At 38.6% G+C, this 72,089-nt stretch overlaps 4 protein-coding genes and 1 long non-coding RNA gene across 6 annotated transcripts in view; 4 read left to right on the top strand and 1 right to left on the bottom strand.

Annotated features, from left to right (window-relative positions):
• Positions 1 to 4,177, top strand: part of LOC134846875 (uncharacterized) — a 5,097-nt gene extending 920 nt beyond the window's left edge. Inside the window, exons 2-4 of the mRNA XM_063864286.1 lie at positions 714 to 862; positions 1,492 to 1,596; positions 3,947 to 4,177. Coding sequence (XP_063720356.1) covers positions 737 to 862; positions 1,492 to 1,596; positions 3,947 to 4,177 — 462 coding nt within the window. The 5' untranslated portion in view covers positions 714 to 736. The remainder of the gene's footprint in view (positions 1 to 713; positions 863 to 1,491; positions 1,597 to 3,946) is intronic.
• Positions 4,178 to 13,649: 9,472 nt separating this feature from the next.
• On the top strand, positions 13,650 to 14,471 carry LOC134846520 (uncharacterized). Its single transcript, XR_010162810.1, has 2 exons — positions 13,650 to 14,129; positions 14,362 to 14,471. It is a non-coding gene; the product is annotated as an uncharacterized LOC134846520 (long non-coding RNA).
• A 17,652-nt stretch (positions 14,472 to 32,123) lies between these two features.
• Positions 32,124 to 33,542, top strand: LOC134846785 (uncharacterized). The gene has a single exon (XM_063864176.1). The coding sequence runs from the start codon at positions 32,124 to 32,126 to the stop codon at positions 33,540 to 33,542; it is 1,419 nt and encodes a 472-aa protein (XP_063720246.1).
• Positions 33,543 to 36,593: 3,051 nt separating this feature from the next.
• On the bottom strand, positions 36,594 to 43,716 carry LOC134845860 (rab5 GDP/GTP exchange factor-like). Its single transcript, XM_063862961.1, has 4 exons — positions 43,349 to 43,716; positions 42,993 to 43,254; positions 37,966 to 38,380; positions 36,594 to 37,742 (listed from the first exon to the last, which is right to left on the bottom strand). Exons 1-4 carry the CDS (start codon positions 43,680 to 43,682, stop codon positions 37,209 to 37,211), a joined length of 1,545 nt encoding a protein of 514 aa, XP_063719031.1. The 5' UTR covers positions 43,683 to 43,716; the 3' UTR covers positions 36,594 to 37,208.
• Positions 43,717 to 62,488: 18,772 nt separating this feature from the next.
• The window catches only part of LOC134846552 (centrosomal protein of 41 kDa-like), a 604,453-nt gene continuing 594,852 nt past the window's right edge, over positions 62,489 to 72,089 (top strand). The window contains exon 1 of one of the 2 annotated variants that reach the window (XM_063863934.1): positions 62,489 to 62,534. The gene's annotated coding sequence lies outside the window, so the exon portion shown is untranslated. The remainder of the gene's footprint in view (positions 62,535 to 72,089) is intronic. The other variant, XM_063863937.1, reaches the window with a different exon arrangement.

The following is a 72,089-nucleotide window of genomic DNA, read 5'->3' on the forward strand; positions in this document are numbered from 1 at the left end:
AAGACTGCTCGTATCAATTATTAATCAAATTATTATATTGGAGCGACTTCAAGCCTAATTCCGCGTGCAATAAGAAACCGTAAACGTTTTTAGACGACGAAAGAGAACAAGACTGCTCGTATCAGGGCAAAGCCCTGAAAATTCCGACTACCTTTTAAGATCTATGGAGCAGTAATAACATAAAAAATTTAAATGTAATAAAACAAAACTAAATTTAAAAAAAAATGAGATTTTTTGTGAAAACATCACCCACACGCCATATTCAGTACAAAGTGATAAATTTTTCTCCTATTAACAAATCAATTATGGCATATGAGCTTCTTTGACCAATTTGGAACGATTTCTAAGACGGATTAAATCTCCGCTTGCTGAATAATAGCGCGGATATCGATGAATATATCGAGCGTTAATTGTCTCAAATTGGCAGTCTTTAAACCCTCATACATTGTTAAAAATAATCACAAGTAAAGTATTTTTAAATATTTTTGCTCAGGACAACAAGACTTTTCAGCTGTTATATAAAAAATATCCGTCAAAAATTCTTAGTTAAAAACTCGTCGAAATTTGTCTGAAGAAAAAAACCACCCCGAGCACAAATATTCCGTTACTTTCCTTATGAAAGTCGGAACAAAAAATGTTCAGGACAAAATGAACAATGTTCTGCTAATTTTCTCCTGATATTTTATACTTGTTTTTAAAATGAGATTTTTCAGGACGACGGGATTTGGGCCAAGTGATGAAGCTGAGCTGTCATCATGAAAATCTTGAGGTGAGGCCCGTCTTCATGGCTACAATCGCATTCATGTCATGGAACGACACTATGGACCTGCTCAAAAGTATGGATCAGCAGCAAATTCTTGCGGTTAGTGATCTTTTGCTTTTTCGACAAATTTCTACAAGAGCTTCAATAATGGTACAAAATGATAAAAAGTATCGCTTTACGTTTCATATAGTTTCACCAGAAAGTCATATTGGCTGAATTAGGTGCATGTTTACGGGAGATGCAAGGAGATCCCCCTCGAGGATTTGACCCTCGTGCCACCCAAAGGTTCCCCTTTACGACTTTTTGTGGTGGATCTTTGCCGCCAAAACACAATAAAATTAAGAGGGAAGGGTGCGCCGAAATTCATGGTCAAAATTCTCCAAAATGTGCCTTTAAGCTTCTTTTTTAATCGTTTTTTTTCTAAATTTCTCCGCGGCACAGATTTTTGACAAAATAGTGTTTTGGGAGAGCTCGGAAAGTCAATTTGGCCGATTTAAAAAATCTACAAATATTTCTTTTTTGAGAGATTAAATTTGATTTAATTTTGACAAATTAAATTTATTGAGAATCCAAACCTGAAGAATGACTGGATTCCCCTTGGGTTGGATTACTTTCCCTAAACGTGTGTTCACTAATTTGTCTTTGTTTAAAATGGATCACGTAACTTGCTGTTAAAATTGTCCGAATAAAGCGAAACACAAAAAATTACAAATGTCTTGTTTTTCAAGTTCTTTGTGGATTTCATGGCCAACTTTCCATTCTACATCTTGGAGTCCGGAAGTCACAACTTGCTGTTGCTCAACCGACAAAGCGTGAAAAAGCTGGACGATGAGGTCAGGTCAGCTTTGATAATTCTATCATCCGCGTCATGCCTCTCATTACGTTTTACCAACTACTTATAATTTAATTGTTTCTTGTATACTTTCTTGTACATTGGCCCTGCTACTTTATTTTAAAAATTGTTTACATTTTTTGACGGTATAGCAAAACGCCCGATTACAAAATCAACTTCAAGTAAAAAATACACACGTGAAGCTCCGCAGGTAAAACCTGATGAAAATGCGGTTTTAATGTGGTCTTAAATGCTGTCTAAATATCCAACATTTTCCAGCAACAAACTTACTAAAACATTAAAATAAAATATCAAAACTAATTCCAAAAACATTATTACTATAGTTAGCTTAATCGATAATTTAAGATCTTCTTTTATGACTAGTACCCGGGTTGACCTCCATAGACCGAAAATGCTAATCTTACAATTTCATACACTTAGTCTATGGAAAATTTCATATTTTTTTGCAAAATGAGTTTAATCGAATTTCAAAGGTATTTTATAGTTGTTTTGGTATCGAAATTGGTATCTCTTCATAAAAAAAGGGAAAAAAATAGTATGAAAAAAAATGCTAACCATACAATTTCCATATATGGAAACTGTATGATTAGAAGTTTTAAAAAAAAAATTTTGTGAAAAAAAAGCTTTGATCAATCAATTCAACTGCTGGCAAAACATTTAAGCGCTTTTTCGGCTGCTACGACTAATAACTTTGACTTTTTTTATTTTTGTTTTCTGAAAAAAAAACACTAGTCATAAAATTTCCATATATGGAAATTGTATGACTAGCATTTTTTTTGATGGCGACGACAAAATTTTCTGAAATTGCCCCCAAACATTTTTGTGTTTTTTTTTCAACCGCAAATTGATTTTCGTATTCAAACAAACATATATTTTGGTTTTTGGAAAATATTTTTGGTTTATGGAAAAATGCTAGTCATACAATTTCCATATATGAAAAAAAACTAACCATAGACCTTTCATGCAATTTTCTGTACGTATGGAATTGTATGGAAAGTGTATGACTAGCATTTTTCCATATATGGAAATTGTATGACTAGTATTTTTGGTCATCCCGGGTATCGAGAATAAACAAAGATAAATCAGGGTATCGCCGTATGTTCTTGAGGAGAACAAATCATTGAGCGCGCGACTGACTGCTCAAATGCAAATTACTCCCAGCAAAACTACAGTTACGGCGTAACATAGAAGTTGCAACTTTTTGAATTCAACGAACAAATGAACACACTTGTTCTTCGCGGTTTTTGTCGTTTTCTCTATAACTATTTAACGTAGAGGATTGAAGTTCTGGCAAAAGCTAAATGAAACTATTTGAAAGGACTTAACCCGGCCAATGCTTGGGAAAAATTGTTCCGAAGTCGTAAGTTAGCCAGTATATCAGAACTAATTTTATAAGTGGTTTTGCTGTGCAACCATCATCGCAAACAATAAAAGAATTTGAATGTATGTGCTCAGATAAAATTTTTGGGAAATTGATGAGCTTAACTGAGCTTAATTTACTCTTCATAACGCCATAAAACGACAGACAAAACAATTGGAAGAGTTACTTGGTCCAACTTTGAAAAATGGTCATATTTGAGTTGACGACACAAATATGAAAAAATTTTGGGAGTATATTTGAGGACAAAATAACTGCTAATGAGAATCTTGTGCCTGAGTCGGATTAGTAATTTTTCCGAAAATTTTTTGGGAACAGTTTTGTTGGCTTATTTCGAACATCAGCGCAAAGTTATTGATAAACATTTGGCTATTGTACCGGACGCCAGAACAAGTAACTCTATCAATTCTTTGTTCTATCATTTTTCGGCGGCATAAAAATTTAGTTAAGCTGATCAGCTTCCCAAAAAAAATCTTTTTGAGCGTATGCATTCAATTTCGTTATTTTGTTTGTGAGGATTCCACTGCTAGAAGACTTCTAAAACTGGTTATGATATACTGGCTAATTAACGCCTTCAAAACACTTCTCAACTTTGGATCCGGCTCGTTGCTTTCAGATTTTGTTATCTAGCATGAGTCAAATTTCAACTTACTTAGTTGCAGAGAAAATGACAAAAAGTGGAGAAAAATATATTCATTTGCTCGTTGACATCAAACTGTTTCACCTTCTATGTCTCGTGATTGTACTTAATTCAAAAATAAGCCTTTTAAAAATGTTTGATTTAATGCATACATAAAAATCAAAAATTGACTATTTTTTCAAAGAGATTTCTATGAACTTTCGAAGCAAACAAATAAAAATAGAAAAAAAAATTACTGATTTTTATTAAATGTTTTGCTTTTTGTCGAGTTAAGGACTATAATGAAACCGATAAGGGCATTTTATTTTCAAGGTCAACTTCTTGAACCAGTATGTCGTTCCCCAAATCAGTCGAACAGCCTCGCACTCGGCGAACTACACAGAGATAGTGTTCGCGTGGGATACAGATGTGGTGTCTCAGTACAAACTAGTCACAATTGGGAACTACTTCGGAGTTGTGAGACTAGTCGCTACTGTGTTCCTCGCAGCCGAAAGACTCTACGCATTCAGTTGCAATTTCAAAGCGATCATGTCAAATAATTGAAGTGCAATATTGAAATTTATTGAGTTGAAATAGTCTGTATTCCAGAACCTTCACCACAAATTAGCGCGGGGGGGGGGGGGTGTGTGTTGTTCGGCGGGATTTTTACAGTTATCCAACAATTTTTATTCAAAAATGAATACTTTGTTTATTGTTGAAACAAACTTCATTGATTATATAGTTTATACAAAATATATTGTTTAAAAAATATATTGACTGGGCCGTTAAAACATAAGTCGAAATCAGTTAGGCTGAAAAAATTTCCAGGCGAAAAAAAAACATACACTGTATATAAAGTCAGGGATAGTAAGTTTACAATCTGCAGGAGTAATCAACAACACTAGCAACTACAAAACAAAGTGCCTGCAAAAAATTCGGAATGTACACACAAAGCAAACAAAACAAACAGACAAGCGATAGGCCGAATACTACATTTTTGCCGGAAAAGAACTTCAATTTCGTACATGGTAAAAGAAGCGCGAACTCGAGCCCCAGGCTTTAAAGTGCAAAAGCAACCTCAGTACTTTGCATGGTTTGAAAGAATAAAGAAGAAGAAGAAGAAGAAGAATTAATTTCACTTAACAATCAGATACACTATTACATTAAACAAAGAATATTTTTTATCACATAATAAATGAATCAACAGTTTACCCAGGATTGTTAAGTGAGGATACGCAAAGGGTTTTCTTCAAACCCACTAGGAGAGTACCCCACAGATTACACAAAAGAAAAGCACATCAATGAGTTATGAATAAGTGATAAATATAATATTTAAGAAACCAAATAGCAAAAAGAAAAAACTATAAGTTTTTTTAGAAATTAATTAACGCCTCATCCACCTCGCGAAAAAAAGCCCTTATATTCTCTAGAAATTTGGGCAGAGAAACGCCCTCTTTTTGACCATTTTTCAAAATTTCTTGAAATATGACTATGTCCTTTAGGTGCAAAGCAAAACAACCCAAAACTGTATACCCATACTCAGACTTGAATAGTATTAAACTATGATGCCCTGAGACAACGTCTGGTCTTCTGAAAGAATACAGTTCGAGCCGCCTCACCCCGCACCTGAACACAGTCATATTTATAATCATAAAGCAAAAATATACCTAACAAGTTCGTAATTTTCATGTATAAACGTATCTCTTAGCATATGTGCCAATTTATTTAGTTCCCCTTTTTTTAAATTTAAAACATTTTCCGGGAGCAAGTTATTATCTCTAAATATCTTCAACAGTTTGCATCCTCTTAACCATATCGATTGTCTTTTCGTTTTTGTCTTACAGCAAGGAGCCTCAAATTGAATACCTATCGAATTTCTGGTAAAATAAGCCGATTTTGTTTTTAGAGTGAAAAAATCGTTAAGAAATGCGGTTGAATTCAACTTGTTTATTGATCTTAAGCAAAATTTGAGAAGATCGTACACATACAGCTCATGAACTGTTAAAATTGTGTGTTCTCTAAACCTTTCCCTAATACTATCAAATTTCCTTACCTTGTAAATCATTCGAATTATTTCTTTCTGCAAAATGAAAATTGGATTGAGATTCGAGGAGCTCGTTCCCTCATATACAAGTAATCCATATTGTATAATGGGTTTGATGTTGTAACAATAGTATTTTATTAGCACATTTATCGGTACAAATTTTCTCATTTGAGCAATAACTCCACAATGCCTTCCTAGTTTCGCTTTTATTTTTTCAACGTGCGTACAAAATGACAGTTTTGAATCCACAAAAACACCTAGATATTTGCAATACGCCTTAGAAGTAACCATATAATTGTTAATGCACAAATGAAGACTGGAAGCACTTGTTTTATTTTGGAAACTTAGTAATATTGATTTGTCTCCATTAAGTGTTAGCTTATTTCTATTTAGCCAGTAACATATATTTTGTATGTCCCTGGCGAAGACCTCGAAAGATTCGTTTTCACAAGTGACATTGGTATCATCTGCAAATAGGTAAACGGTTGTGTCTTTTGCGCAATTGGGCATATCATTAATATATATTAAGAACAATAACGGACCGATCACGGAACCTTGCGGAACTCCATGCGAAACATTCGTCCAATCAGAGTAAACGGAGTTTGTGAACACACATTGCCTACGATTGCAGAGATAATTTCGAAACCAATCATTACACAATCCTCTGATTCCGTAGTTTTCTAATTTGTGTAAAAGTAGTTCATGATCTAATGTATCAAAGGCTTTCTTAAGATCTAGGAACATACTGAAATTCATTGACTTATACCGTACCTAAGTTTTTCTGTTAACTCAACTAATGCATCAATAGTATTGTATTTTTGTCTAAATCCAAATTGTTTTTCATATAAAAGGTTGAACTTGTTCAAATAGTTGTATAGGCGAATATGCAATAATTTTTCAAAGATTTTACTGCAACAATTTAGTAAAGAAATGGGCCTGTAGTTATTTTCATCTGTTTTACTACCTTTTTTATAGAAGGGCTGGATTTTGGCGCTCTTGAGTTGTTCGGGATATTGGCCGGATTCGAATGAGAGGTTTATCAAATAAGTTAAATATGGCGCAATTTCATGGAAACTTTCTTAATGATAATATTGCTTATTTCATCTACTTCCGTAGACTGTTTCGCTTTTAGATTCTCTATTATTTCCAGGACTTCGAACATTGTTTCTTTGTGTAAGAACATTGATTGTGGTGCATTATATTTTGAATAAGACTCATGAGACTCTCTGCTATCACTTGGTAATGATGCCAGAAGTTTTGAAGCAATGTTAGCGAAGTGATCATTCAAGTGGCTGGCGATCTCCTGATTATTATCTATTTCTAAATCTCCATTTTTAAGAAGAGGAACGTTTCCAATCCTTGGACATTTTCCTATTATTTCATTTAATATTTTAAAAATCTGGCTCGAGCAATTATTGAACCTATTGTAATAGTAATTTATTTTGCTTAGCTTAACTAATTTTTCTACTTTACTCCTCTCGTCGAGGAATTTTTCGCGCTTGGTCTTATTTGTTTTGTTACATTTCCATTCCTTATACATTCTGTTCCTGGAACTAATTGCCTTTTTTATTTCTTTGCTGACCCACCCTGCCGAAGAGCAATCTTTTGCAGTGCATATTCGTACAGGTGCATATTCATCATTCGTTTTGTTAAAGCAATTTTGGAAAGATTCGTACGAGGAATTGTTATTTTCATCAACTAAAAGTTGTGCTCCTTCTAATTTTACTTTAAGGGAATTTTGGAAACCAAGGATTTTAACTTCATCGTTAAGGAATTTTAAAACCCGAAATATTTTCGTTGTATCCTGTTTACGAGATATTCTGAATTTTAGCGAAATTGGGCAATGATCAGTAAACGTATGCTCTTCCAAAATTTTTACTTTCTATTCCGGAATATTTTTTACAAAGAAATGGTCGATAAACGTGTTTGATTCAGCTGTTATTCGAGTTGGGGTATCACTTGTGAGAATGAAGCCATTTGCTGCTATAGTATTTAGATAGTTATTCACAAGGTTACTTTGTTGTAAGATATCAATATTAAAATCACCGCCAGAAGTTATAGGGCCATTGTGGTTTGACATTTCTTCAAGAAACTCATCTAATTTTTAGATGAACAATCCTTTATCGGAACGTGCCTTTAAATAGGTAACAACCAAAATGATTCTAACATTCGCATATTTCACTAATATTGCCTTAGTTTCTGGTAAGCTACATTTTATCTCTTGGATGTAACTAATATTATCTCTAATTTCGATCATCGAACCACCACCTCTATTCATTTGTCTATTACAAGCAAAGGACGTGTAATTTTTCATTGAAAAAAAGCTCTTTATTATCTTCCTCACTTAGCCATGTTTCTGTAGTAAAAATGACTTTTGGAGACTCGAGACATTTAAATAGTGCTTCCAGTTCTTCACTATTTTTTTAATCGATCTAGTATTACAAAACAAGACAGTAAAATTAGTAATTACATCGCACTTGGAGTTTTCAGGTTCCAATGGAGCCAGACTCTCCCTTAAAAATATCACTTTTATTTACAAAGCAATTCATTACATCTTTTACAGTATATCCCAACTGCGCCACTCCTTCGTAAAGGCTAGTTATTTTTTCATTTCTTTCGCTGTTCTTCCACTGATAGAGCAGATTCCCGTCCCTGGTCCAAACTCCATTAAAACGGTTATCCTGTTTCATGAATTTCATAAAATTAACCCTTGTACTAGTCAGATCTTCAAACACTTGAATTTGGGCACTCTGTTCATTGTCTTTGATTGCCTTCTTTTTCTTTTTTCGCAGAATTTTTATTTTCGCCACCCTTCTCGAGAAACGTACAACAATTGGTCGGTTTGCGTTGTTTGTCCGAGTTGGCAACCGATGCGCTATTGAAATATCAGCAGGAGTAACATTTACCCCAATGTTTGTTGCCAATTGGATAACATTGTTGATGGTCTTGTCATAATTTTCAAAAATGCTGTTACCATTCGAATCCCTTTGTACTTGCTCTGGAAATCCCAATATCTTCAAATTATCTCGCCCATTGTAATTCTCTAGCTGTTCGTCTTCGCACATGGCTTTCACGAGAGTAACCGTTTCACTATTTTTAGTTCTTTTCGTACTTCCCCAAGAATTTCGTTTTTTGCTGCAGTCAAAAGCTCATTGATCACTTGTCGAACTGTCCCTTTTAGATCCTCAGTCAACATTTTCACAATATCTGGAATTTTGTTTTCAATTGCCTTTTCAATGGTTGCTTCTAGTTTTTCTAATACGGGTTCTTCGTCTGGTGGGCTGAGAGCAGCACTTGTCTTTTTGTTGTCGGGTTTAGCAATTGGCGTCTGGTCTTGGAATCTAAGAGTGGGTGGATCAGTCGCGGTTTCATCATGTGATTCCATTTTCACTTCTCTGAAACTATTTTATAAGTTTATCACTACAATTAGGAGAATCAATTTTCAAGCAAGTTCAATCAACGATACAGGAAAAGCATTGCAGTGAAAGATAGTGAACAGATAAAGAGACATATTTATCATGGAAAAAAATGTTGAAAAAATCATTAAAAAAACTTCATATGATTACCATGAATCAAATTTTTTTAGACCGCCTGAGAAAATATTGGGACTCCTTTAACGAGCGGCAACTAAGCCAACAAAACTCGACTCCCATGATCGCTAACTTGCCAGAAGTACAGACAGTCTAGATTTTTTTCCAGGTAGATTTTTTTGCAGGTCTAGATTTTTTTGCAGGTAGTGTAGATTTTTTTTGCAGGTAGTCATCTTTTCAGAAACCCGAATCCATCAAATGGTTCCACTATATATGTATTTTTCTAAATGAATGCTAGAGCACCAATTTTCTCTGTATGCTAGAGCACCAATAGCCCAGCTTAGTTCTTAACTTTTCGTTCATTTCTGACTTTTGGCGCGTTGCGGTTTCCCCGACATTAGAACTGTGCCAAAAAACTTACAATACAAGCAATTGTTTGAAGACTCCGCAATAATTTAACGAAAGGCTTCTACCAACAAGCTTTGTTATCTTGTCGAACATCTTGTTTCAAATCTGAGCTCCGTACTGTGCACCTAAAAATCACAATTTGGCCTTGTACTCACACTTAAAGCCAGCTGCCAACAAAACACCAGCTTTTGTCCATCGCATGAAAAAAATGTAAAAATGGAGGTAAAACGGAACTTCCCATTCCAAATTGTTTAGAACTTCGGAAACCAACAACTTACAATAAGAACTTAATTTCTCTCTTGATCTTCTAAATAGCGGAGAAATATTTCGAAAGCAGTGCGATAATACCGAAAAAAAAATGAAACCTATTGAGTCAGAAGAACCAATTGGTTTTATTGGAGAATCTACAGAAATTGTTACAAAGTTTTGCTTATGAAAAAATAAAAAACGCTAGCAGACAAACGCTTGTTTAAATCCTAGCTCGCACAGTATGTGCTCGACAAATTAGTGCTCAATTTTTGCATGAGTGTACTGTTTGAAATATTTTTAGAGGCTAAATAGCATCTGCTTTATTGATGACCGATGTTTGGATGACAGAAAACTGCCATAGCGCAGTTGTGAAGAAAGAAGATTCGGCCTCTCGCAATCAGATGTTTCAGTTTGAGAAGCAGTGATTTCTTTTTCCACGCCGATTTAATTTTTTTTCATGCCTTTTAAAACCTTGCTGCGCCTCAGGATAACAAATTAATTGTAGCCCTTGACGATTTTGAAAACAAAACGACAAAACAAAATGAGTGTTTTTTGTTTCTTCAAAAACAATGAACTATAACAAAACTTGACAATATCTAAACTGGAAACACTTTTGAATTAAATTTGAATAAAAAACTATGAAAAAGCCAAAGTACCAAAACCTAAATTGCAATTTCAAAATTATTTGAGAAGCTTTGGAAACTATTGGAAACGAATTTCGGTTGCATGAACTAGAGGGAGATAATTGTGTTATAAAATGCTACGCAAATTTTTTCGGGGAAACTATAATTAGAAAAAATGATCATTAAAGCCGACAATGTTAGTCATTCGAACAGATATTTAACATTCGAATACATATTCAACAAAGCGATGTAGTTGGCTTGCAAAAAAAAAGTTGAAAGTAAGGCAGCAAAAAAGCAGCGAATACAAATAATCATAAAACAACAAGGAAATTTTATGAGAAGAAAAATACCGCAAAACTACTGGAAAAAACTATTAAAGGATGCAGAGTATTTTTTATGGACTATTAAGCTAAAATTAAAAACACTGCATGCATATGACTGCATGCATATGGCTTGTACTGCATGTATATGACTTCGTGCAGAAATCTGTGAACAAAGTTCCCATCTGGAGAAAAGGACTGGCACCCGGTTGCAACCTACTTGCTGTCGCAAAAGTATTTACCAGGTTTGACCAAAACTTATTATTATACAATTTTTATATATGAGAAACTTCTTGTCATACAATTTTATACAATTCCATACGTTCAGAAAATTGTATGAAATCTCTATGATAAGCATTTTTCCATTTATGAAAATTGTATGATAGCTGTTTTTCCATAAATCAAAATTGATTTTTTGTTTCTAAATTTAATTTCTGAAAAATTTTGGGTTGTGTTTGTAACCGAACACAATTGACAAAGATCTTAGTTTACTCAAACACCAAAATTTTTGGCAACATTTTTCAACGGTAATCGTTTTGCAAATTTCATTTTTCATATTATCAGACATTGATCAAGGCTTACATAAACACGCCATACAAAAGAAATTGAAAAAAGTTATAAAGCGAAAAGGAAAAAAACAACATAAGTTTATCCAGGATGACTACGTTATGCAAAAAAAAAATTTAACTTTTCAAACGAAAAAAAAATTCGGAATATGTTTTTTTCTTACAAAAATCGATTTGCGGTTGAAAAAAAAAACAAAAACACTTTTGGGGCAATTTCAAAATTACTTTCAAAAAAATTTTTGTGTCGTCATCAAAAAAATGGTAGTCATACAATTTCCATATATGGGAATCGCATGATAAGCATTTTTTTCAAATAAAAACAAAAACCTCGGTTTTTTATCAGCAGATTGTTTTATTAGAATCAAACAGCCGCAGAAATTACTTTATATTTTTTTCAACCGTTTTTCAAAAGTGTATGGAAATTGTATGACAAGCATATTTTTCCACACACCTAATACATGGAACAACTGTATGATAAGCATTTTTGGTGTATGGAGGTCAACCCGGTTAGAGAAAAAGATATGGAGAATTTTCATTAGAAATTTGTTCTTTTTCCGTTTCCTCACCATCATTAAAAAAAAAACATAATGTTCACGTTGTCCGATTGTTATAAAAATTGACGCGCGGATTAACTATGCCATTTATGTGAGGTGAGCTGGTGAATAAGACAACAAGCCGAATATTTTTTTGCTTATACTTAGAAAAACAATGAACCGGTGTTTCACACAAATCAACTAAACTTTTTTCCGTTATACAGAAACGCTCTAGTATTCAGAAAACATCATAAAATTGACGGCTATTGTGTATGAGAGTGAATGAGTGTATATAAATATTTCAAAAATTTTCTAAGAGAAAGAAAACAAACACTTTTTAGCTCTCTTATTAATCAGTAATATCGACAGATTTGTTGTTTTAAATTGCATTATTAGTTTGCTTTACATCGCCAAAATCTTAACTATTGAGACAATCCACTACATTCAGAAGGTTTTTGAGGAAAGGAGTCCGGCGTATTGGGATTTGTGTGAAGTAACTTGCCCACTTGAAAGACTCAAGGTGAGTTGTTCGTTTTTTAAGAATGTGTTTTTTTAATAAGGCAAACGGCACTTTTCGTTTTTTTTAAAATCGCGTATTTTTATAGATCATCAAAATTTTAAGCTTTTTGTGTTTCGCCTTACTTACCGGCTGTTTGCGCAATTACCATTAATATGCTCACAAACTTGTCATTTGAAACAGCACCAACAAAACTTCGGCGAAGACTTAATGAAAAAATCCTAATGAACTACTAATTTGAACTACCGATATCAATTGGTTGATGGTAAATTTTGAGTCAGGTAGTAAAAGAATTTCCAATTCGTTTGTTTCATTCACTTTGAAACCATTTGAGTGCAGGATAAATGATCTCATAAAAATCACTCGCTTTCCGCTTTTAGCATCAAACATGAAACCTTCAAACTGCGCAAAATTAATCCAAAAATTTTCCAAATAAGCAAATTAAAACCCCATATTTTTAAGAAAAATGGTTTCAGAAAAAATATCCGTTTGCATTTAAACTCAGTATCTTTATTGGAGTATAAAAAATTTTTGTTAAAAAAGAATGTCGATAGCCAAATTTAATCTGAACAAAAAAAAATATCACAGGCATAAAAACTCCGTTACTTTTTTTGAAAACAATAAACATAAATTTTGCTTTCTTCTCTTTTTGCTAATTCAGTTGCAAATTTAACTTTTTTAACTTGAATTGTCAACATTTAGTTTACTGTGATTCTAAAACAAGCTTGACTAATTCGTGAAATATATAATTTAATAATAATAATTTATAAGAATTTATTAGAATACATATTACCGCGCGTAAAGTGTCCCAAAAATTGTAAATTTTAAACCTCCATAATTTTCAAAATTTGATTAAGGTGAAAAATCTTTTCAAAGCTAAGCTCTACCAACAATGTCTTTCGGATGCTAGATTTTTTTCTAACATCTAAAAAGTATTGTTGGTGGAACTCAGCTTTGAAAATATTTTCAACTTGTTAAAAGAAACGCTGAATCAAACAACGGATTCTGCCTGAATACAAAAACCACGCCAAGCTTATTGATTCCATTTTCTTCTGCGAAAGTTGGAAAATTTCCAATGATAAAACTTTTCAACTAAAAAAGAAATATGAAAACATCTGTTGCTTCGGGCTCAATGAACCAATTAAAATTATACGTTCTAAATCGGTAAGTTTATTTGAAGTTGATAGAAAAAATGGTAGTTTTTACGGCATATGACTTGCAGTATCAATGAAGCAGATCCGTTGCCTCGGAAATTCCCTTAATTGATACTACTTTTGAACACTTGTATAGAATAGTTTAAACGAGTCTTCATGCTTTTATTATTATAAGTTATTACTTGTCTTGAGTATTCAATTTGAGTGATCATTTTTTATAACTTAGACGATTTTTTAACAAAAGCTTGGATTTGAACAGCATTCCTAAAAAACTTTATTAGAATTCGACAGCAAGAAAAATGTCGACAAAAAATCCTCTTTCAAACCAAAAAAGGATGAATAGTCCAGACCCAGCAAGGTCCAGTAAAACAAAAACTAAAGAAAAAGAGACAGAAAAATTAAAGACGGAATCCAAAACGAGCCCGAAGAAAGGAAAGACAGCAGATGAAAAACGGAAAAAGCAGATGCATCGACTGATTTCTATCGCCACCAAAAGTTTGGAGGATTTGAGCATGGACCGGGTATCAATCCAAAAACAGCAAAAATGCCCACTAAACTACTGTGATCAGCCGGTAAGTCACTTTGGTGCGGCATACAGCTCTGAATAAAAAAATTAGGCCCTTATATCATTTCCTTCGAATACATCTGATTGCAACCTGAAATTTGCAAACCCAAGCAAGACAATGTAACAAAAATGATATGTATTATTTTTTTGCAAGACGAAAGAAAAAGTAGTGTTCTAAAGGAGTATTCCAGACAGCATTTCTCAATCGGAGGGTAACTTGCCCTTCTGATCTGTTTCAGGGCAAAAGTTGGCTGAATGAGTCTCAATGTCTGCTCGAGCAAATCCACGGCTCAAACTCCAAGCTGCACAAGAAGTGATGAAATTATGCAATTTAATAATGATACTGATATTTAGTAATTAAGATAATGAAATTAAGCAAGAAAGAAAATAGGCAGCTCGAAAACTGCCATTCAAACCATGGGCGGATCTAGGATTTTTTCGAGGGGGGGAGGGGGGCGGATTTTCAAAAAACTTTCAACAATTTTGACGACTCCTTTTTAGTTCAACCAAATTGATTTTCGGAGTTCTCCTTAAGCACTAAAAGACGATGTTTTGACCAAATTTTCTCACATGTCAAAAAAGCAGTTTTTGGGCTTTTTTTGGAAAATTTTTACAAAAAAAATTGTGTTTTTTGGCGCGCGCTCCCCCTCAAAATTAGTATATATTGGCGCCAGAGGCGCCTTTGAGAAAAATTTTAGTGTCGGTCGGCTAGAAATGGATTTCTTAAAAAGTACCAAAGGGGGTAAAGTACCAAAAAGTATCTATCAAAATGTAATACTTCATACTTAAGAGCAGGGGAAGATTTAGGGGGACACCCTTGGGGGTTTTGAACCCCTCACTAATCAAAGGACCCAAGCCTTTGGTTCTATTTTATGACATCAATTTTCGGCGACCAACCCTAAAAATTTTCTAGAGGCGCTTTCAATGCCACTTTATAAAAATTTTGTAGAGGAGCGCGCGGTCAAAAAATTACCAAAAAAATGCCCAAAACAACATTTTTACCTGTTTTTTTCAAATATGGTCTTCAAATTGTCATCGTTTTTGTGTCCAGCCTGCAATGAAGATACTCGGACGGTAGAGAAATGGATTGAATTTCAATCCAAATTAGCAGATGATCGGGATCTTTTTCAAAACACGACTCAAAAACGCGCCAAAAAATTTTTTGATGAGGAAACCGCCCTGTCGATTGCGTCAGCCAGGATAACATTCCTGGCTGCAAAATAGTCTTTAAACACATGCATAAACACACAGAAGCAGTCTGAATGAATATCTACAATTTACATTCATTTTAGGCTAGAGAAAACCAATAAAAATCTGAAAGTATTGAGCCAATAAACCTACCCAAAAAAGTTTAATAAAGAAAAAATAAGTGTATAACGAAATAGATAAGTAGAACTAAAAAAAATCTTTGTTATGAACCGGAATGCGGCATCATTGGACCCTCATCTTGCTGTTTGCGGGCTAGCTTATTGCCTTATAGACTTTTCATGTAGGAAACCAGTCTCAATAACAAATCAGTACACATTTTCCGACCAAAACAGTAAGAGGCGAAACAGTAAAAATTAGCTCTTGCAGTGTAAAAAAAAATTAAATGTAAAAGAGAATTCAAAAAAAGCCTAAGTAAAGTTTTTGTTATCAGCCGGAATCGAATCAAGGACCTGTAAATTTGGAGTCTCATACCCTCGCATCAGATTCACAGTCGCTTTGCACTGTACAAACATTTGCCACCAATAAAACTGATAACAGATGTAATTGAATTCTTAACAATCAAACATTTGTTGCGAGGTTGGTTGAAACAATTTTGATTCATGAAAAACCTTTATGCTCGCTTGTGTAAAGACCAAAAACAAACGTCGTTATTTCGATACCACACTAGAATTTTTTCACGACAACTCAGTTTTATATTCTAGGCAACTTGGTTATTCCTTAAAATACCTTTGCAAAAACTTTTGGTACTTTGTGTACGACCATTAAAAAATGGGAAGGAATGTTTAATCGGGTCCGTAATTTTTTTTTGTTTTCCACTAAAAATCAGGTACCAAAAATAATCATCGGAATGGGTCGAGTGATATATCATATTAAAGCTCTTCCAGTCTTGATTCGAACGACATCAAAAAAATTTCCCAGTATTGTGAAACACAGCTGGAAAAAGGTTGATTTATATTCTGAATTTGAGCGAGCAGGCTTACAATAACTTTTTTCAATAGACTACAATTACTTGATTTAAGCCGTGAAAATTAAGTTTTTTGAGTTTTTAGCGCCTTTTTTGAATCTTCAAAAACCATGTGATCGGGTGATTTAGTTATTTTTGTCTTCACGCAAAATCAGATAATAAAAAACCATTGGACTGGGTTGAGTGATATATCATACTAAAGTCCTTTCAGTCGTGATTTGAAGACTAAAAAATTTGCAAAAACTTTCCCATTGCCCAGAAAAAATGGTTTGAAATTTTTAAATTTTCGTGTAATTTCGACCAAAATAACTGTAGATAACTTGTCATGTTGGTCATTTAGGCTCTAAAACTTGATTTTCTAAATGGAAACTAGTTTTGAAAATTATATTTGGCACTTCCCCGGCAAGAGCAAATCAAATTTGTTCGTTATTCTTTTTTGTTCGTTATTCTTTTTTGGAAGACAACTGTTGTCGAGTGTGCCTAATTTACTAACTTTTTACGCCTTTGTTTAGTTTTACACAGAGGCGAAGGTGTGCTTTGCAATTACAAGTGAGGAAACTGCAAAAAAAAACTCAAAACAGGTAAACAAAGTGAAATAAAGACTAAAAATACACTTTGAGAAAAAATATTAGTGATATTAAGAGTATCACTCGTAAATTACTAAAACTAGTCACCAATAAGCAGCTACAGTTTCTATCAAATTGCCAATGCTAAAAAGCAAAACATCGACCAAAAAAAACTATTTTAATGTTCCGGGTTTGAACTTTCTACCAATTGACTAGGAGCCTCACGTCCTCGCATCTGCGCCACTGTCTCTTGGAAGTGAACTAGTGGCCCAGCTAGTGCTGAATATACCTGTTTAAATACTTTTAGTTATATTTTGTGCTGATAACGAAATGCTTAGTTTTCAAAAACTGACATTATGAAAAATCCTAGCAATTTCTATGCTTAAGTAGGGGATTAGCCGCTGAGTTAAGGAAGAAAAAAAACTACTCATTCTTTTAATTGAAGTCGTTATATCAGTTGTGGTGAATAAGTTTTTAAAAAATAACTAAGATTCCAAAAAAAAACGATCAAAAAGTTCAAAAAACTGACTTTTCTTAAATCCGTAACTTTTCTTTTTAAAGCATGTGAAAAGGCTTTTATGCAGTTCTTGGTATTCTCATAGTCATAAATGACCATCACTGAGAGTTAGTTTCACCCAGATGCACTATTCTTAGAAAGTAACAAGTTGCCTAGCTACCCACCTTACGAATCCAAGCTTTTAAAATCCCCGGGTATGAACTCTTCCTAAGATTACATCATAGGATCCACAGTATTAAAACATTGTGGCGTTTACCATTCATGGCAACTTCGGGAAAGCTCATTTTCCACAAATAGCTTTCTCAACATCAGGGGATCTGTAGAACACAGTCCCCCGTTTCTGGTCTCCACTAACACAGAAAGTTGTACCAAAAGTCGACTCTATCCGAAGACATGCGAGAAAACTAATGATACTTGATCTGGTGGCTTTCAAGGCCGGATCCAGCCGGGGCATGTGCAATACAAAAATGTCGAGTGACTCCCAAGGCTTGCGTTTGCCGAAGCAAGGGTCCCCAAGGTTCGCACTTACGTCTTTGAGCACTGGGCAATGCGGCGTGTGACGTTTGCAGAAATGGCCTCGTTGGATGAACAGTCGGTGACATATTGGAAGCACGTGATCCAATACATCGGACAGGTAATAGGAAATACAAATACCTGCCCGCCAGCCCAAAAGCTTAGACCAAATCTCCAGAATATACCGGGGTAGATCCGATTACTGCCAACCCCACCGCAACGGACTACACCACATGGATTTTTCTAGGTCTATATCAGCTTGTGTACAAACAAAATAGGGTAAAACAGATTGCGCAGGGAAAATCTTAGGATCATATTAGTTTGAATGAATCATCAACCTCAGAATCAGCTTATTGTTAGGAAAAAAAGAATAATTTTCCAAAAAACGGTCAAAAATTTGACATTTTCTAAGGCCGTGTTTTTTTTCGCAGCAAAGTTTCGCATTATTGATTGTTTTTCTGTCGCTTAAACTCCTAATTTCCGATTTGGCCGTGTAGTTTTTGATTTTAAAATGGGCTTGTTTGAGGCCAAAATTTTTTGTCTACCAAAATTAGGGAATAGCCGCTTGAGAAGGGGAGATCCCCATAATTTGTTCTCTTGATTGAGATTTGAGCATTCAATATTCAAAGTAAACCAAAAACGAAGCAGTATCAATGGCTTTTAAATGCTCATGCTTAAACAAGCTTAGGAATGATTAACTTGAAACAAATCAAAAATGCCACCAAATGAGTATTTTTATTTGCGAATTGAGTTAGAAAAATACTTCGTAATGCTCTGCTTGTGTAATCAGCACACCAGGTACAAAATAGGACACTAATTTGAAGAACTTAATAAATCGAATTATCTTTATTTGTAGTTTTCACGAGTATGACCGAAACATTCAGTTCTACTTTCACGTAAATGACTTCCCGTATTCAAATTTATAATTTTCCACTTCCCCACATAAGAGCTTGTAAAATTAATAATACAGGAATTAGGAAAACAGTTTTAGTCAAGAGCTTTGAACTATGATTCTTGTTGGCTGATTGAGCCTCCCACTGACAGTATAGGACAAAATTTCACGTATATATATTTTTTAAGTACATCTGTTCTGACTTTTTCTGTTTTTATGTGTATTTGATTTTGTTTGGTACTATGCTTTTGCTGTTTTTAACCCGCCTTTCCAACCTCCGGTCATCCTTCCCTCTCAGAATTTTAGAGTTTGAAAAACTTCTTTAGATTTACACCTTTTGAGATTTCAGAAGTCATTTACCTTTTTTTGTGCCATTTGCATTAGTTATTAGAAGGCAAAAAATTACTTCAAGTCAAATTATTTGCAATGAGCTTTATAAGACTCAAACTCAAACTGCGATACACTAAATTTGATTAAAAAAATTTTCTTTTCTGCTAAAAAAAAACTAGGACAACCCCTAAAGTGTCTTTACATCGTTCATTGACATTTAATCACGCCTGGAGGTACTGAGATAATTTAATTTGTCATCAATCTTCCATTTTGCAGTGCAAGTCATCATTTTTTCACTGGTTCGATCGGATTACAACTGGGTGATAAATTGTTGCGTTATGGGTTGAACATACGACGATACTGCGACCAACGGTGTGCGTTTTTCGCTTAAATCCTCCAGGGTTTTTTTGATAACTTCTAGTCTTCTAGGAATTTTGATAATTACACGCAGAGCATTTCATACGCAAACAACGGTCGGTTTTTTCAACGCGCTTTTTCGAAAGCTTAAATTCAAATTTTCAAATTTCAAATTCTTATTTTCGATTTCTAATCGACAATTTATCAACATAGCGTGAAAAAAACAACTCTAAATTATTCAAAAAAAAACGCACAATAACTCAAATTCAGGCTCAAAACTGATATGAAAACATTTCTTTAAGAGTTGTAGTAAAATTAATAGTAGCCCTAAACACTACGTCATTGAGAGTCATTATTATATCAAGGCCATTTGCAAAATCTATCAAAATGTGATACTTCAAACTCAAGAGCAGGGGCATATTTAGAGGGTAGACCCTTCGGGGTTTTCACTCCCTCACCAATCAAAGGGCCCCAGCATTTGGTTTTATTTTTTGACATCAGTTTTCGGCACCTAAATTTGTTGGTACAGGCGCCTTCAGTGCTACTTTTTCATAGCTTTTTCTGTTTTTTCAATTAGGATTTGAAATTTCCTCGCCCTGAAAATCTATTGCGTTGACCTAAAAATTTTTTTGAAAAACCACTACCTTTTCGACAAAATCTTAGCTTCGCCCGTGTAAGAGCTCAATCCATTACCGGAACAAACTAAATTTCTTTTTTTAAATGATTTGAATTACAAAATTGGAGGTTCAATAAAGATTCAAAAAGCCTAAAAGCGTACCCTTTGTTTCGTGAAGGGGTCAATTCTCTGAGAAAGGGCACCCCTCCATAAATCCTCCTTTGAGATTAATTCCCATTTACTTTAATTTTTTGTAAGCTTTGCCTATCTCAGTGAAAACTCATTGAGGGTAAAACTCATTCCTCAAAAACTCAGAAACCTTTCCAATTGTGATTCGGATTCAAAAAAATTTCAGCGTGGAAAGAAAATAGGTCCGATTGTTTCATTGATTTCAAACCATCTTTGAAGTGCTCATTCCTGGCATAATGGCTGCGTCCTTAATCAGAAAGCACACTTAAAAATTAATCTTTTTTGAAGTTCTCCGATTCAATTTTTGTCTTTTTTCAAAAACTTTTGTATTTTTGTGAAAACTGTTTTTGATCTTTTCGAGAGAAAAACAAAAAGTTTTGGCGTTCCCAGTTTCACTTTCGAGTTTCATTTAAGGTTCATTAATTTCAAGAGCTTTTCAAGCTAACGCCAAAAATTTATAACGTGGGTCAATAAACATTTTTTGCGCTTAAGCTTACATCTTTTGAGATTTCAGGTGTCATTTACATTTTTTTCGTGCCATTTGCAACAGTTATTAGACGGCGAATTTTGACTAACTTTTAGTCAATTTATTGGCATTAAACTTTGTAAAATTCAAATTCAAACCGCTGAAAAATAAGTTTCTCCTAAAAATTAACTAGGACGACCTAAAAAGTTTCTTTGCATCGTTCATTGACACTTAATTTTGCCCTTAGGTACTGAGATAACTTATTTTATCATCGATCATCCGTTTCGCAGAGCAATTCATCATGTTTCACATGGATTTTTCTAGGTCTATATCAGCTTTTCTACGAAAAAAATAGGGCAAAACAGATTGCGCAGAGAAAATCTTAGCATCATATTAGTTTGAATGAATCATCAACCTCAGAATCAGCAGGTTAGTATTAGAAAAAAAAGAATAATTTTCCAAAAAACGGTCAAAAATTTGACCTTTTCTAAGGCCGTGTTTTTTTTTTCGCAGCAAAGTTTCGCATTATTGATTGTTTTTCAGTCGCTTAAACTCTTAATTTCAAATTTGGCCGTGTAGTATTTGATTTTAAAATGGGCTTGTTTGAGGCCAAAATTTTTTGTCTACCAAAAATAGGGAATAGCCGCTTGAGAAGGGGAGATCCCCATAATTTGTTCTTTTGATTGCGATTTGAGCAATCAATGTTCAAACTAAAACCAAAAACGAAGCAATATCAATGGCTTTTAAATGCTCATGCTTAAACAAGCTTACGAATGATTAACTTGAAACATATCAAAAATGCCACCAAATGAGTATTTTTATTTGCAAATTGAGTTAGAAAAAATACTTCGTAAAGCTTTGCTTGTGTAATCAGCACACCAGGTACAAAATAAGACACTAATTTGAAGAACTTAATAATTCGAATTATCTTTATTTGTAGTTTTCATGAATATGACCGAAACATTCAGTTCTACTTTCACGTAACCGGCTTCCCTTATTCAAACATATAATTTTCCACTTCCCCACATAAGAGCTTGTAAAATTAATAGTACAGGATTTAGGAAAACAATTTTAGTCAAGAGCTTTGAACTATGATTCTTATTGACTGATTGAGCCTCCCACTGACAATATAGGACAAAATTTCACGTATATATATTTTTAAGTACATCTGTTCTGACTTTTAATGTTTTTATGTGTATTTGGTTTTGTTTCGACTATGCTTTTGCTGTTTTTAACCCACCTTTTCAACCTCCGGTCGTCCTTCCCTCTCAGAATTTTAGAGTTTGAAAAACCTCTTTATGTTTACACCTTTTGAGATTTCAGGTGTCATTTACCTTTTTTCGTGCCATTTGCAATAGTTATTAGAAGGCAAAAATTGACTGACTTCAAGTCAATTTATTTGCAAGGAGCTTTATAAGACTCAAACTCAAACTGCGATACACTAAATTTGAAAGAAGTTTTTTTATTTCTCCTGAAAAAACACTAGGACAACCCCTAAAGTGTCTTTACATCGTTCTTTGATATTTAATCACACCTGGAGATACTGAGATAACTTAATTTGTCATCAATCTTCCATTTTGCAGTGCAAGTCATCATTTTTTTACTGGTTCGTTCGGATTACAGCTGGGTGATAAATTGTTGCGTTATGGGTTGAACATACGACTATACTGCGACCAACGGTGTGCATTTTTCGCTTAAATCCTATAGGGTTTTTTTTGATAACTTCTAGTCTTCTAGGAATTTTGACAATTACACGCAGAGCATTTCATACGCAAACAACGGTCGGTTTTTTCAACGCGCTTTTTCGAAAGCTTAAATTCAAATTTTCAAATTTCAAATTCTTATTCACGATTTCTAATCGACAGTTTATCAACATGGCAAGAAAAAAAATAACTCTTAAATATTCAACAAAAAAGCACAATAACTCAAATTCAGGCTCAAAACTGATATGAAAACACTTCTTTAGGAGTTGTAGTAAAAACAATGGTAGCCCTAAACACTACGTAATTGAGAGTCCTTCTTCTCTCTAGGCCCTGTGCAAAACCTATCAAAATGTAATACTTCAAACTCAAGAGCAGGGGCATATTTAGAGGGTAGACCCTTCGGGGTTTTCACCCCCTCACCAAACAAAGGGCCCCAGCATTTGGTTTTATTCTATGACATCGGTTTTCGGCACCTAAAATTGTTGGTACAGGCGCCTTCAGTGCTACTTTGTCATAGCTTTTTCTGTTTTTTCAATTAGGAATTGAAATTTCCTCGCCCTGAAAATCTATTGCGTTGACCTAAATTTTTTTTGAAAAACCACTACCCTTTCGACAAAATCTTAGCTTCGCCCGTGTAAGAGCTCAATCCATTGCCGGAAAAAACCAAGTTTTTTTCTTGTAATGATTTGAATTACAAAATTGGAGGTTCAATATTTTTTTGACAAAAAGATTACAAAAAGCCTAAAAGGTACCCTTCGTTTTGTGAAGGGGTCAATTCTCTGAGAAAGGGCACCCCTTCATAAATCCGCCTTTGAGTTTAATTCCTATTTAATTTAATTTTTCGTAAGCTTTGCCTATCTCAGAGAAAACTCATTGAGGGGAAAACTCTATCCTCAAAAACTCTGAAGCCTTTTCAATCGTGATTCGGATTCAAAAATTTCAGCGTCGAAAGAAAATAGGTCCGATTGTTTTATTGATTTCAAACCAACTTTAAAGTGATCATTCATGGTATAATGGCTGCGTTCTTAATCAGAAACCATGCTTAAAAATTTATCTTTTTTTGAAGTTCTCCGATTCAATTTTTGTCTTTTTTCAAAAACGTTTGTATTTTTTGTGAAAACTGTTTTTGATCTTTTCGAGAGAAAAACGAACATTTTTGGCGTTCCAAGTTTCACTTTCGAGTTTCATTAAAGGTTTCTTAATTTCAAGAGCTTTTCAAGATAACGCCAAAAATTTATAATGTGGGTCAATAAACATTTTTTGCGCTTAAGTTTACATCTTTTGAGATTTCAGGTTTCATTTACATTTTTTTTGTGCCATTTGCAACAGTTATTGGACGGCGAATTTTGACTAACTCACAGTTAATTTATTTGCATTAAACTTTGTAAAACTCAAATTGAAACCGCTGAAAAATAAGTTTCTCCTGAAAACTAACTAGGACGACCTAAAAAGTTTCTTTGCACCGTTCATTGACACTTAATCTTGCCCTCAGGTACTGAGATAACTTACTTTGTCATCGATCTTCCGTTTCGCAGAGCAATTCATCATGTTTCACATGGATTGTTCTAGGTCTATATCAGCTTTTCTACGAAAAAAATAGGGCAAAACAGATTGCGCAGGGAAAATCTTAGCATCATATTAGTTTGAATGAATCATCAACCTCAGAATCAGCTTATTGTTAGGAAAAAAAGAATAATTTTCCAAAAAACGGTCAAAAATTTGACATTTTCTAAGGCCGTGTTTTTTTTCGCAGCAAAGTTTCGCATTATTGATTGTTTTTCTGTCGCTTAAACTCCTAATTTCCGATTTGGCCGTGTAGTTTTTGATTTTAAAATGGGCTTGTTTGAGGCCAAATTTTTTGTCTCCCAAAATTAGGGAATAGCCGCTTGAGAATGGGAGATCCCCATAATTTGTTCTTTTGATTGAGATTTGAGCATTCAATGTTCAAAGTAAACCAAAAACGAAGCAGTATCAATGGCTTTTAAATGCTCATGCTTAAACAAGCTTAGGAATAATTGACTTGAAACAAATCAAAAATGCCACCAAATGAGTATTTTCATTTGCAAATTGAGTGACAAAAAATACTTCGTAAAGCTTTGCTTGTGTAATCAGCACACCAGGTACAAAATAAGACACTAATTTGAAGAATTTAATAACTCGAATTATCTTTATTTGTAGTTTTCATGAACATGACCGAAACATTCAGTTCTACTTTCACGTAACCGGCTTCCCTTATTCAAATATATAATTTTCCACTTCCCCACATAAGAGCTTGTAAAATTAATAGTACAGGAATTAGGAAAACAATTTTAGTCAAGAGCTTTGAACTATGATTCTTATTGACTGATTGAGCCTCCCACTGACAATATAGGACAAAATTTCACGTATATATGTTTTTAAGTACATCTGTTCTGACTTTTAATGTTTTTATGTATATTTGGTTTTGTTTCGACTATGCTTTTGCTGTTTTTAACCCGCCTTTCCAACCTCCGGTCGTCCTTCCCTCTCAGAATTTTAGAGTTTGAAAAACCTCTTTATGTTTACACCTTTTGAGATTTCAGGTGTCATTTACCTTTTTTCGTGCCATTTGCAATAGTTGTTAGAAGGCAAAAATTGACTGACTTCAAGTCAATTTATTTGCAAGGAGCTTTATAAGACTCAAACTCAAACTGCGATACACTAAATTTGAAAAAAAAAATTATTTCTCCTGAAAAAAAACTAGGACAACCCCTAAAGTGTCTTTACATCGTTCATTGTCATTTAATCACACCTGGAGATACTGAGATAACCTAATTTGTCATCAATCTTCCATTTTGCAGTGCAAGTCATCATTTTTTTACTGGTTCGTTCGGATTACAGCTGGGTGATAAATTGTTGCGTTATGGGTTGAACATACGACTATACTACGACCAACGGTGTGCATTTTTCGCTTAAACCCTCCAGGGTTTTTTTGATAACTTCTAGTCTTCTAGGAATTTTGACAATTACACGCAGAGCATTTCATACGCAAACAACGGTCGGTTTTTTCAACGCGCTTTTTTGACAGCTTAAATTCAAATTTTCAAATTTCAAATTCTTATTCACGATTTCTAATCGACAATTTATCAACATGGCAAGAAAAAAAATAACTCTAAATTATTCAACAAAAAAGCACAATAACTCAAATTCAGGCTCAAAACTGATATGAAAACACTTCTTTAGGAGTTGTAGTAAAAGCAATGGTAGCCCAAAACACTACGTAATTGAGAGTCATTCTTCTCTCTAGGCCCTGTGCAAAACCTATCAAAATGTAATACTTCAAACTCAAGAGCAGGGGCATATTTAGAGGGTAGACCCTTCGGGGTTTTCACCCCCTCACCAAACAAAGGGCCCCAGCATTTGGTTTTATTCTATGACATCGGTTTTCGGCACCTAAAATTGTTGGTACAGGCGCCTTCAGTGCTACTTTGTCATAGCTTTTTCTGTTTTTTCAATTAGGAATTGAAATTTCCTCGCCCTGAAAATCTATTGCGTTGACCTAAATTTTTTTTGAAAAACCACTACCCTTTCGACAAAATCTTAGCTTCGCCCGTGTAAGAGCTCAATCCATTGCCGGAAAAAACCAAGTTTTTTTCTTGTAATGATTTGAATTACAAAATTGGAGGTTCAATATTTTTTTGACAAAAAGATTACAAAAAGCCTAAAAGGTACCCTTTGTTTTGTGAAGGGGTCAATTCTCTGAGAAAGGGCACCCCTTCATAAATCCGCCTTTGAGTTTAATTCCTATTTAATTTAATTTTTCGTAAGCTTTGCCTATCTCAGAGAAAACTCATTGAGGGGAAAACTCTATCCTCAAAAACTCTGAAGCCTTTTCAATCGTGATTCGGATTCAAAAATTTCAGCGTCGAAAGAAAATAGGTCCGATTGTTTTATTGCTTTCAAACCAACTTTAAAGTGCTCATTCCTGGCATAATGGCTGCGTTCTTAATCAGAAACCACGCTTAAAAATTTATCTTTTTTTGAAGTTCTCCGAGCCAAAAATTCATAACGTGGGTCAATAAACATTTTTTGCGCTTAAGTTTACATCTTTTGAGATTTCAAGTTTCATTTACATTTTTTTTGTGCCATTTGCAACAGTTATTGGACGGCGAATTTTGACTAACTCGCAGTCAATTTATTTGCATTAAAATTTGTAAAACTCAAATTGAAATCGCTGAAAAATAATTTTCTCCTGAAAACTAACTAGGACGACCTAAAAAGTTTCTTTGCATCGTTCATTGACACTTAATCTTGCCCTTAGGTACTGAGATAACTTACTTTGTCATCGATCTTCCGTTTCGCAGAGCAATTCATCATGTTTCACATGGATTGTTCTAGGTCTACATCAGCTTTTCTACGAAAAAAATGGGGCAAAACAGATAGCGCAGGGAAAATCTTAGCATCATATTAGTTTGAATGAATCATCAACCTCAAAATTAACTTAGTGTTAGGAAAAAAAGAATAATTTTCCAAAAAACGGTCAAAAATTTGACATTTTCTAAAGCCGTGTTTTTTTTTGCAGCAAAGTTTCGCATTATTGATTCTTTTTCTGTCGCTTAAACTCTTAATTTCCGATTTGGCCGTGTAGTATTTGATTATAAAATGGGCTTGTTTGAGGCCAAAATTTTTTGTCTACCAAAATTAGGGAATAGCCGCTTGAGAAGGGGAGATCCCCATAATTTGTTCTCTTGATTGAGATTTGTGCATTCAATGTTCAAACTAAAACCAAAAACGAAGCAGTATCAATGGCTTTAAAATGCTCATGCTTAAACAAGCTTAGGAATGATTAACTTGAAACATATCAAAAATGCCACCAAATGAGTATTTTTATTTGCGAATTGAGTCAGAAAAAATACTTCGTAAAGCTTTTGTTATATGCCAATTTGAGAATTGACAACCATCTTAGATGACTTCAACTTTTCACATGCAATCAGGAAAACTCCGGGAAAGAAATTAAAAACCAAAACTCAAAAAAATACAAAACTGAATTACCAAACACGTGCAACCAACTAATTTATAATCAAATCAAAGTTCAAAGCAAGAAAGACTCAAGTACATCGTGTAAATTAGAAACGATTACATTTTCGTTTTCTATATGGCACTCAGCTAAATTGCCAGAAAACGCAACCTTGCTCTACCCCCTGACCAGGCTGGAAGCACAGTTTGTCTTTAGTGCCAACCAAGGATTACTCATTTTGCAGTTGCTTAAGATTTAAAAAAAAATCGGTTTAACAATTTGGACCCCCATAGCTGAACTTTGGTATAGGGACGTTAATTTTACGTTTTGTTTATATTACTTTCCGCCTGTTTAGGTATCAGAACGACTTACTATCAAGCATTTGTAACTTTCAATTGCTTATTTTATTTTGTTGTACTTATTTGAAAATATATTTACCGCACCATTGTTCTTTTGCTTCGTTCCTTTTTAATTTTAGGTCTAGCTACCTAGGACAGGAACTAACAAAGTAGGTCAAAACTACGACTGGATACGACATCTACAACAACTGCAACAATAAACTACGACAAACTAGCCATCCCCAACAAAACCACTCTCCCCCAGAGAAATCTTCTCGTCGCCCAACTAGAGCGCCTCTTCAGACGAGTACGAAAAGCCATCAGTGACATCAATACAAACTACAACATAGCTGACTCAGAAACCGAAATGAAGAAAATTCTCAGCAATTTGGATGACGCCACTACGTACCTTGTAGACCACCCGACTGAGCACGCCACTGCGGAGGATCTCATCAACCGCTTCACTGATATACAAGACGAACACGACGACATGGATGACTTTAGACAGATGCTACAAGAAAATACAGCAGAGACAACTCCACAACAGCAGAACACTAATGCCACCACAGTTCAAGCCCCCCACACAGCTGATTCAGTGCAACAACAGACAATACTAGATCGGCACTCTAGACAGACGTCAACATTATCCAACAGCAGCCATCAGCCCAGATCATTAGTTCAGCAAACAGTAGAGGACCAAAACTTTTCAGATAGCCGAGATACTCAGCAGCAAGTCCCCCAGACAGGTTTCGAAATAGACAGACCACCACTTCAACAAACAGAACACGATACCACCAACGCAAACCTCAGCTTCAACATAGTTACAGAACAGCAGTTCATTCCAGCAGCAGTATCTCAGACATCAAGTAACGGATAGTCACGAGCAAACTACAGTCTTATGACTAGGCCCCCAAAAGCCCCAAAAGTAAAAATCGAGCCTTTCGACGGAAACCCCATGAAGTGGAGCATGTGGTTCGGACTCTTTGAAGCAACAATCCGCAATCGAACCATCTAGGACGCCGAAAAGATGACTCATCTGCAGACTTTAACGACTGGAAAAGCAAATCAAGCTATTTGTGGCTACTCCTGCAATAGCACTATGTACAACGCTGCCCTCCACGAACTACGACGACAATACGGACGACCCGACATCATCATCACTGACTTCGTCAACAGACTACAGAGCTTCAAGCAACCATCAACTCATCGCAGGGATTCGTACATGAAATTTTCCACATTGATCAGTAACATGGTGGAAACATTTCGGACGCTTGGGTTCAAAGACGATTTTAACTCTACAATATACGTTCAATTTGCCGTCAGCAAATTGCATCACCCTCAGCAGCTTCAATGGACACAGTACATCACCGCCCAGAACATCGACCAGCCTAATCTTATCACCTTCAACGACTGGATCAGACAGTTTGCATTAGCATGCGATCACTTACCACCTATGCAACTGCAGCAAATGACCCTGGACTTGAACGATTGACAACAAATAGCCCCAAGACTTCGACACGCCAACGGATCTCGACCATCAACCAACCGGCCTTCACAGAAGGCTTCTAAAAATTGGAGTGCGAATACCCGAACCCCATGTCCCTTCGACGGACAAACTCACCACCCAGCATACTGCAGCATGTATCAGAATTCACCTTTGGAAGAGAAGAAGAGACTCGTTTCTGAAAAGAAACTTTGTTTCAACTGCCTTGGCCAACATCAAGTAAAAGACTGCCCATCAAAGCACACATGAAGCAAATGCAATCAGCATCATCACACAACTCTACACGACGAACAACGAACACAAAGAACAGCGAAGTTTAATCCAAACCAGCGACCGAATCAAGTCAACCATCTTGCCAGCCAAAAGAAGATATCAAGAATCAACAGCTCACTGCTGCTACTTTTACCAGTAACATTACGACACCGCAACATATACCTTAATGTATACGCTTTTCTTGATACAGGAAGTACAAAAAGCTACATATCGCAACCGACAGCAGCATATCTTCAACTGGAGGAAACTAACCATCAGGAACAACTGCTCATTGGAGATTTCTCCAACTCGCAAACGATAGAGGGTAAGACAGTGGATATTACAGTTCATTCATTGGGAAATAACACTTTAGCGTTTGAACTAACTAATGTTTTAATCAGAACTTGAATGCAGCCGAGCCCAAAAAATTGAACGACATCTGCAGCCAATACGCCCACCTTAAGCATATATGTTTTCCGGACTTCAGCAACAACGACGTAGCCCTAGTGATTGGAACGGACAATATTGACATCATCAGCCCGAAGACCATCATCAAAGGAAATCAAAATGTTCCTTGAGCAGTCCTTACAGCCCTAGGATGGACAATAGCAGGACCGAACAACGACATTGGATACTTCTCAATCCACCAAGCAACAGCCACCCCAATACAGATATCAACTGACGACACACAAATCTCGGATCTTCTCGCCTCATTCTGGCGAATGGAAACCTATGCCACATCACCTGAAATATTGATGTCATCGGATGAAAGACACGCTATGCAAACACTTCGGAAAACCATATCATTATACGACAACCGCTATCAACTTGGACTTCTGTGGAAACCAAATGCAAATCTTCCCAACAACTATAAAGCAGCAATTGCCCAATACAACCGGATGAAAATACAACTTATCAAGAATTCAAAAAAGTTGGCTCTCTACCAGAATACAATTGACCAGGATCTCAGCAAGCACTACATACGGAAATTAGAGCCAGACTAAATACCTTCGACAGGATGGATTTTACCTGAACATGGCGTAATCAACCCAAACAAGCCAGGAAAACTTCGCCGTGTTTCCAATGCCAAATCCAAATTTAAAGGAGTTTGTCTGAATGATATGCTTCTCACTGGACCTGACTTGCTCTGCAATCTACTAGGAGTAATTACCCGATTTCGCAAAGGAAAGCATCACATCACTGCCGACTTTGAAGGGATGTATATGCAGGTTTCTGTTAACCCCGAAGACAGAAAATTTCTTCGTTTCCTCTGGGGAGTGGAAGAACCCGAATTTTTTGAGTACACTCGATTTGTCTTTGGAGCCAAATGTTCTCCTACTTGTGCAATTTACGCATTAAGAACTTGCGCAGACGACAATGCTGAAAGCCATCCCCACATCAAAAAACTTGTCTACGAGAACTTCTACATGGACGACTTCTTCGAAGCCACCGACGACATCGACACCGCAGTGAAAATCATAGAAGACCTTCGACACGTACTACAACAAGGAAGCTTCAAGCTGACGAAGTGGATCACTACGGATCATAAAATTCTGCAAACAATACCAGAGGAACATAGATCCATCGCCATAGACGAAATCAAGGACCCCAAAATCTTCAAGCGAATTCTCGGAATACGATGGAGAGTAAGTAACGATACACTCAGCTTCACTACTGACAAACTACACGAACTCGCCCAGAAGAAACCTACACAACGGAACCTACTTCGCGCAGCTTTCTCAATCTTTGACCCAATTGGAATAGCAGCACCTATTACGATTCGACTACGAATAATCCAGCAAGCAATTTGGAGAAAAGGAATGAAGTGGGACGACCAAATTACACGAGAAATGATACCTGAACTGTTCGAGCTTCTTGACGATAGAAACGGTCTACAGACAGTGGAAATACCCCGACACTATTTTGGATACAGCTACGACAACATCGCTCTTCATGTTTTTTCAGATGCCTCTTACAGCGCCCTAGCAGCAGTCGCTTATTTTGTATACAGCAACAGTGCCACTCGGCAAATCTGCAGCGCCTTTGTTCTAGGAAAAGCTCGAGTGGCTCCTCTAAAACAACACACAATAACTAAATTGGAACTACAAGCCGCAGTTTTTGGTGCTCGCCTCGCAAAGTTCATTCGCAGAGAACAAAGGATTGACATCAACTCTACGCATATGTGGACAGACAGCACAACAGCGCTTCAATGTATACAGGGATCTGATAAACGACAACAAATTTTTGTGGCTCACAGAGTTGCAGAAATTTTAGAAAGCACCCAAGCGAGTCAATGGAATCATTGCCCAGGACCCCTAAACCCAGCAGACGACGGAACCCTCGGTATACCCCTATCAGAATTCAGTAACAAGTCAAGATGGTTCACCGGACCAAAATTCATGTGAACCAGAATGCAACTGGCCAAAGCTACAGTTAATCGACGCCAATACGGATACCTTGCAACTCAACGATCAAACTGGACAAATAGATGAAATAGCAACAACCCCAATGCTAGCTTTTCAAGCTTCCACGAAAAAGACAGAACACAGCTTCATCGGTTACAGCAGATTCTCCAAATGGACAAGAATTCTCAAAACAACTGCATAAGTGATGCGTGCCGCCAGGATTTTTAAAGATAAAGGACTACAGTCCCGCAACGAAAGCCCGACCACCGAACTGACAAGCAACAACATGATTGCCGCAAAGAATTTTATCTTCAAGCAGACGCAACGAGACTGCTTCAAACCAGAGGTCAACGCATTGACACAAAATAAACGAATCAACACAACTAGCAGACTTCGACACCTATCACCATTTCTAGACGAAGACGGACTCTTGCGAGCACGTGGACGCCTCGAGAAATCTCAATTGGACTATTGCATAAAACACACGATTATCCTTAATGGAAACCACCCAGCAGTTCACCTCTTTAAAGGACAAACCCGCAAAGACAACCAGCATTCGCCACGCCAGCACTTGAAAAATATTCTTCAAAACGAGTATTGGATTCTCTGTTTTCGCGCACATATTGACAAGATCATAAAAAACTGTTACGACTGCCGACGACAACAGGCAACTGGACTACAGCCGGAACTTGCGCCCCTACCCGCCTTCAGATTTCCAGATGATAAACCCTTCCCGTTTCAACAAACAGGATTAGATCTCTTTGGATCGTTTGCTTCGAAAACCGCAGGAAACTACAACAAACGCTACGTCGTTATAATGACTTGCCTAACAACACGAGCCGTACATCTTGAGATGTGCCAGGATCAATCAGCCGACGCCTTCATCAATACCTTACGACGATTGTTCGCTCGCAGAGGACAACCAGTGAAAATTGTTTCTGATAATGGTACAAATTTCACCGCAGCCGAAAAAGAACTCAGCAGACACTTCGACGCCGATGTTACACGACAATTCTACGCCAACCATCAGATTGAATTGACCTTCAACCCTGCCTATGCTCCTCATTTGGGAGGTGTATGGGAACGACTCATAAGATCAGTCAAAGACTCGTTCTATGCCATCATAGGAAGCCAGATTCTAACAGACGACATATTCAACACCGTCTTTTGCGAAGTTGAACACTTCATGAACGCAAGACCCATCACTACAGTTTCAGCATCGCCCGATGATGTTGAAGCCCTCACACCAAATCATTTTTTTCTCGGGAGAGCGCATGCCAGCATGCCACCTCTACAAACCCAACAGCCCTCAACACTCAGTCGACAATGGAAATTCGCCCAACAACTCGCAACCCATATTTGGAAACGCTTGATGAAGGAGTTTCTCCCAACACTACTGCCAAGACAACGATGGACAAAGAAGACGCCGCCTATCAAAATAGGAAAAATTGTCTGGATTCTTCAGGATATGACGCCACGAGGACTCTGGCCAATTGGACGGATTACAAGAAACAAACCAACCGATGATGATCAGATCCGCGTTTACTTCGTCAAAATAAGAGACAAAATTGCGTCAATACCAGCCATTAGACTAGCACCTGTTAGTCCGGATTATTGCAATTAACCTGCAAACGAAGATTCACGACAATGAGAGCCTCACCCCAAAGCAGCCTTGCGCCAACAACCATAGCCGATAACTTCAACTGACACTTAAACAACCGTTAAGCCAGCGTTTTAAGTTTTATAAGTAGGAACTGCATCACCCCTTTTTTCTTAATTTATTTTGCAACTGCAAAGTGAGGCCGAGTGTTATATGCCAATTTGACAATTGACAACCATCTTAGATGACTTCAACTTTTCACATGCAATCAGGAAAACTCCGGGAAAGAAATTGAAAACCAAAACTCAAAAAAATACAAAAATGAATTACCAAACACGTGCAACCAACTAATTTATAATCAAATCAAAGTTCAAAGCAAGAAAGACTCAAGTACATCGTGTAAATTAGAAACGATTACATTTTCGTTTTCTATAGATTTGCTTGTGTAATCAGCACACCAGGTACAAAATAAGACACTAATTTGAAGAACTTAATAATTCGAATTATCTTTAATTGTAGTTTTCATGAATATGACCGAAACATTCAGTTCTATTTTCACGTAACCGGCTTCCCTTATTCAAATATATAATTTTGCACTTCCCCACATAAGAGCTTGTAAAATTAATAGTACAGGAATTAGGAAAAATTTTTAGTCAAGAGCTTCGAACTATGATTCTTATTGATTGATTGAGCCTCCCACTGACAATTTGGGACAAAATTTCACGTATATATATTTTTAAGTACATCTGTTCTGACTTTAAGTGTTTTTATGTGTATTTGGTTTTGTTTCGACTATGCTTTTGCTGTTTTTTTTCTGCCTTTCCAACCACCGGTCGTCCTTACCTCTCAGAACTTTAGAGTTTCATAAAACCCTTTAGGTTTATCCTTTTTGAGATTTCAGTTGTCGTTTACCTTTTTTCGTGCAATTTTCAATAGTTATTAGAAGGCAAAAGTTGACTGACTTCAAGTCAATTTATTTGCAATGAACTTTATAAGACTCATACTCAAACTGCGATACACTAAATTTGATAGAAAAATTTTTTTATTTCTCCTGAAAAAAAACTAGGGCAACCCCTAAACTGTCTTTACATCGCTCATTGACATTTAATCAGGCCTAGAGATACTTAGATAACCTAATTTGTCATCAATCTTCCATTTTGCAGTGCAAGTCGTCATTTTTTCACTGGTTCGTTCGTATTACAACTGGGTGATAAATTGTTGCGTTATGGGTTGAACATACGATGATACGGCGACCAACGGTGTGCATTTTTTCGCTTAAATCCTCCAGCGTTCTTTTGATAACTTCTATTCTTCCAGGAAATTTGATAATTACACCCAGAGTATTTCATACGCAAACAACGGTCCGTTTTTTCAACGCGCTTTTTCGAAAGCTTAAATTCAAATTTTCAAATTCTTATTCACGATTTCTAATCGACAATTTATCAACATAGCGTGAAAAATAACTCTAAAATATTCGATAAAAAAGCACAATAACTCAAATTCAGGCTCAAAACTGATATGAAAAAGAGTTGTAGTAAGAACAATGGTAGCCCTAAACACTGCGTAATTGATTATTCTCTCTTTAAACACTACGTAATCGATTATAAAGTCATTTTTCTCTCTAGGCCCTGTGCAAAACCTATCAAAATATAATACTTCAAACTCAAGAGCAGGGGCATATTTAGAGGGTACACCCTTCGGGGTTTTCACCCCCTCACCAATCAAAGGGCCCGAGCATTTGGTTTTATTTTTTGACATCAGTTTTCGGCACCTAAATTTGTTGGTACAGGCGCCTTCAGTGCTACTTTATCATAGCTTTTTCAATTAGGAATTGAATTTTCCTCGCCCTGAAAATCTATTGCGTTGACCTAAAGTTTTTTTCAAAAACCACTACTCTTTCGACAAAACCTTAGATTCGCCTGTGTAGGAGCTCAGTCCATTACCGGCAAAAAACCAAGTTAGTTTCATGTAATGATTTGAATTACAAAATTGGAGGTTCAATATTTTTTTGACATAAAGATTACAAAAAGCCTACAAGGGTACCCTTTGTTTTGTGAAGGGGTCAATTCTCTGAGAAAGGGCACCCCTCCATGAAACCGCCTTTGATATTAATTCCCATTTAATTTAATTTTTCGTAAGCTTTGCCTATCTCAGAGAAAACTCATTGAGGGGAAAACTCATTCCTCAAAAACTCTGAAGCCTTTTCAAACGTGATTCGGATTCAAAAAAATTTCAGCGTCGAAAGAAAATAGGTCCGATTGTTTTATTGATTTTAAACCATCTTTGAAGTGCTCATTCCTGGCATAATGACTGCGTTCTTAATCAGAAACCACGCTTAGAAAATAATCTTTTTTAAAGTTCTCCGATTCAATTTTTGTATTTTTTCAAAAACTTTTGTATTTTTTGTGAAACTGTTTTTGATCTTTTCGAGAGATAAACGAACTTTTTTTGGCGTTCCCAGTTTCACTTTCGAGTTTCATTTAAGGTTCATTAATTTCACGAGCTTTTCAAGATAACGCCAAAAATTTATAACGTGGGTCAATAAATATTTTTTGCGCTCAAGTTTACATCTTTTGAGAATTCAGGTGTCATTTACCTGTTTTCGTGCCATTTGCAACAGTTATTAGACGGCGAAATTTGACTAACTTTTAGTCAATTTATTTGCATTAAGCTTTGTAAAACTCAAATTCAAACCGCTGAAAATTAAGTTCCTCCTGAAAATTAACTAGGACGAGCTTAAAAAGTTTCTTATCATCGTTCATTGACACTTAATCACGCCCTTAGGTACTGATAACTTACTTTGTCATCGATCTTCCGTTTCGCAGAGCAATTCATCATGTTTCTCTGGTTCGGGTTACAGGTGGGTGAAAATTATCGCGTTATGGGTTGCATAGACGATGATACGGCGACCAACGGTGTACACTTTTCGCATAAATGTTTCAGGGTTTTTTGATAACTTCTAGGTATCGGATGTTTATAACAATAACTCGTACTTGTGATGGCCACGCTGCTGAAGGTTAACGGGTACACTTATACCATTTCCATGAATTTATGTCTAAATGAATTCAGAGAATATTGAAAATTAAAAATTGAATTTGACTGAATCAGACAACCAATCTAACGCTATTGAGTTCAGAAAAACAGCACCAATCAAACGAGACCAAAGGATAACTAACATACATGATTATTTACAAAATATAGCGCAAATATAATAATTCCAGAGTAGTAATGCCAACATTCTCATATAATTCAATTTGACGTTTGATACCAAGCTAATCAAGTTTTTAAAGCATAAAAACTGTAGCTCTAGCCATTGATGCATTTGGTGGCTGTCTACAAGAATTGATAAAAAAAATTGGAAACTAAGATAAGTTTGGCAGCTCTCGCGAAATCCTAGCAAAATGGAAAACCTTTGTCGAAATTTCGGTACGAAAAGAACCTTTAAAAAATCCATAATTTATTTGATTTGAGTAGTAAAAGCGTAATCTACGATTATTTTAATAGTTCCGATCCTTGGCTAAACCATGTGATTCAAATATTCGCAAATTGTCCCCTATAGCCTTTAAATTTCACTTATACACAAAATATGATTAGCTGTAGCATCCTGTAGCATCAATTTCAAAATTAGATTCAAATTTCATATTCAAAAATACATAATCACTAAATGCGCTAATCAGACCCTTAAATAAACTATATCAAACTGTCTGAGTTTGTTGAAGGCATCGGAGGCAAAGAAGAAGCTTGAGCATTATTACTGTTCATTACATTACAGTTCAAATCGAAGCCCAAATAGTTTTGATTACCCGAATTTGACACATTTTCATGGCTAGCAGTTTGCATTGTGTTTAAACTCATTGGAACCAAGGGCGAGGCCAGTTCTTGGTTTATAGGTCCAAACGGATCCAAAATCTGATCAATAGAAGGCTTGGCAAGGTAGTCAAAATCGCCAATCAATTTATTCAAAGTCTCTTGATTGGTTCCACCATCGATGCACGCACTTCTATCAACTGACAAAAGAACTTCGCTGCAAGTTTTCTTCATTGACGTTCTGAAAACGGAGATGGAACTGGTCAAACTTTTCACGTCTTCCATTAGTTGTTCATTTCTAGTTTGCAACACATCCAGTTGAGCTTGTTTGACCTCCAGATTTTTAAGCATGTCGTTGAACATTATTTTACGGGTGACTTCTCCCCGCATCAACTTCTCAAAATCCTCTTCGGGTACCTAAACGCAAACAATGAGTCATTGAGGTCTTTACTAACTAAACAAACCAAGATGCACATCAAAAGTTATCAAATCATATTCGAGCGCTATCATGAGCTGCATTCGAACATGATATAAAATCATAGATATATTGGAATTCAGTTTTCAGGAGAACGTGGTGTCTTTTCAATCAAAAGTGACTTCGGTTGATTACAACCTACTTAACAAAAAAAGGGCCACCAACCTTCAGAGAGACTGAATTCATTTCTTTGGATATATAATGTAAGGCCACTTGGAATGTGTTGAAGTTGTAGGCCGACTGGCCTTGAGTCACGCTCTGGGGGTGTGCTAGAGTGTCTATGAAGGTCGCATTCGTTGTCAACTGAGGCGGTTTACTCGTCAACATTATCCACACAAATGAGGGCAGAAAATCATCAGCTGAGACAGGGCGTGATAGGGCCTTCTGCAGTGCAATGTTTAAATCGATGCAGGCATCGTCAATTGACATCAGTTTCTCTCGTGGAGTTTTCTTGGTATGGATTAGCATCAGCGAAGCCATGGCTTTGTCGAGGGGATTTCGGACGCCTTCATTATCGCGCGCTATCGTCTGAGGCGTCAATGGACATTCAAGTTGCTCGGCAGTCACCCAGTAAAGATTTCTGAAGACATGATTTATTTTTACCTATTTTTCTTTAATTTTCATTGAATAATATTTAAATTCAGGGGTGTATGAATCTCTCTCACGAATTTAACCCTTTGGATATTTTACATTTAAAAAAATTTTCACTTTCATTAAAACATCTGGACGGCAACATATTCTGAACTTCTGAATTTGAGGGCGGAGCGTATTGGAAAAAATGTGAAGCTTTGATCAAAACCTCAACATAAAATTGTTGTAGGATGCTGCTAAACGTACTCTGCTCGTTGACAATTAGGTAACAAAACGGATCTCAGGAACTATCCCCCCCCCCCCCCCCTAGGTTGCCTAATAACGAATTTCCACCCCTATAACAAAACAAGTCAATGGTTAAGCAGCATATGTAAATTTTGTACCTAGTAACGAGTCTCCCCCCTCTTTTGCAAAAGGGGGGCGGATAGTTAGCGAGATCTAACAGAACTTTTTTTGCCATTTTCGAGTCAAATTCACGCCTTCTTCAGCGTTCTAAAGACTAACTTGTATTATTTGATTGAGAGCGGATTTTAAAACCATTTAGGCGACAGAACTCAATTGCAAACCGTTTTGGTGCAGGCGCGACCTCAAAGTGCCTCGAAAACTCGAGAAACCGATATGAACTTTATACTAGAAATCTCGTGTTATCGTTCAGGTGCCTCGTGATCCAGCAACGTTTTAAAAAGCCAACAGACTGTTGGAAAAGAGCCGATGACCGCAAGGAAACAGAAAAAAACACTGACTTGAATTTTGAGCAAACTCAATCAATAGGTAAATTTTTTTATTCCGCTGGTAACCAGAAAAATGAAGTCCAATTTTAAAACTTGTGATATAACTTAACCTTGTATAATAAAAACGTGAATGGATAAAGAGACGAAAAACAAAAAAAAACGAATCTTTGAAAAAAACTTGCATCTACAAAAAAGATATACGTTTGTTTCGAAAGAGGTGCAAAAACAGCAATAAATTAGCATTGATAAGGATTTACTACGCGGCAATCAAGCCAAAAAAACTTGGTTCGACCCCCCATAAAGCCGAAAAAAGGTCACAGATAATTGTAAGCTACAAAGGACAAAACCACAAATCGGAAAAGTTTTTATTGAAAAAGTTGAATTTTACCTAATATAAACCTTGGCAATTTCGATTGAATTTTCAAAAAATTGAGCACTTCAGTAGCCTGCACCTAACTCTTCTTGTATTTCTTACAAACTTGTAAGAACGTTGTTTACAGGAAAAAAGTCTTCTTATCGATTAGTAGACACTTGCTCTCGTTGTTCGTGACATTGACACGTGTGCTGTTCGATAGCGGGGTTTGCCCTCCTTTTAAAAAAAAAACTGACTTGAATTCAAATAATCAAAAGTAACATCATGTAGAACCAAAATTTAGCGTGAAAAAAATTATGACTTTTCCTGAAAACGTCAATTTCTATAAAAGTAACAATCACTTCGTTCTTTTACTTTTAAAACAAGATCGGAGTTGCCACACGGTATAAACTAACTGTCGCCCTGACAGCTCTGACCTTTGCACTGTCAACTTTGAAGCTCACGCCCCGACAATTAGTCTCAAAATTGCAAAAAAGCTGTCAAAGAGATTAAATTAACAGAAATAAGATACCTTAAAGTAATAACAAATTAACTTTTTCTTACATGGTTGTTTTCAGTTTTTCAAGTTTTTCCTTGGCACTCACAATTTCTGACTTTCTGCGTTTTGCAGAGTCCCGGAGAACATTCGACTCTAACATTAGCTTAAATGACTTCATGTTTTCAGCTTCCTTTGCATTCGTGTCCGCAACACTAGTCAAAATGTTTGACTTCGTCCGTAATTCTCTTTATCTTTGCTCTTGTGGCTGCTAATAACATCTGATTCTTAAAGATACCACTGAGTACAAACTTCACAATGTATGTGGCCTTCGTTCTCCCACATGAATATCCACCCGCAACTTCACTGTCAGAAAAAAACATCTTTTTGAAAAGTTCACTCGTGTCATCCGCTCAACTACACGGCCACTTACGACTTGGTCATCTTCAACATGTTCTTCCAATTTAAGAACTTGCATTTTAAGCGCGACCAGCTCTGCGTGCAATTTGCTCCGCCCTGCATGGGAGCGGAGTACTTTGACACCCATGTTGCCCAGCGTATATGATTTCTTACAAAGAACACAACTGAACTCGTGTTCAGTTGTTGATTTAGCAACCCACTATCTAAATCACCATCTTGAAGCCAGTCTTCATTGAACTTACATCTTCTACATCTTCCCTTGACTGAACGTTCGCGACTCATACCCATGAAAAAATTACAGGCTAGCACTTAAGAAACAATTAAATTTAGACTGATAAAAAACCTTAAGGCCAGCAACGCTTTCACGCTCCTGGCCCTGACACAACTTTGCTCGCTCTGACACGGCCCTGACAAGTTTTTATTCGCCTTGACATGCCCCTGACCGCGTGGCAACCCTTAAGATGAAGAGGCAAACCGGGTGATTCGCATTAACAGGATGATTCGCAGCGTTTCTCAACACATTTAAGTAAACACATTTAATGAAGAATTTTAACTGCGAGTTATGTTAGAAAAAAAGTTCGTCCTAAAACACTAGATGTTCGCTAGCGTACAGAGTAGGCATCAATAAAGCAGCTACAGATTCTATTAAATTGCCAATATTAAGCAGCAAAAAAATCGAACAAAAAAACTATTTAACTGTTCCCGATTTGACTATCGGACCTATTGACTAGGAGTCTCACGTTCTGGCATCTACGCCACGATGGCTCGAGATTAAACTAGTCACCCAGCTAAGGCTGGATCTATCTGCTTGAATAATTTAACTGATATATTGTACTGATAAGGAAATGCGTAACTTTCAAAATAAAAGGTCTTTACGTTTGACCCTAGTCTTTCTCTGCTTACGTAGGTGATTAGCTGCTTAATGAGAGAAGAAAAATTTTAATTCCTCTTTCAATTAAAGTTTATTTCAGATTTGCCGGGGCAGTTTCAAAAAATAGAACAAGTGAAAAAAATTCCAAAAATCAATCAAAAATTTGACTTTTCCTATATATAAAAAAAAATTTTCAACTAAAGCATGAGAATAGGCTCTGCTTCCCACACCCTGATTTTTAGATTGAAAATTTTCGCGATCTAAAGTTTTAGATTGAACCCTTAATATCAGATCTAGCTGGTAGTTTTCGACAACAAGGTCGAAACTTCTTAAAAGACGTTCGAAATTTAAAAAGGAATTTTTCCGAAGTCCATATCATCTTTTCTACAATTACATTGGAAAAAACAGATAAAGCTGGGGAAATCTAAGCACCATGCTTTTTAAAATGAACTATAGCCTCAGAACTAGCAGGTTAATTTTTGGAGAAAAAAAGAAAACCTTTCCAAAAAAGGGATAAAATTTCAAAAATTTGACATTTTCTACGCCATTAACAACGTGGGCTTGATTAAGACCGTTACTTTTTTCTACCAATTTTAAGGAACAGCCACTTGAAAAGAAGAGATACCCATAATTTGTTCTTTTGATTGAAACCTTCATCTCAGATTTGTGCAATTAAAATTTGAGAAAATGAAAAAATCAAAACAAAGCCAAAAAGCCCCCTACTGAACTTTCGAAGGCCGTAGAACGTGAGGTAAAATGATAAGAGACTAGCGAAACATGCAGGCACATAGAAGAGCAGACGGGTTTTCCTTTGGTACCATTTTTTGAATAGCGGTATTCGTTTATGAGAACAAGGTAACCTGACACTAGCTAAAAAATAAAGCATAACTATATGCCATTAAATTTTAAGTGCTTAATCAAATTCAAATGATTAAATTGAAATATACCAAAAATTCCACCAAATTAGCACTTTTATTCGAGCAGCGGTACCATGCATGGACGTTACCTTTACGCTACATAGACAAAATGAGTAGCTGAAACTTGCTGTATTAATAAGTTAGGCTGAAGCGCCGACCAGAAGAAACCTTCAGACAAAGTTTCCGCACGGAAAAATTATGATTTCAAACGATTTGGCTAGCGTAGCGTACAAATCTGCTGCTCAAACTTCTTTGGCGAGTAAAAAAAGTGTAACGAAGCTTCATTCATTTATTTCTTGTGAAGAATATATATGCAAAAAAAACTTCCAAAAAAAGTTCCTAAAAATGCACATCAAAAGTTCTTAGAAAAATTGCACATCAAAAGTTCTGAGAAAGTTCTGTGGCATTGTGGCGCTCCGGTAGTGATGGTGTCCAGCAATTTGTAGGGTGAGCTCTTGCAAGTAAGTCATAGCTTAAAGGGCGCTGAATATATGCGCTCATGTCAACCTAAATAATTAACCTCCCGGTTAGGCCTCCGTGCTGGTTGACCAAAAAAGGCAGTTGAATACTTTGGAACTCAATTACTTTTACTATAATACGTCAAAAAGTTTTTCAATTGGTTTCAATAGTCCAAAAGAAATTAGTTTAAAGCCTATAGTCAACAAGTCGTCACATGCATGGATGTTGCTTCAGCAGCCGTAGAAAGGATATGATAATATGATTTTTAATAAAAATAGCTAAAAATTAAATATTCTCGATCTCAGACCAACTACTAATTATTAGCAAATCGCATAAAAATGCTGATTTAACTCACGATATCCGTTTCTGCAAAAGTTTGTCTGCTTCTTCGAGTTGAGGGAACTTGGAGAAGAAATACCCATGGAGCCTAGTTGAGAGATAGTCTTCAAAAGATTGGATGACTTCTTTTTGGTCCGTCTCGTCGGTTTGACTATTTCCTAGAAGTGAATCTAAGTTGCGATAAAAAAGCTGAATCGATTTCTGGAGTTCTTCTAATGTGAACTGAGATTTATGGCATTGCTCTATCAGTTGATCACATTCTTTGTAAACTTTGGATCCTAAAGCAGACGACATGTTTGGAACCGCAAAACTGCTATGTGTTTATATAAAATTATATATATTGAATGTTGTGTTATGAGCAAGTAAACTAACCCTGGTTGCCAAATTTCAGAGACTTAAGTCTTAACTTAAGTTGTTCCGCTTGCGTTTGTGCAATTTCTTTGATTTTGTTGGCAGGTTGTTGAAATTTTTCACCCACATCACGGATTAATTCGGGCTTCCGTAATGCACCACCAGTCGCGTTACCTTTCGAACCCCATTTGTTAGTGTTCACAACAGATTCGTCAATAGAAGCTGTCACATAAATTTTGTAGCATTTAGAACAATAACCGCTCCAGGCCACACTTCCATAAAAAGCACACTGAGAGCCATTGACTTCTGTGCTTCTGCATTTCAGGCCTGCGGGTGGATCAAATTTTGCAGCCATTGATCTTTTGAAACGCTCAGTAACTTGTCATTTACAACTAAAAAACGGCAAAAACAATCCGATTCAACAATACATGTAACATTCGCCCGGAAGATACATATCGACGGATAACAAAACTAAGTCTTAAGACGACTGGCTAGCGTCTAAACAGAGCTTTGCATGTTTTTCACCGTCTCTACCAAGCCAGTACTTTTCGGTGGTCTTTCTTACATCAGGCTGACAAAAACGTTACTGTTCTCCGGCTTCGACCAGAACGCTCAAATTAACTGAATTACATGCAAAATTAGTGAGCTCATGGCTGGGTCTCTGTATCCCCAGACCACGAGGTCACTCCTAAAAACAGGGCTACTACTTATCATATTACTATTATTTTTGTTCAGTAGATAAAAATCATCATCTCCATCGAAGATGGATCAACCCTTTCCCCCCTACTTCTAGCTCCTCATTCTTGTCAAAACGAATTAAGATCTTAATTAAATTCAAGTCAGGACATGACGGATGCTAAAATTCAATATAAGTTCATAAAAGTCCACGTCCCGAGACCCTTCCGGATTCTTGAATCCGGTGAATCAAGCTTCTTAATATCCAGTTCACAATAACTCGGAAGGCTGGGTTTTACCCTTCACCGTTGCTCGCAACGGCCTTGCAACTATTGTAACAGCACAATAGTTGCAACTCGGAACGTCCTCTGCTGTTCGGTAGTTCGTTGTTGTTTTTTAGTCTCGATTTTCGTACTGTTCGTAATCGCAGATAAAGTTGTTCTGTTTCTTTCTGCTATTTTAGCTAAAATGGCCGTCTCTGACGTTTCTCAGAAATATGACGTCATAATTCGAATTTTTAAAAATTAGAATTCCAGAATCTTCTAGCCTTCACCGTTTGGCTAATCGTTCAAATAACGTCCTTATCCGTTCTAAATCGCCAATTCGGAAGGCTTGCTGCTAAAATACCGAATTCTGCAGAGACTGCATTTTGGCCATTCTGGTCGAATGTCACATACTCCCCGGACAGTCCGGTCAATGTCCTCATTGAATCGCGCAATGTTCTAAATGGTTACAGTGTCATCGAACAGAATTTACAAAATGCACGAAATTACTTTTACCTACGTCACATCGACTCACTGCAGAATATAAATGGCATCATACTACATCACTATAGCCTTCAAATTCTTTCATTAATCTGCACATTGAGGATATGACTTAAGATAAAACATATTTTCTGACTTCCAGTGTCAATATCCCGATTGAAACTTTTTTCTCCTAGATTTAAAAGGTGTTGGCTTGCAGGACAGTCCTGCCAACCAACAAGCTAAAATTATCCTACTATGCTCCTTCCCTTCGGAAATCTTGCTTGTTTATTGTCCTGAATATTAAAACTAAGAAACTTTGTGGTTAGAAAGAACAATGCAACAACCTCCCTTCTCAAGAAGTTACTCAAGTTTTTCATGTCACCACAAAGTGATCAGTCTTCCTAAGTAATTAAAAACAATCATGCAGGCTGGAATATTTAAATATACTCTTCCCTCAAGCCTCTCTAAATAAATAATAAGTGAGTGTCTCTAAAGCCACTTCAACTAAAACCAAAATGCAAATTTATAAATGCAACAATTTCCAAACTCAACTTAAATGTTTCAGTTTTCAATTACAACTTGGTTGCTTGGTTTCTCACTTGAGTTTTTCACACACAAAAAACAATTTTGAGTTTTAACTTTTCTTCATCATCCCTTTGTTCTCTTCTTTTTTCGTCGTTTAGAAGTTCTAAAACTTCTAAATTCTTCTAATTTTCTTTCTTGTTGCCTCTTGTTTTCTCGACCATTCATCAATGCTCCATTTCCTCCTCCTGTGACGCTGACTCTGCACTCTCGGTCTCCGTGTCTTGTAGCACGTCATTGACTATCCTGACGCTGTTGGAAGCCGTCCTCCAACACTTCTGCTCTTCCACCCTCTGTTTACAGCAAGGTAGGGGATCCACGTTTGATTCTCTGTTTCTACAGAAGCTGTTGTGGAGACACAACGCCACGTTTCTTTCCAAATCTTCTTTCAGCATCTCTGCCTTCTCATTTCCACTACGCTCGCTCGTCCTGGAAATTCTTTTCACAGCGGTGGTCACTGCATTCCGATGGGTCACGAAAGCTCGCTTGAAAGCTCCTGCCCCAATGTCCAGCTGATATTCACTGTACACTCTGCCATGTTTCGACATATGCTTTTTCGCATACTCGTACAACCATGCAGTCATGTTAGCTCTGAACCATGGCATCAATCGTTTTCTTGCCCATATCTTCTTCACTTCCATCGGAATGTTTAGAACTTTGCACATTGTCTCAAAAAGATCTAAATCTTTTAGACAATCTAATTTCTGCAATTGTTCTCTCGTCGGTGCCTCCTGTCTATTATTTTCTCTCACATGAGCTTCCAGCCATCGTATCGCCATCATAACTCCCACTATCACTATTGTTATGGGCTGTGATGAATCTGGTAAACCCATGGAGAGCAGCTCTCCAGAGTCCCAGATCAACACCAGATTACTACGCTTGGGATACCACCAGGTCTGCAGCAAGCAGTGGCAAGGAAACTCGTCATGTGTCAACATGATGCTCCTCCAATTCCGTTTTCCCGAAGCTTCCAGCAATGGCTCCACTTCCATCATCACTCGGTGGATCTCATCATTCTCATCTACTGCATTGTAATCTGTGACAGTTGATCCTCTCTGTTTCTGTTTTTCAAAGTCACTGAAGTTCCCGCTCACATATCCCATGAACTTCTTTCCTAGTATTGACTCCAACTCCTCTTTGGTTCTTTCTGGAACTGCTGAGAACATCTTACATAGTAACTCGTAAGACTTTTCAGACATTCTCGCCAATCTCACGCACTTTGGCACTGAGAAAGCTTGATCCACGATCGTTCTTGTACTCTTCACGTCCACAGCCACGAAATGTACAGGGTATCTGCTCTTGCACATTGGAGCCAACGTTGAACCCACCAAATATCGTGCTCCTGATGGTCTACAATAAGTTTCGCTGTGTCTGATGTTCATCTCCGTTTCGATTGCTTCCCTCCATTTTCCTATATACTTCTGCTCAGTCTGCAGAACTCCTGGGAATACTTCTACGCTGATGGCTGTGACCACCTCATGTTTCTGTTCTAGATTCAATAGTGACTCTAAAGAACCAAACATGCTGTAGAATCCTAGTGCTGTCACTAGATTCACATCGGTTCCTCCATGGCAATCTGCTATCAGTTCCGTTTCCGTTCTTGCTTTCATCACTACATTTCCAAACAATACCGTCAACTGCTTGTGTTGTTTCTCCAGGGTTTTCACACAGTCTAGACTTCCACAAACGTGACCCTCTAGTCCACAGACTTCCGCCAGACAGCTACCAGGTTTGACCCAGTCTTCTGGAGATATCATTCGTCCCAACTAATATCATCACACTGGGTATCCTCCCGGGATTCATCAGCTCCACCATCCGGTATAATTGGGCAATTGTCGCGCCTCCAAAGGCCATCACCGTGGTGACCCATGAGGTCCTCAAATTCGTTAGCACTCGGACTAAGCTGTCTCCCAATATCAGGTGAGATGTCCCGAGTGGTGGTTGCTGCAGGTTCACAGCCGGGCTCCAGGTAGCTCGATTGAAGCAGGCTCTCGGATCTGTCTCCGGAACTCCCGTGAAATTATACTTTAATTGATTATTCTTCTGCACGTCCATTACACGAGACACTTTCTTCGCTGGCATCTTCCTTACTTTTCTCTCTGTGATCTTCGAACTCCCCCTGAGTGGCGTCACGTCACTTATCCCTTGTCTGATTATTGTCTGGGAGAGTTGTACTCTGCCCGTATCGTCAATCGTTCCATAGGGTGCAGTCACCCCGGAACCTGGTGCATTCTTGTCAGCGACCAATCGTCCAGCGGTCTCTATCAGTTTTCTCACTGTCTGTTCTACGACGGGATCACCCAAGGTGTCACTAGGATCCGGGATTGTTACTCGGTTCGTCTCTGCTGGAAGCCGTGTCTCCGTTGTTTGACTCATTTCTCGAGGTGTCAAGAGCTCCATCGGGGACTGCCCACGAGGAATATCCCTTGCAGGTATCACTTTCTCAATGGACGTCGTCAACGCCACCTGCTCCGATCGCTCTTTGTATTCCTGCCTTAAGCGTTCGATCTCTTGACCCTGCTTTTTGTTGCAGTCTTCAAACAACTTTCTCCACATGTCCCGGTCTTCCTCCATCGCCAGCATGGTCTTCGTCATATCGTTTAACTCCTTCTTCGTACTTCTCAACTGATCGTTCATCTCGTCCAGATCTTGTATGGTTTGGTTCGTCTGAACCTTCTGTGTTACTTTCGCCCCTTTTGGTGGCACAGCTACTCTCAGTGGTGAACCAGACGAGGTCGCCTCGCTGTTCATCTCCTGATGCATTCTCGTCAGCCCAGGTTTGGGCTTGGAGGGCATTGGCATCTCACCTGGTTGGTAAGTCCTAGAACTTCCCAACCCAGGCTCATTCGCCAAGTCACTCCCTGAGAGAGCCCCGTTTCTCCACCTCATCACTCTCATGTTCGGGCGGTCTAGTACTCCTCTTTCTCCATATGCTGCCATCAACAGGACTTCCGTGGGGCGGTCCCCACGGTTGTCGTGCCCCAAGATGTTAATCAGGGCGGTCAGCAACATGACCACCTCTGGGTCCTCCAGAGCGAAGTCTCGTTCGATCAGCCGACGATAGATCGCATCTACCATCGGTCCTACATATGCCTCTGCCAGGTCCATCAATTCATCCAGGTTGAAATTATCCATACTGTTCTTCTCCAAATTTAATTTGATTTCGATTTCAAGTTTTGACTCAAGTGAGCAATTAAATGATCAATCAGGATCTAGAAAAGAAATCACGAATGTCACACTTGTCAATTTCACCCTAACATACATCGTTAAAATTTGCTTAAAGACAGTTCAGATAAAAAGATATTTATCCTAAAATTTATTAAAATCAATTGGTTTCTAAAATTTTGGAATTCGACCTAAGATTGGACAGTCCAAACTTTGGATCTATTCCCAAGATCGTCATTTAGTTGTTCATGGTCACTAACCCCTACTTACCCATGATCTTAATAACCTAACACATAACATAACATAACATAACATAACATGACACACATATCACATATTACATGTAACTCGGTCTTTGGCCTAACACCCTCTCGCTCATCACTCAGCCTATACTTAAGTAATATTTCTTATGTAGATACACTTGTATGTTCGTGTCAGAGAATATCACGTGTACAAGCGCGTACAATTCCCGAGGATGCAGTCTTCCTCTATTTGGATCGTACACTGGAAGCGAAAGCTCCTTCACGTCCATTTCCACAAGGAAGTCCCTCAGCCTCGTCAAAGACAAGACTAGGTTTTCTGGGTCCACGTGCTGCTTCTCTGTCGCCCTCGTTACCAAGAAGCATAAGTACTTTCCCGGTATCTGCGACACCGCCGGGGGTAAGGCTGCTACGCCCCCTATCCCTGGTCTTTGCTTCCAAAGGAATTCCACGTTTTTATATTCCCTCTTAAAATCTGCCGCTAGCGCCGTCCTAAAACTCATGTCTGCGGTGATAGCTACCGCACATGTTCTGTTTGTGAGTATGAAATCACTGTCTGTTAGTATTATGTTACTAGAATATTCATTTGGTAAATTAAAATATGACTCAACTACCCTGCCTATGTCAGGTTTCTTAGGTTCTTCACCTGTTTCTGCTTCTAAGTTTCCTGTCTCTCTTGCTATTCTCAATTTTTTTATTATCAAGTTTTCAGTGTGGGTAAGTCCTACCCCCACTCCCCGGACAAAAATATCCATCGGCGTCCCCGTCGATCGCATACCGGGTATTAAGTCAAGATTAGAAGCTGGAATGAGAAGTTGTCCTTCCTGGGCAGCCCAGGAAGGATCATCTCGTTCGGTCTTAATGTATTTCGCGCTTTCGCGATCTACGTCTTGAATCGTAACGCTGGTCTTTTCAGGGTCTGATGTCATTTCGTTCAGCCACTCTAAGACACGCAGGTTCGTCAGGTCTTGTTCATTTGACTGCTGTTGCTCATCGTCGAACTCCACCTCGGGTTTCGACCAGTCGTCAACCCACTCATCGTTGTGATCATCGACTATGTCAATGTCCTGTGACACTGTTATTTCCTCTAAACCCACTACTTCCTCCACTATTTTCTTTAGATCTATCCTATCCACTACAAAGTCGTCACCGTAAGGATTGTATTTCTTTCTTAGTCTCGTCCCGTCTTTCTGACGAGTCTGCATCGTGAACGGAAGATCTGGTTCCATGTTCTTGGGAACCTCTGTCTGTTCGGAATCCTGCCAATCTTCCTCTGCGTAGGGCAAGGTTTCATCGTCCGCTTCGATCTGTTCGTTTGGATCCAGGTCCAATGGTGTATCCGTACCTTCCTCTACGACTTCGTTTCCATCGTTCTTCTCCCTGGTGCCTTTTTCATTGACCTCACAAGCAGGATCCATCATTAGATAATCCCCTTCTTCCATGTCTGCAGGTATACACCAGTCTTCTGTCGATGGATTGTGTGGCTTGATGTTCTCGTAGTGGGCGGCTCGGCCAGTACTCAGTCTATAAAAGCGTCCCTCCTGGTGCACCTCTGTAATCATGAAGGGTCCCCTCCACTTCTTCAGAAGCTTTTTTGTCCCTTTCGGTGGTATAACGTTCTGAAATACCCATACGTAGTCTCCCACCGAGTAAGCCTTTGCACCAGCTGCTTTCTTGTCGAATCTTTTCCTCTGCCTTGCCTGTGCCTGCTGAGTGTTTCGTCTACACAAGTCGTTCAACTCCTTTTGGCGTCTGATCACATCCCTTACGTAGACCTGTGGGGATGTTTTCTTTCCCTCATACTCTGGGTAGAAGAATGTCAAGGGTAAAGATTTCTCGTGTCCCGTCAGCATCATGTGTGGACTGACTCCAGTGGTGGAGTGTTGCGTGCTATTATAAGCTCCCATCACCTGTGGAAGGTATCTGTCCCAATCGGTCATATACCTGGAACAGTATACTCTCAGCATCGATACTAACGTCCTATTCTGTCTTTCCACTAAGCCATTCGTCTGAGGGTGGTATGTCGTGGAGTGAGCCTGAGCGACCTGTGACCGTCTCATAAGCTCTTTCGTAAGCTCGCCTACGAAAGCCGTTCCATTGTCCGATTGAAACGTCATTGGACATCCGTGTCTTGCTATCCACGTATTGATCAGGTGGTCGCATGTCTCTTCCGCCGAGGCAGTTATGCAGGGCACGGCCTCTGCATACTTCGTGAAGTGATCTATCATGACCAAGACTTGGTTGTAACCGCTGTCTGTCATGCATATCTTCTGGTGATCTATCTGCACCACCTCGTTGAATTCAGACGACTCAATTGATTGTAAAGGAAATCGCAACTTCCTAGGATCCTTGACCTGTTGGCATGACAGACATGCTGTCACCCATTTCTCGCATGCCTTTTTCATCCCAGGCCACTCAAAGCGCTTCAGGATCCTCTGATACACTTTGTCGATCCCTTGATGGCCCATCTGATCGTGCGACCTGAATAATAGTTCTGTCTGATAGAGTTGCGGCAACACTATCGCGTTATATTTGTATAAGACCTTGTCTTCTTCTCTTCTCCTGCAAGCCACGATCCCGTCCTTGTTCAGATATAATCTCCCCTCCTTCTGCATGAAGTATTGTCTCAGGATCCTATAGCTGTCTTCTTCCAGGTCACCTTTGTCAGGTGCACCGTTTTCTATCCACCTTTTTAGGTTGCTTGTCATGCGATCATTTCTCTGCGCCCTTAGAAGGTCCGAGAGTCTGTATCTCGCCTTCAAGTACGTCTTCATGACTCTCATCTGACTGTTCAGCTCGTTGGGCTGATGTGTGTCTTCTTCCATCTTAACGCACCAAATCTTCGCCAACGGTTGTGTTTCTTGTTGAAACGGCTGAAGGTCAGTCCTGACTACCTCTTTCTGCGGCAACAGGCTTATCGAACGTTTCGATACCGCTATCGTTTCTAAGTCATCCGCTGCGTTGTCAAAGACTCTTTCGCTTGGTATTAGGTAGCGATCACTGTCAGGATCCTGGTACACCTCTCTGTCCAGGTTTCTCGCCCGAGTTTCCACTAGTAGCGTGTGTATCGCCAGTTCTGACAGTTCTGATCCCGAGGTCGAATCCCTGTCTGAATAGGTGTTCATTCTCGAGCTTTCTGACTTATCATCCGTCGAAGGTGTTGTGCTGGAGACTGCACGCTCCTCCAGATCATGTCCGTATTTCCTTCGCATCCATCTGAACTCCCCGGACAAAACTTTGTTCTCTAGGTCCTGTTTCTCATCAGGAATTTTCTCGTCTATCTCGGACTCCCCGGACAAATTTCCTTGTCCCGGGTGTTGATCTTGTGATCGCTGGTTTTTCTCCTTATCCTTCTCCCCGGACAAATAGTCTTGCAGCAGATTTTGTTTTACAACTCCACCCTCTTTATCCCGGTCTACAAAGGTGACAGTTTTCTTTTGCTTGCCGCTCTCCCGTCCTTTCTGTCCGTAAGAAGTACTGGTTAAAATCTCTTGGGGTATTGAGGATACTAGTTGCTGAACTATTGTCCTACAATCCCTCTTGTTCTCTTCGTGCTGTTGTCTGGACGGCATGATCTTCACTTTCTCACTGACTGTTAGCGATGCCACTGCTGCTGTCCACTCGGGGTCATCTCTGGTCACTTCTCTTTCTAACAATCCACCCAGCATCCGCATTACTTGTGGTGTGACTTGTACCGTTTTATCCAATAATGAGAGGCTGTTTATATTCATGCGAGAGAGTTCTTGCTGGACCAGGTTCGAGCGCAGCAACAAATCTAAGGGGACTGGATCCTCCTTGGACAGGATCTTTATCTCAGCTGCTTTCTCTACAGGTAACTCAGGATGCCCTGGAATTGGATGTCCAGACTTATCCAACCATCTCGTTAAGGGAAGCGCTTCATAAGTTTCTTTGTCCAGAAACGAGAATCCCTCCTTTACTTCCGCCTGATTGGCCTGCTTCTGCTCCAATCTTTCATAGAACTCAGTTTTCTTGCTGAGACTGTCAGCATTCCGATGTTTATCACGCATCCTGTGTTCGATTATCATATGGTAGCCATCCAATCTGACTATCCATCTACCAATATAACTCTGATCCATCGAGTAGGTCTTCAACCAGGATAACGCTCTGTTGTCCACGCGTAACTTGAAGGGAGCGCTCCCCAAGTATGCACGGTACTTTTCCACGAAGGTGACTACTGCAAACATTTCTGCTTTCGGTGCGCCATATTTCATCTCTGTGTCACTCAAGACCTTGCTGCCGTATGCAATGGGACGGAGGACTGTTCTTCCGTTCCATTCTTGCTCTTGATGCAATATTCCTGAGATGGCCACCACCGATGCGTCTGTGTCAAGAACATACATGCCCTTTTCTGTAGGCATGCCCAGCACTGGCGCTTCGCACAGTTCCCGCTTTATGTTCTCGAAAGCAACTTGTGCCTCATCGTTCCATTCGAACTTTTTCCCTTTGTTGCGCATCAGCTTCTGCATCGGGTACACCTTGTCCGCGTATCCTTTTATGAATTCTCGGTAGTAATTGGCAAACCCTAGGAAGCTCATGAGCTGTGTGTCCGTTCTAGGAGCTTTCCATGTCAGCACTGCTTCCACTGCGTCCGGATCTGGCCTCACACCATGCCTGTCCACCATTCTTCCCAGGTACTTGATCGAATCCCTAAGGATTTCACATTTCGATGGTTTGCATTTCAAGCCTGCTCTTTTCATACATCCGAAGACCTCATCGAGTCGATCAATGTGATCCTCCAGGGTTGGTGTCGCTATGACTACGTCATCCACGTAGCACATCAAGAGATTCCCGTACTTTTTGGTCACTCCTGTCAAAGCCTGAGCCATCAGCCTTTGAAAGGTTGCTGTTGCATTGCACAAGCCGAAGGGCATCCTCTTCCACTGGTACAACCCCAATTCGCACGCGAATCCGGTTTTCTCCCTGTCCTTCTTTCGCAGAGGAACCTGCCAGAAGGCAGAACCCAAGTCCAATGTGGTGAAGAACTTTGCATCACCAAGTTTGGATAGGCTCTCGTCTATTCGCGGTATCGGGTACGCATCTTTAATCGTTACCGCGTTCAAGTAACGAAAGTCGCAACAAAATCTAAGCTGCCCCCCTTTCTTTTTCGCCATTACTACTCCGCAAGCCCATGGTGATTTCGAGGGTTCTATCATGTCGTATTCAAGCAACATTTCTATTTCCGCTCGGCACGCTTCCGATTTATGTGGCGTCATTCGCCTTGCGCCTTCCCTATGGGGAACGGCGCCCTCTTCTAGTTCGATTTCGTGTTCGACGAAATTACAGCAACCGATGTCCGCCTTATGTTTTGAAAATACTTCGGCGTTCCGATCTAGGAGGTCCCGCAATTTTTCAAAATCTCCCTCACCTATTTTTCCTTTTAAATGTTCTATTTCTGGCAAAACCGGTTTGTCAGAATCTAGTTCATATGACGAGGGGCGTTCCGGAAAATTCGAGCAGCTTGATAAGCCGTCGTCCGTTTCGGATTTCATTGAAAACAATTTACGAATAGATTTTAATTCATCAATCCTCTTTAAAATTTTATCTTTATTGGCATGATAAGGACAGTCTTTCACACTATATTTCTTCAAGTTTTGTGTCTCTTCATAGTCGGTCCTCATCGGCAATGCGTAACCAAGCTTCTTTCCACGCTGGATTGAAACCGTGGTGTCCAGTGTGTTCAACAACACACTGACACACAGTCCGTTTTGCGTTACCGAGAAGCTCCGGCCTAAAATCACCGAACTCTGACTATTTGGATTCGGTACTAAGCAAACCTGTTTGCTATCACTTAACGAATTTAAATTTCTCATTCTAAAAATTGCTACTACAGCTTGTCCTGGTTGTAACTTTACTTTTCTATCCAAAAAAACTGGTACCTTATTTTCATCTGTTATTATCCTATTAATTGGTCTCTTAACATACTTTCGGTCCGGGTTTCTAATCCGTATTAGACCGTTGTTCAAGTCAATCATCACGTCAAAATTCCTGACAAAATCTCTGCCCAAGATGAATTGGTCGGCGTCGTCCAGATTCTCTACCACCAGGAAGCTCATCCAAAGGTTCCGTCCTCCCATGTGAAAGACCGTCACCGGTGTTCTTCCGGCTACGTAGATAGCTCCTCGATTTGCAGCGGCTAGTCGGAGATTCGTAGGAATCAGATCTTCCCGCGTGAAGCCCATTCTCTCCCAGGTTTTTATCGGCATCACACTCACCACCGCGCCTGTGTCCAGAAGCCCTGTGACTCCGATTTTTGTTCCGTTGGTGTCAAGCAGGTGTGCTGTCACATCTGCTTCATATCCAATATGTACCGCGTCTTGTTCCATCATGGCGTCATGGCCTATCCTGCGGACTTTGAGTTCCTCTTCACCCAAATAGATCTGCCCCATTTGGTCATCATCTGTTGTTATGTAAGTCCTGGTGTAGATGCTGATTCCATCCACGTTCAGCATTATTTGATACGGCCCATAGACCTCCAAGTAGCGTCCATGAAGTTTCTTCATGCGAGGGCCACCCGTCGTTAGTAGTGCTCGCACAGCTCTCGACTCAGTGCGTGGCTCCACCTGCCTCAGATAATCTGCATATGTGTCCAAATGCATTAAAGTGAACTCTGATGGTTCACTCAAATTTCTTATTACCTGGTGTCCAGCCACTGAGATTATCGACTGTATCTTCTTTCCTTGCGGCGCCATGCCGAACCTCTTACCGGAGATCACTTTAAGTTTCATATCTAAACTGCTTGGTGTTTTCGTCTCCTCGAACTCCGTTGCTTCGAAGGTATTCAGTTGCTCCTGAAGCTTTTCATTTTCCAGTTCAAGTTTCACTTTTTGTTCGATCTCTTTCGTCACCAATTCCTGCTGTACTCTATTTAAAGCATCCTTTGCGGCTGCCTTATAATCGATCTTGAAGTCATCGGCCGCAGTTGCTGGTTCCGGTTCACGTGCTTCTCCTGTTACCGCTTGCATTTTCTTTGCCGCCAGCTCTTGAGGTTTGTCCTTCCTGCGTGCCTCTGCTTCGTTTAAAAGTCGAGCCTTGCTTGCTTTCACTCCTGATAAAGCTTCTTCATGCCTTGGATGCTTGATGTCTGCCACTGCATCCCAGAATTGTGGACAGTCTGATTTAAAATGACCTTCCAAGTTGCAAAAGAAACACCTCGGGCCGAATTTCGCAATTACTCCTCTCATGAAATCCTCATGTTCCAACTCTGACGCATCTTCGTCCTCGAGGCTAAAGCCTATTGCTTTCATGCCTTGTTTATAAGCTGGGCATGCTGACACATGATGGTCTGTTGAACTACAATTAGCACAAGAGCGTCTCTTGTCCATATCGTCCCTCGGTTTGTACCAATTGTTCCCTTGGTTCGCTGGTCCGTTGTTAAAATTGCCATAATTGTTCTTGTAATATCCAGATCTCGAAGGAGGTTTCAGCAATAGATACTCTTTCGATTTGAGTCTCAACTCCTCCGGTGTTGGCGCATTAGTTGATAGTGGTGTGTAATGCGTTGCTAGCATCGTACGAAGTTCATCGTTTTTCACACCATCGATGAATTTTGAGGCTACGGCCAGGTTCATCCTTCGATTTGACTCATCCGGTTGGCTGCGTCTTCTCAGCATTTCCAAATCATCGAGAAACTTGTCTATAGTTTCATCTTCCCGCTGCCTCCGTTTCTCGAAGCGCATCATCGCCTGGTGCCCCTGCACCCCTGATCCGAAACGGTTTAATAAAATTTCGAAGATTTTCTCAGCAGTGTCACGTTGATACTGTTTCTTGGCCATGACACAGTTCAGGGCTGTCCCTTCTAAGTTGCTGGTGAGCGCGCTGCATTCCTGTCTCTCAGACAAGTCTTCTTCCTCGAAATGCAGCTTCATTACCTCTATCCAGGTATCAATACAGCCATCAGATTCGTCTTTGTAGCATCTTGGTTTCTTAAAGACTCTTCTGGACTTTTCACTGCGTTCATTGGTTCTAGATAACCGCGTCAGGAATGTCTCCAAAGACCTGTTCAGGGGTTCAAATGCTGTGGCCATAGCCGTAGCATCCCTTGAGTGTCCCGCTTGAGTGTCCTCACACCTTGTCGAAGGCTCTGTGTGCGGTACATCCCTACAATCCGAATCACCATGAGCGTTTCCCGCTTGGCCCATGTGACTCCTCCTCGGGCTTGTATGCCCCATGTTGCCAGAATCGCTTCTCCCGGTCGCATGTGTGCTTTGCGTTGGTCGTTCGTTCGAGGTTTGTTTGTTCCCCGTTGAACTCGCTCTACTGTTCGGGCCCCATGCTGTATTACTCCTTGTGGCATAGCCTGATGAACTGCCCCTGCCTCTAGTGGATCCATATGTCTTCCTCCTTTCATTGAAGTTCACCCTCGGTTCCCTGCTGGGACCTCCCGAGTTCGGCTCTCCTTCTTTTGGTCCACTCTTGCTGCTTAGTAGCCCGTCCAACCTATCCATGATAGCCTGCGTTCGCCTCTCCATCATCGCGTCTATCTTTGTGTCAAGAGACCCAAGAGACTGCTCTTGCTGAATTCTTAACTTCTCCATGTCGGCTCTTAAGCGTAACTCCCTCTGTTCCGCTTCTCTTGTCATTCGCGACAAGTTCCTCGTCATATGTTCGTCCGTTCTTTCTTTCAAGCGTTTTTCGCTTCTGTCAACTTCTTGTCTGTTGCGGTTTATTTCTTCCCGCAGACTTTCTCTTTCAATGTGAACTGCTCTTTCTAGTTCACTCATCCTTATCGACATCTGTTCATTTTGTTCTCCTAAACTGCCCACTATGTTGTTTAAGGCTTCCTCTAGTGCTGCCCCGTTATCCATGAGTGGCATCACTAGTGGTGGTGTAACTCTGTCGGTTCCAGGTAGCTTCGTGCTGGTCGAGATCCGGGCCTTGACTCTCTGTCTTGACGTCTTTTCATTATCCATTTCAGGATCCGCTAACGCGTTGCCAAGCCCTCTGGTTCTACTCTCTTCAGGTTGTGGCTCCGAACTTGTCCTGATCGCGAAGTCCTTCGACTGGCCCGGTGTGTTTGCCTCTTTGCTTATCGTTGTCACTACACCAAATTTATCCATGGTTCCAGTCTCTCTTCCGACGTGTGCCTCACTCTCCTGGATCGAACTATTGAGACTGACTTGAGATCCAAAGTCCCCTTGCTCCTCTTCATCCTCTTCCTCCTGGGACTCCCCATCGTTTCCTGCTCCTCCTCCCATGCTGAATGGAAAGATGTTTCCGAAGGTGTTCTTCATTCTTTCTGAGAATGATGATGACGTTGTTTGTTTCCCCGTTCCGCCTGCCATCATAGTGTTGTCTGTCGGAGATCTTCTAGTCGCCGTTACTTCAGTTGAGATGTCGGACAGTTCCGACATCTCCTCTCGATCCAACGTCCCGGTGGAAGTGGCAAAATCATGGCCTTGTTCTACCGGAGTAGATTCACTCGCCAGCCTTCTGCCTCTCCCTTCAAGTCCATTTACTCCCTGGTTGTCGTTCATGGTATGGTCCGTATTGACCTCCACTTCTAACAGTTCTCTTCGCTCTTCTGAGGTCTTTTGACTTCTCGTTTCAACCATTCTGCCTGAAACCGTCCCCTTTTTATCGGACCGGGTTCGCTTGATCCAATCCACAAAAGGATCGGTCATCGTTTTTCTTTGCTTTTCAGGTATGAATTTCCTAGAGCTATTACCTCGTTTTGGTATCCTTGACTTGTCTAAACTCATTCTTTATTTGATTTGTCACTTTCCTATGCCTACTCTTGACTCAATTGTTAGAGACCTTATAGTTTTATTAACAATAATAATGACACAACACAATAAATTTCACCAGATTCTATTAAATAGTGACCACGAATCCCTGTATGTTGTCAGAGTACAGTTTGTATAAAATTTATTCACACTAGCCGATTATCGGTCCAAAGATCTGGAAACTAGCACAATATGATGTTATCAGTCAATTTAAAAGATAGTGTACTCACTACCCAATCAAGCACAGTTTAGGTTGATTTAAAATCAAAAAACAAAAAATATATATTGACACAATATGAATGTATATATAAAAAACGTATGTGTCTTGTACTCTTAGTCGGTTGCAGTACAATAGTCGAACCTGTCTTTTAAAGAAAAAGCTTTCCCTGCTTGGTGCTGCACCAAACAGACAAAACTTTGAAGGCAGTGATTTTCTCAAGTGGGCGTCTATTGCACCCACCGAGTACTGTGTTACCTATCTGCCTTCGGACTGCCCGAGCTAGACCTACTAAAATCCTCAGGGCAGTCACTTTTCCCAAAAACGTATTATGTTTCAATCCACACCAATGAGTCACGCTCTTTTTAATTTAGACTTAGTGTCGCGAATATCCGAGTTCGGACCTGTTTTGTATTAGTCTGGTTCTTTTTGAGAGGCAAGTTACCAGTGCAGTCACTGATACCTATCCTGTGTATTAATAACCTAATACCTCTCGCTTTTTAGTTTTTCTTTCGTTCACCTAAGTCCTTAATAAAATGATACCCCTCCGGATTGGCACAAATAGGACCCTTCCGGACTGTCAGATTATAGACCCCTCCGGATTGGGACCCCTCCGAGTTAGTTAATAGTAGACCCCTCCGGATTTGGACCCCTCCGAATTAGCGACTATAAGACCCTTCCGGATTCGGACCCCTCCGGTTTTGTGGAAAGTAGACCCCTCCGGATTCGGACCCCTCTGACTTCGGAGCCCTTAGCTCTGTCAAAGTAGCTTTTTGTAGTTTTCTTTATTTCAGCTTATACCCCTCCGGATACGTTCTGCGTTGCTCTTATGCTGTTTGAATTAACTGGGAAGGGTATAGGATCCTTTCCTAGACCCCTCCGGATTGAAGTTAAGGCACTTATTTGACAATTCACACTAACGGTGAAGGGTCTTATCACTTGCCTAATTTCGACTCTATTATGGTTGTCTTGTGCCTCCAGCCCTCCCTTTTTGTCTAGAACTGTCTTAAGTTACTTAGTTCAATCGCTATCAACTTTTGGTAGGGGTATAAGGGTTTTTTAGAAAAATTTATAAAACGTGAAGGGTGTACCCCTCCGGATTTGTGTAATTTGCTAAAAACAATCTCAAAAAATTTTCTCGCTCGCTTTTCCGAAAAATTTCTGATCCTATTAGTAAGCTCAGCTAATTTCTGATCTATTGGTACCAAGATCAACTCGATATGATCAGTAGTTCCAAAGTTATTAACCAAAACGTCTTTTTTCCGAACTCAAAAAATTTTCTCTCTTATAGGTTCCGCCTAACTTTTTCCGCAAATCTGGTCCTTTCGACCTAAAATTTATTGATCCGAGCTCAGAAGGCCTATAATCTTCTAGTTCAATGCAAAAGACCCGATCTAAAACGCTATTGTAGAAAAAATTTGCGAAAAACTATGCTACCTGGACCCCTCCGGATTGATGAATCCACCAAATCAAACACGTTATGTTCGATTTCTCTGCAACCCGGAAGGCTTTCGGGTAGCGGATTTTAAGACTTGTAGATTCACTAGTGGACGTTGTCCGAACAACTATTTTTACTGTCCTACCTCAAAAATTTCAAAAATTTTCTAAATTTTTAGTGTTTCTTACTATCAAAAATTGTGAAAATTTGGTTTTTGGTACCAAACTAGTTCCAACCACTTCCGAACTAAAGTTAACCGGTTCTACTTGTTACAGTAGTGCAGTTACGATGTAACACACTAACTTAGCGCTTTTTTCCGTTTCAAAAAATATCGATATCTCAAAAATCGCGACTTGTGGGGGGATCAAAATATCGCAATTTTGATCCTAAAAACCGGTCTGTTTTCGTTGTTTTTCACTGAAAAATGATATAAGACTATTAATATAGGCTATATAAGTAATAATATTAGTAATACTATACCCCTCCGGGTTTGTTTAATCTCCGAATTAAGGTGCTTAACTCGGATATTCGCAGTTCGGTGAAGGGTCACTACAGTGCAGCACTGTCGAGCCCCCCACAGATTACTATCCTACTTTTTGTACCAAAAGGGATACAAAACTTGTTAACGATACCCAACAGTCGATTGTAGTTGTCGTTGAGCCTCTTCCTGTTGTTCCCTGTACTGCTTGCCGGATCGGTCTTCACCCCGGACCCTTCCGAATTGAGCGCAAATCAGCTGACCCTTCCGGATTGGGCGCAATTTATCATTAACGTGCTTAAATGCTCAAATAACCCTACAGTACAAGCCTCACAAACGGGCCACAAAATTGATCGTAACGATCCTGACTGATATAAATGCCTGTAACAACAAAATATCTATCAACAACAAACGGGGGGGTTGAATCACATCTTGTCTGGGGGGATGATTTCTACTGATTTTTTACTTTTTTACTGTTTTTGGTTTTTTCGGTTATTTTTTTATGTTTTTTGTTTTTCTTGGGTACTATACTACTTTTTGTTTGGTTTTACTTATATCTTTAAGTGTTTTTGGTCACCAACCGCTCAGGGGACGAGGGGACGGCCGATCCCCCCACCCTTCCTGGTTTGTGAATTTTCGGTCTTAACTAGGTTAAAAAGCTATTCACGGCAATCCGGAAGGCCTCCGCGTTCCGAACTACCCTTCCGCCCCGGCGGTTTAGGCCTAATAAGGGCGTTAATGTGAGCATCCGCTCGGCGCGGAGTGCTCGTTAACGGTTCTGCCGATCATGATGTTAAAAAAGAATAACACCCAGGAGCGCCATAAAAACATACATGTAACATTCGCCCGGAAGATACATATCGACGGATAACAAAACTAAGTCTTAAGACGACTGGCTAGCGTCTAAACAGAGCTTTGCATGTTTTTCACCGTCTCTACCAAGCCAGTACTTTTCGGTGGTCTTTCTTACATCAGGCTGACAAAAACGTTACTGTTCTCCGGCTTCGACCAGAACGCTCAAATTAACTGAATTACATGCAAAATTAGTGAGCTCATGGCTGGGTCTCTGTATCCCCAGACCACGAGGTCACTCCTAAAAACAGGGCTACTACTTATCATATTACTATTATTTTTGTTCAGTAGATAAAAATCATCATCTCCATCGAAGATGGATCAACCCTTTCCCCCCTACTTCTAGCTCCTCATTCTTGTCAAAACGAATTAAGATCTTAATTAAATTCAAGTCAGGACATGACGGATGCTAAAATTCAATATAAGTTCATAAAAGTCCACGTCCCGAGACCCTTCCGGATTCTTGAATCCGGTGAATCAAGCTTCTTAATATCCAGTTCACAATAACTCGGAAGGCTGGGTTTTACCCTTCACCGTTGCTCGCAACGGCCTTGCAACTATTGTAACAGCACAATAGTTGCAACTCGGAACGTCCTCTGCTGTTCGGTAGTTCGTTGTTGTTTTTTAGTCTCGATTTTCGTACTGTTCGTAATCGCAGATAAAGTTGTTCTGTTTCTTTCTGCTATTTTAGCTAAAATGGCCGTCTCTGACGTTTCTCAGAAATATGACGTCATAATTCGAATTTTTAAAAATTAGAATTCCAGAATCTTCTAGCCTTCACCGTTTGGCTAATCGTTCAAATAACGTCCTTATCCGTTCTAAATCGCCAATTCGGAAGGCTTGCTGCTAAAATACCGAATTCTGCAGAGACTGCATTTTGGCCATTCTGGTCGAATGTCACAACATACTTTAATATAATCAGAGGGCCGAAAGTATGCACCACCAGAAAAATCGGGAAGCAAAAAGGATGCAGAAAGTTATGATAAACTTATTAAATAGTTTCGTTTATCCACTGATACTTAGCCTAATTGTTGTGATAAACTTATTAAATAGTTTCATATACTATGATGACGGGGACACGTGGACGCTTGAAGAGTGCTCAAAATTCACCGTGTACATCCTGCAACGCAGCCGTGAAGAAGCAAGATGAAGGAGTGCAATGCGATAGATGTGGCGAGTGGTGGCATCGGGCGTGTACGGACATCCCGCAGCAGATTTACGACCATCTATCATCGGTTCGTGGGATTATGTGGGCCTGTGCGAACTGCCTTGACGATGCCAAGACAGCAATGAAGACGTCCATTCGAGATAAGTCTGTTGAAACTTCTCTAGAATCTATCAAAACTGAAGTCATCAATCTTAAAGCAGCTATTGTATCCACTGATACTAAGACAACTGTAAATGGCCACACAGCAACGCCTGTTACACCTGATGATCAAAGTAAAATGGGAATAAGAATAAATGGCGTGCCTGAACCTTCCAACCAGAAATTGCATGACAGAATGGATTCAGATATTCAAGCAGTCAGAAAAGTTATGGAGTATTTGGGAGAGCCTGTCAATGAGCCTATAACTGATTCCTTTCGGCTGGGAAAGTATCGATCTGATGCTACCAGGCCGAGAACCTTGCTGGTGAGGTTTAAGAATCCATGGCTGGTTCGTAAGTTGCTGGCTAAATCGTATATCTTGAAAGATTATTCTGATCGCATCTACTTATCCAGTGTAACATTCGCCCAAATATCACACAGCGACGGAGCGTAGAAAAAGTACCTATTAACGACTGGCAGGCGTCAGTTACCTTAATTCTACTCGTTTTTCACCGTCTCGACCTTGCCAGTTGATTTTCTGGTCTGTCTAGGGCAAAGTAAAAAGTTACCATTTTTAGGCCATCAGTCAAACGACTTTTGATCAGCTTTCGTTTACATACGAACACAACCACATAGCTGAGTCTCGGATCCTCAGACTACGTGATTGTCATTAAAAACACGGCTCGAACAACCTATTTTTATATGTTTTTGTGTGACAGTTTTATATTAAATCCATTGGAGATGGATTGACCCTTTCCTTTTTCTATCTACTCATGTCCTGAAATATCAAATAATATCGGTGTTTAATTAAGATCTAGGACATTACAGCAGCTGTTAAAGTTAGTTTATACAGTCCCTTCACATAGACAGTCTCTGGGGGACCAAGCCTCCGCTCCCGTGATTTTCTTGAGATAACACTCTTATCTCCTATATTTCGTGTCCCGGGAGGGTTCCGTGGTATTTTTCTTCCCCCCACTGAAGCCTCCGTCTCCACAAATATCTGTCGCTAAGGTCCTTATTGTGTGTTTTTGCCACGATAAGAGGCTCCGTGTTTTTCTGTCTCTGATACAACTGTTCTTCACAATCTATATCGTGGTTCTGATTTTCATCTTTTTTATTCAAAATGGCCGTCTTTTTTCTATTTCTCAGAAATGTTCTTCTTCCAATCGAAATTTTAAAAATAAAAATTCTAGAACATTCTGACCCTCCGTCGCAACACTTTTTTGTTCATAAGGCCTTTAGTCACTCTTTTTTATGTCGCCGGAAGGTTGTGCTGTGTCATCTGGCAGAATGGCACACAGAGAGCTTACTGTTGACGAAAAGAAATTGGAGTAGCGTATTCTCTCTGAACGTTATAAACTTGTCGAAACCGGTATCTCAAAGGATAAACTGAGAGTTAGAGAATTAAAATTGTACCTGGATGGCAAAGAACATGTGTTTTGACTAGCCAACCGCAAAATTACTCTCTGTTTGCTGAATGCCCGTTCATTGAAAAAACATAATGCCATTTATGAACTACAGTGTGATGCCAGTTATCACGGATTTGATATTATCTGTATAACTGAGTCTTGGTTAACCACGGACATTGATAATTTGTTTATTGCTATTCCTGGGTATAAGATATTTAGGAAAGACCGCAGTTCGTTGAACTCAAACAAAACCACAGGCGGCGGTGTCTGTATTTTTGTTCGTGAAGGTATTGTCAGTGATCGGTGGACTTGTCATCATTCTGATCAGTATGAAATTCTGTGGCTGTCAGCAGAACCCATCGTCAATTATTGTACTCTGTGGGGATTTCAATAACTTGGATACTGATGACCTCGTATTAGATTGCGGTCTTTACGACGTTTGTACGGAACCCACACGCGGGAATAATAGACTTGACAAAATATTGTGTTCGGATGAAATTTATTTCAATGGTATTGAACGATTTACGTCTACTCTGAGAACGGACCATATGGGTTTGGTTGCTTATCATGGTGTTGAACAATCTGAAAAGAAGGTTGTTTACTTTCGTGACCATAGATTTGCCAACAAAAATCATTTGAACTATTTGCTGGATACCCATGATTTAAGTTATTTTCTTAACTACAACGATCCAAATGTGTTGTTAGGGGAACTTGCTAACGAGCTTCTGAATCTGTATAAGGTCGCCTGTCCATTGAAACGTGTTGTTCTTAGCTCAAAGGATTCACCTTTCATGACTCCGGTCATCAAATATCTTTTAAGGAAGAAGCATCGACATACACGTCGAGGTAAACTTGCGGAAGCGAATGCTGTCGGCCTTCAAGTTCGTATGTTAATTACTAAACGTGCCTTTTCTGATTCCAGTGGTCGAAACTGGTGGCAGCGTGTGAATACTTTATTGAATAAGAATACAATAGCCCCAGATCGCACCTGTGCTTTTTCGGCTGAGCAGCTTAACCAGTACTATAATGGCATCTCCACTGCTTCTGGAGGCCCATTCAAGCCTACTCATTTGGAGACTACAAATGACGGTCCGCAGTTTTCGCTTTTGCAAATATTTAATGCCATGAAACGCATTAGGGGCACCGCTACTGGCCCAGACGCTCTGCCGTTTTGGATCTTTAAGGACAATGCTCACAATTTGGCCGAAATCTATTGTCATATGTTCAACTTGTGCTTGGAACAAGGTATTTTCCCGGAGTTTTGGAAGCTTGCAAAAATATCTCCCTTGCAAAAAGTTTCGTCTCCAAAGCAGCCAAAGGATTTGAGGCCTGTCTCTGTTACTTCTGTTATGTCCAGAGTGTTTGAAAGGTTAATTTACCAGAATTATCTGCAAGGCCCTTATAACAGATGGCTTACACGTAACCAGTATGGTTTTCGTAAACATTCTTCTACTTCCTGTATGCTCATTAGGCTGCAACGTCATCTCTGGAATATCTGTGAAAACTATGATTATGTTCGCTTCTTTTCTCTAGATATGTCAAAAGCTTTTGATACTATTTCCCACACGAGTGTGATAGAAAGAGTAATGAATATTTTCCCAATAGTCGATCCTGCGGTTGTCAACGTAATCATTAACTTCTTGCAAAATAGAGCCCATTATACTTCTCTCAATGGCTTGGATTCAACTGTTTTGTATACTAATCAGGGTGTCCCTCAGGGCACTGTCCTTGGTCCGCCTCTTGACAATTGCTCCACCCATGCTATTGATGTTTCAGATATTTCCACCACGTTATCAACTTATGCTGACGATAACAATCCTCTTGTAGCTGGCTGCAATAGCGCTGACAATGCTCGGGAAGTTATTAGTTCGCTCTGTCACCAATTTGACGCAAGAAACTTGTTTCTCAATGTTCAAAAATCTTCAAAGGAAATGCGTATCATTTTCAACCATAGTGGCAGTAATGCCATACATATGGTTGAGGGCATTGAGGTTGTTGATGACCTCAAAGTGCTGGGGTTTACGATTGACTCCAAATTTGGTTTTTCTAAGCATATTGACAAAGCTGTTAAACAATCGAATTCTATACTTTTTTCAATCTGGCGCCTTGGCAAAATCGGTTATTCGAAGGACGAACTTGCTATTTTGTATCGTGCTTTTGTTCTCCCAAAGCTTTACTATGGCATTAATGCTTGGGGTGGTTCAAATGTTAAAGATCTAGAGAAGATAAATTTGTTTCAAAGACGTGCAATAAGGCTCGGCGTTGCTGATACTTATGAACCAATATCTGCAACTATTAGAAGAGCTGACCAAAAACTCTACAATGCAATCCTCCAAACAGGTTCTGATCATCTGTTGTTTGATTTAGTTCCGACACGTTCTACCTACTCAGCAAACAACCTGCGCTGTCGTGATCCACCTATTGCTCGCTGTAAGATGGAGAGGCAAATGAAAATATTTCCTTATCGCCTGCTGCGCAGACTTCATGACATATAGTTTAATTTGTTGTCTTATTATGATTTATAGATGTCATTCTATAACTAATTCAAGTATCTATCTATCTATCTATTACGTAATGGCTGACACTGATATAAATGCAAACGAAAATGTGCAATAAAATAGACAACGTCCGGAAAGTGATGGTGACATCGGCAAATCCAAGCTGGAGTCTGACCGGAATGGTTACTATTCAGTGATGTGGTCGAGACTCGTCTCAAGAAAATGACGAAAGATTATATCATCTATGTGACAAGAGAGCTGGTCTCACAACTACGCGAGGCAAGACAACAACTCTTTGACAAAAACGAGAAAAGTGGTTCTTTGTCTGAAATAAAACGTGATGTTACAGAGCTAAAACAACTAAACCCGGTCAGTAGACAAGTTGAAATCAGGCCGCAAAATTCAGATGTGCATTTAAATCAAATCAAAATTGACGGCGTGAAAAAACTTTTTCCTAAAAAAGATGAGAACAAAAATTTAAAAATTATGGAGCATGAAAAAGAAAAATTTAATGACATTTTTGAACACATAGACGAAAATTTCCAAATAGTAGAATGCAAAGGAATTGTTTCTATAAAGAAAGAAACTGATCGTGCCAGATCAATCCTTGTAACGCTACCGAGTGCAAAAATGTTCGAAAAATATTGGCCAAAGCGCCTTTATTGAGAACCTTCAGAAACAAGGTATACATTTCGAAATGCTTGAGCCCATCAGACAGAAAGATAGAGCAAATTTTGTTAAAGAAGAGGTGTGAATTGATAAGTTCTAAAAACATCGACAGAAAATGCATAAAAATCAAGAATCTCAAATTGTACGTAAACGACGAAGAATACATTTTTCCCGAGGGAGAAGAGAACAATGAAAACTGACTAAAATTGCAATATGACGTTTTGTTACTTAATGCCAAAGCCTACTAAACAGAAAGAAAAAAAGTATTCTTTTCCAATTTTGTAACTTGCTCAGGTTTTGATATTTTACTTGTACCGGAAACCTGGTTAAATTCTGATGTCTCTGATGCAAAATTGTTCCTGAGCACTTTTCAATTTTATCGCGCTGAACGGTTAAATGAAAAACATGGTGGTGTCTTAATTGGAGTCAAAGATAACATTCCACATACGGAATTATCAAATAAAAACCTACCTGAGTCTTTTAGCACATCACAAGTTCGAAGTAGGATCGGGCAAGAGCAAGAACAAATTCCTATTCGTATTAATATACAATCCTTCCGATAATAGTTCATACCGGATTCCAATAGACGATATGCTAATTCTTTTAGATTTTCTACAAACTTTTCAGAATCATCACGTTATCCTCGCTGATTTTAATCTTCCAAAAACTGATTGGCTTTACGACAGCATAAATTCCTATGAAAACACACTCGCGTCAATGATCGTGAAGTGCCAATTTAAACAACTAGTTTCCTTTGCGACGGCTAAAACAGGAACGCTTGACCTGCTTTTTACCAACAATGAAGTTTGTATAATAAATGTGAAAAAGGACATTAATCTGATGCAAAAGTTTTCAAATCATTATCCCATTAAATCTGAAGTACCCTGTGTTCTACCATCATATCTAAAAATTAATTGTATTTACTATAGTTATTGCCGATGCAATTATGATGGATTAAAGGCGTCTATGATTCAGTTTCCTTTGAAAGCCTATTGTTACAGTAATGTCGACGTTAATGTAGCTTGTTGGTACGAATGGATGTTTAACCACATATCGCAACATACGCCACGAAGGACCCAAAAACGACAAAATTTTCAACCTTGGGTTAAACCAGAAACCTCGCACTACCTTAATAAGGTTTCTTCTTACAAGTCTTTTCTAAGGCGGAAAATTAACCCATCGGAAGATCAATTACAGAAACTCAAATCCATGACCGATCACTGTGAAACAATGCAAACCAATGATAGGATTGTGTATGAAGAGAACCTGAGCAAGGGGCGCAATCAGAATGCCATATTCAAGTACCTCAAAAATTTAAAGAGAGATACAATTCCCCCAACCATTTGTTATAAATCGTTTGTTGCAAAATCAGATAGCGAAAAAACTAATTAATTTAACTGCTTTTTCAGTACGATCGTACAAGATCCAAACTATTTATCATTCCATCCAAGTAAGTAAACAATTTTCGGAAAAATAAAAGTTAGTTTTGGTATAGAAGACATTCGAAACGAGTTAGATCAACCAAAAGTAAACAAGAGTCGAGAGCCCGATGAGCTACCGCCGGTATTGCTCAAATTAACCCGCCCAATTTTATCTAAATCACTTTTTGCTGTATTTCAAAATATTAAGCGCTTAAAGAAATTCCCCGTAGCATGGAAACATAGTAAAATTACTCCTATTTTTAAATTGGGAAGCAAAAAGGATGCAGAAAGTTATAGACCTGTGACTTTACTCAATATCTGTTCAAAGGTTTTCGAAAGATTCATGTTCAAACCTATTGCGGAGGCTTTTTTATGCATTGCAGAAAGTAGTCAATATGGATTCATGCCTCCAAAGTCTGCAATTCTCCGACTCCTTTTTAATCGATCTCAAGTTTATGCTTCTGTCACAGACCGTAATACGGACATTCTCACCTTTCTTTTAGATTTTTCTAAGGCATTTGACACGATCAAGCATGAAATTCTCCTGAAGAAGTTGATTAAACTTGGAATATCTGAAGAATTCTTTTGGCTAATACATGATTATCTATCCTGTCGCACCCAATTCGTAAAAGTGAACTCATCGGTATCAAGTAAAATGCCAATTACTTCTGGGGTTCCGCAAGGTTCTATAATTGGACCACTCTTATTTTTAATATATAAAAGTGACTTACCGACGTCGATATTCTTCACCCTGGTTTTATTGTTTGTAGATGATCTTAAATTGACTAGCAAAAATTCAACAACGGGTAGTGACCTTTCTCATCTTCAAGAGGACATCAAACGACTACAAATTTGGAGTGAAACCAATTTACTACTCTTCAAAATGAAAAAATGGGGCTTTGTTAATAGCAAGTTAAATGGGCAAACAAGATACAATTCCCCTATTGAATTTTCATTTTCGATTAATAACTGCAAAATTCCAAAAATTGTCGCTGCAAAAGATCTCGGTCTGATAATAATCGAAAATCTTAATTGGAGCGAACATATTCAAAGCCGCATTGCAAAAGGAATGAAAACTCTGTTTCTACTCAAGCGAAACACGTCTTTTTTAATAAACGTGAAATCAAAATCATATCTGTACAGAGCTACAAAAAATCCCACTCTTTTATATGCCTCGGAATGCTGGACAGCAAACATATCCGATATAAAAGCAATTGAGAGCTTTAACAAAAATTTATGTTGTGGATAAACCCAAATTTGAGTTAGTTCGAATGTCTTGTTACAAACAATCTTCTGCCGCCTATGTATTTTCAGGTACTTAAGGATCTTTTCCTCTACCGGAAGATTCTGGATGGGAAATACAACATATCCTTCGAAAATATGTACAGTATTAACGAGAACTCAAGAACGAAGTAGATTATTTTGCCTAGAATCCTCTCTGAAGTTCAACGGCAGGATTTTTGGTATCGTACGGGGTACAGAATCAATCAAATACAAAATTTCATTGACTTCTTCAACAGCTCAAATCTGAAAAATGTTGTTTTTTGGACATGATGTGGAGTTATTTCAAGAGAAATTGGCACTATTCAATTTCATGCTCTTGGATCAACATATAAATTTGCAACAGTTGTCGACAAAATCCATGGAAACTATAGGGAGAAATCCCTGCAGTTCACGCTGCGAATTCTTCATAATAATGATAATGATATCATAGAAACCGAGGTTAGAGTCAGAAATCCCCTCATCACAAATCCAGCCAGTAGCCTAGGAATTTCCTAGATATGGAACAGTAAAGAATAATGCTGATAGAAGTGAAGAGAGAGTCAGATGGTTGGGGATCAAGCCAACCAGATTGAGAAAACTAACACCTCTACAGAATAGACCGGAGTTGAAAGTGACTCAAAACACTGACCTGATAAGAAGCTAGGATAATAAGAAGCTAGATTCGAAAGTAGATTAATCAGTTATAGTGCCGAGTACACGGTTAGCGTTCGCAACCTGTATTGCGAAAATCTCTGCTGAATAAAACTACTTGTCCTGGGTTCCTCGGTAGACTTGCTCAAATTCTTACGAAGCTTAAACAGAAAAAATTTGCTATGGCCAGCGGCACCCTGAAATTCAGTATTTGTTAAGAAATTAATCTATCACTGATTCAATCTATTTTTTTGTCAGGTTTGTGATCTTCCACCTAGGCTGCTGCCATTCAGGGTGAGAAACCGAGCCTGCGTTTTTTGTACTAGGGGTTAGGGAGTCAACTACCACTACATCCCACAGTAGCTGCCTAGAAACAGCCCATGGGACGCGCGTCAAATCATCTGGTCGCTTCTGATCTATCCTAGGGAGGTGTCGTGTCTCTAAAAAAGACAGACTTGCGAGTGGAGGCGAGACTTTGCTTTATAAGGGCATTCAAATTTGAATGCATAGAGTAAGTTTCTGCACTTTTGAGACAAAAAAGGCCATGCCATCCATCTTCGGTGACAACTTTCCGCAAGCGCATCTATCTTGTTTGTGAAATTTTGAACCTAGGCGGAGTTCAATTGCAATTCTAAGCTAGAAAACTGTTCAATTCAATCTTTGATTTATTTCCTCTAAGTCATTCAACTATTCGATCCAAATTTATCCTGGTAAACATTGAATTTTTTTTACATCAATAGGTTCTATGTTCAAACTCTTTTGACAAATTTCGTGAAATAGAACCTATTGGTTTTGATTTTTTTTTGTTTTAGTTTTCCGGAATTACTTTACATTTTGCTGATTCCAGCCAAAAACCTAATGCATCAGTATATGTTCCAACCTCGTTCTCCAAACCAAAAACGTAACTTAGATTAGCTTTCACTCCTACTGGTGAGACTTAAAAAAATCGGAAAAGCTAGAAGGGGAGCAGAAGAAACAGCCAAGCCACTCATTCTTTTTTTCAATTGTTAGTTTACAAAAAAAAAATTTTAAAATCGATCGTGTTTTCCAAATGTTCACTTTGCAAAAAACAAAGACTTGTAAATGAAATAACTTGAGTTTTTGGCTTGCTAAAGCAATTTCTTGGGAGGTAAAAAACCATAATATGCAACCAGTTTATCAAAAAAACTCCCCAATTTTTTTTCCGGCTCAGTTTTTTTTCATTTAGCAGTTCTCTGCGACAATATTTGCCTACAAAAAAACCCAAAATACAAAATGATCTATGGATTTGAGTTTGTCTTTGAACATAATTGTTGATATTGATCAGTAATTGTATTGAACTGCGTCTGTCCTAGAAAACATGGCTCTTATTTTTCAGTGTTTAGGCTTAAGCCATAGCTTTTTCTGATT

This window comes from Symsagittifera roscoffensis, chromosome 5 (genome assembly GCF_963678635.1).
Source record: "Symsagittifera roscoffensis chromosome 5, txSymRosc1.1, whole genome shotgun sequence".
NCBI lineage: Eukaryota > Metazoa > Xenacoelomorpha > Acoela > Convolutidae > Symsagittifera > Symsagittifera roscoffensis.

Coding starts and splice junctions, on each gene's coding strand:
- LOC134846785 (XM_063864176.1), top strand. CDS start 32,124: ATGCGTGCCGCCAGGATTTTTAAAGATAAAGGACTACAGTCCCGCAAC.
- LOC134845860 (XM_063862961.1), bottom strand. CDS start 43,682: ATGGCTGCAAAATTTGATCCACCCGCAGGCCTGAAATGCAGAAGCACA. Junction 43,255..43,348: donor TCTGAAATTTGGCAACCAGG/GTTAGTTTACTT, acceptor CGTCTGCTTTAG/GATCCAAAGTTTACAAAGAA. Junction 38,381..42,992: donor CTTTTGCAGAAACGGATATC/GTGAGTTAAATC, acceptor TCATGTCTTCAG/AAATCTTTACTGGGTGACTG.